Source organism: Gymnogyps californianus, chromosome 3 (assembly GCF_018139145.2).
Source record: "Gymnogyps californianus isolate 813 chromosome 3, ASM1813914v2, whole genome shotgun sequence".
Lineage (NCBI taxonomy): Eukaryota > Metazoa > Chordata > Aves > Accipitriformes > Cathartidae > Gymnogyps > Gymnogyps californianus.
This window is the reverse complement of record NC_059473.1, coordinates 15,039,552-15,111,640: the sequence shown is the minus strand read 5'-3', so window position 1 is coordinate 15,111,640 and position 72,089 is coordinate 15,039,552. Positions and strand designations below refer to the sequence as shown.

The following is a 72,089-nucleotide window of genomic DNA, read 5'->3' as shown; positions in this document are numbered from 1 at the left end:
GGATTACAGCCATTGGCAACACTGGAAAACACTAGATACTGCTTTGCTCCAGCTGTGCCTACTCAGTACTAACATCATTCATAGAGCCACAATGTCACAGCTATGAATGCAGCGCTCAGCAGAGATGCAGCAGTGCCAATCTCACCTCAGCCAACAGCATACAAATGTAAGCCCTTCTGGGAGAATTAATAATGCAAGGTAGGCAAAGTACAAGGCTTGGCACAGCCTTATGTGTGCATTAGCTGAGGCAACCAGGACGAACAAAGTTAAATATGGCTGGATGAGTCGACAGCCTGCGTGGATTCCTGGTACCCTTTTCCATCACCCTCAAGGGCTTCATGAATAAAGATAAGCTACACAAACACTCTCCATCTATTTTTTCCCCCCCAACATCATTGTACGTGCACACTTAATAAACTTCCTTATCTCTTTTGGTAGCAGTGACCTGAAAGATTCAACAAACTCAAGCCTGAATAATTTAAAAATAACCAAACAAATAGCTGAGAATAATGATAAGGGAATGCTTAGCTGACAATGGTGGATGAACAAAAACTTAAGTTTAGCTGACAATGTGGTCACTGTATGATGTCAACACAACAAAAATTGCATCAGGTAAACAAACAAAAGTTACCTTGACCTTTCTGATTGTCATTCAGTGATGTCAAGTTAAATGTCTGCAGCACCAAAAGACAAAGAAATGAAGGAGGAAAACATTGAAACTTGTTATGGCTTTGTACTATGAGGTTCAGGTTTTGAAAACCTATGGATTTGGTGTTAGATTAAATGCAAAGTCCTAAGCTTCTTCCATTGTGGTTTCAGGGCTTGTAAAGAATTTCTGCACGTCTCCCACACTGCAGCAAGAGAACATACCATTGTTCATCAGAAAAGGAAATTAAAAGATGTTATGCTTTTCTACAGAGTTACCACCCCAAGGCATTTGTCTTTGATAGTCTTATTTACAGAGTTGCTTAAGTTTCACATATCCTGCTAAAATTAATGCAGCCTAACAGTCTTTGGTGTCACTGAGTGCTAAGCAGTGAGCAGCTGAGGCTTGGTCCAAACTACAGAGTTCTGTCTCTGTGTCAAAACCAAGTTCTCACCTTGGTTGGCATTGTTATGCCAGAAAAACCTTCATATTGGGCAGGCAGATACATCAAGAAAGAGGAGATTCCATTTTTTGTTAAAAAGTGCTGTATTCGTAACTCTACCATCAGCAAAATATGCTCTGGATAAGGTTCAAGTCAGATTGGAGATAGATGTACTTGCAAAACTAATATTGAACACATACTTTTTTTGGCATGAAGAAATTCAAGTAAAAATCATAGGCAATCTGTCTGAAAAGGATCTTGGAGACTTTATTCTTCACTTGTTTTGCAACTCAGGATATCCTGATCTTTATTTGTTCTCTGAGCCACCCTTTATAAAAACCACTATGTACTTTTAACTCTCCAAAAGCTACTGGATGGTTGAAAAATCAGGCCAGTTCCTTAGAAGTGTCACTTCAGTAGCTTTCAAAAAAATGTGTCCTAGACTGGTTCCGACCTCCAAGGCTATTTACAGTACAGGTAGGCTGTTTCCTCAATTTAGTTGTTTTATTGGAAGTCCTGGGGGAAGCCACAAGGCAGGATAGGCATTGCCACTTTCTGTGAAGCACACAACTAACTTTCGTTGAAGCACAATGCATTTGAGGTTGGTTCTAATTATTATTATTTGCTGTCCACTTTGACAGACATAGCATCTTCTATCTTTTCACGTTGTTTAGGGCTGAGGTAGCAGGTTTCATCTGTATAAACAGCAGGTCTCTTTAAAACCCAAAATCTCTGGTTACCACCTCTCCTTCATCTTGCCACGTACACAAAGGTATTCCTGTGCTATAGTCTCAGCAGGATATGCCCATCCTCCCGTGCCACACATTGATGGAAACTATCTTTTTTTTCCTCCTAGATTATCAAGACCAGCTGTGGCACTGACTGCCATCCTTCTCGTCTCTTTTCTGTCACTAGTTCATTAATGTGACATTGCCATCAGATTTACCTGGGTTGGCACTAAGTGGAAAGCCCCGATGTCAGAGATACACTCCTTGTTCCCACTGGCAGACTGCACACAGCCATGGGATTTTGTAGATGTGAGGGGAAGGAGCATGCAAGGCTGATCAGTAGGGTTGGCAGAGGAGGGAATAGAAACACAGTCTGTAGTTAAATCTTCTCAGCCCTAATGAGTGTTCAAAATAAATTAGACAAAAATGCTGTGGATGTAACTATTGAGGTACTGGAGGAGTGAGGCAGAAAAAGTAAAAAGAACTAATGCATCAAGGAGATCATCTGCCCTGCCTGCGTGAGGAAGAATGAAGCTGTTGTGATGAAGCAAGAAAAGCAGGCTGGGGCAGGAGATCCAAGGTCACTGCAGAGCCAACCTGAGGTTAAAAGCACTGTCAATTAGCAGGAGCCACCATCACAAGGTATGCAAGATAGCAGGGTTCAGATAGTGAGGACCTTGGAAACCAAGTGACTAAGCAAGACAAGAAAGACATCACATTCAGCTGGGGAGACAAAGGATACGTGACTCAGAGTGAATCAGACTACTTTCACAGCCTAGTTTCACGGACATGTTTATTCTAAGTCATGGTGTTTCCTCTTACCAAAGGAGATGCTGACCACTTGCTGGAAGGATGTAAGCCCCGTAGGCTTGCTTGCCTTTCATGGACCTCACAGATGTAGTCAGGGAGATGCCAGGGCCCATGGACAAGAACCTCTGCATGAACATAAACAGCCCAAACTAGAAAAGTAGCTGGCCCCCAACACACCTCAGCACTCATTTTCTACTTTGTTGTTAAGCAACAGCATAGGAAGACACTTCTGTTATGATGCTTCTGAAAATAACTTTTAACCAATTCAGCTAGAGAGAGAAACTACTTAATATGGCATGATCACCCAGTTGAGTAAAGCATTACTCAGTGCTGCAGAGAGAATGGTGCTTTGTGCTCATCTTCAAAGTTTGAAAAAATACCAACTTTTAAAAAGCTTTCAGTAGTATCAGTCAGTAAAATCTGATGCCCAAGAGTTTAGAATAGAGACCAAGATCTCTTGCTAATACTCCCTGCTTTATAAAGCTTTGAATGAGCTTTGGGCCTACTTGAGTGTTCAAATATATGCTGCTAAGTCCAACTCCACTGTCCACTTGCCAGGTAAAAGGAGGCACATACCTTGTGCATTACAAAAAAGCAGCTGTTTTTTTAAGCAAAGTAGCAAGGTGCTATTCTCAGCTAAGAGAAAAAGTAGTACTGAATGACATTTTAGGCAGATATGATGAAATCCTTTATAATCATAGTAAACATTTTGGAAGAATTTGAGAAGCAACCTCATTTTTTATCATCAAAAAGAAATATAATTGATCTTTCAAGCACACACACACACAAAAGCCATAGGGAAAGGGCATCTTGTTCACCACGGAGACAGATATTTCAGCCAGCTAGGAATATGTAGGAGACTGTAAATCATATACATGTTCAGGACAGCTAGGGAGTTAAAAGATAAAAGGTCTTTGAAACAGTTTTGCTCTTTCAAATACAAAAAGAAGTAGAAATGATTTCTAGGTGTGACTTCACTGGACACCTCATGGAAGATTATCTACCTTTGACAGCAGTGACAACCAGCCCTCTCTGGTGTGCCTTGGAGAGGTTAGTCATCCAACTCCTGTGATGTTCCCTGGCTTTCACTGGTGGCTGCCATTGGAAAACATGCCAACAGCTGCACAGTAACAACTTATAAAGGTCTCTGGGGTTCATTTGTTTCTAGTGTGCCACAAACAGTCAGAGGAAGCACACTTAAACACCCAAGTGCTTACTGTATTTAGGACTTACCTAAGCAATTTGATTACAAATAGCTATGGAACTTTAAACTTTAAAACAAGTTGTCTCACTATGGACTTTTAAGTTTGCTTCTTTAAGTTAAAGAGGCTCTACTGTTTCAAAGACAACTGCATAAGAGATGAGCTCACAACAGCTAGGCTGCAGTAAGTGAATTCCCATAACCACCAGGCCAGAACTTACAGCAAATGCATTGCAGAGCATTAGAAGTCTGGTGTAGAGCAATATAATGTCAGCTGCAAGATTTCTACCAGCTTCCATGGGCCTTGCATCAAGCTCCTGGGGGGAAAAAAAAAAAAAAGTGAGGAGTCCATCCATAGTAATACTATCTAGCATGATACCAAGACTGCCTCATCTTGGTCTACAAGTAGAAAAAACAACTTTATAGCAATGTCCATATAGACATAACAAATGCCACAAACCAAGAATACACAGGGCACATAATGGAGGACATGTCTTCAAAACCAAGATGCATCAAAAGCTATTGATGCAACACAGCTCAAAAAGACTTTGTTCTCTGCATGTGGTGTGTCTACAGACCACTCACATTGCCTACCTACAGAAAAGACTGCACTCACCAAAGCTTTTCAATGCACATGTTGTATATACACAGAGAGCATACACTCTACATACAGACACAAAAGCCTCTCCTCACCTTGTATAGGCCCTTCCTGCCATATATAGAGTATACATAGGTACCTTATCATCAATATAAAGATAGCATATACTCTATATACAGAAAGGCCTTGCCTCGTTGCCTCGTTCACTCAGCGTTTTAGTGGTTTGGTGTGTCTGCCCCCCCCCCCCATCTCTATATAAAGCCTCTACAGAAGACACCAGAGAATTCCTAAAGGAGTTCACTTTCTAGAAACCTCAGGTGAAAGTCCTAAAGAAAGTGCTAGAAAATTCCCAGGAAGGTTCCAGATTTGGGAACTCATAAGGAACATGTGGAAAATTCCTAGGGATTTAGAAAAGAATTTCCATGAAAACCAATGAGATTTCTTAGAAACATGAAAAACTCACAAGAGAAAACTAAGGAATTCCTACAAAGCTGAGCAGAAAAGTCATACAAGAGAAATAGGAAAATCCTAGAAAGCACTGCACAGTTCCTAAAAGGCAAACTGGGAACACATTAAAAGCACATGGGAATCCCTAGAAAGCAAATGGGACATTCCTAGAAAGAGATCAGGGAATTTTTAGAGAGAAAATGGGGCACTCACAGAAACAGATCTGACATTCCTAGGAAGCTGACAAGAAATTCCTGGAAAGCAAACAGAGAATTACCAGAAAGCAGGGGAGAAAATCTAGAAAATAAACAGGGAATTCCGAGAAAGCAAATAGAGAACTCTTGGTAAACAAAGAGTAAATTTCTAGAAAGCACAACAAAAGATTTCGGAAAGCAGATGGGGAATTCCTAGAAAGGAAGAGGGGAATTATTAGAAAATAGATGAGTATTTCTAAGAAAAGCAAGCAATATATTCTCAACAGCAGCAGGGAATTCGTAGCAAGCAGAAGAAGAAAAAAAAACTTTAAGAAAAGAGATTGTTGTGGTTTAACCCCAGCCAGCAACTAAGCACCACGCAGCCGCTTCCCCCTTCCCCCTCCCAGCGGGGTGAGGAGGAAAGGGAAAAAAAAAAAGTAAAACTCATGGGTTGAGATAAGAACAGTTTAATAACTAAAGTAAAATATAATACCAACAATAGTGATAATGAAATATAATAATAATAATAATAGTAATGAAAAGGAATATAACAAAAGGGGGGGGTGGAGAAAAAAAAAAAAAAAAACACAAACAGTGATGCACAATGCAGTTGCTCACCACCCGCTGACCAATGCCAGAGCCGTGATCCATGCCTCCCAGCCAACTCCCCCCAGTTTATATACTGGAAATTTGGGGATTGAACCCGCAACCTTCTTGTGTTATTAGCACCACGCTCTAACCATCTGAGCTAACCACTGGGCATGACGTTCCATGGTATGGAATAGCCCTTTGGCTAGTTCAGGTCAGCTGCCCCGGCTATGCTCCCTCCCAGCTTCTTGCACACCTGCTTGCTGCAGAGCATGGAAAACTGAAAAGTCCTTATCTTAGGTTAAACGCTACTTAGCAACAACTAAAACATCAGCGTGTTATTAACAGTAGTCTCACACTAAAACCAAAACACAGCACTGTACCAGCTACTAAGAAGAGAGTTAACTCTGTCCCAGCCAAAACCAGGACAGAGATGCAGTTTATAAATTCTAGAAAGAACACAGAGACCTTCCAGAAAACACTGGGGAACTGCTAGAATGAAAAGAGAAAATTCCTTGAAAGCAAGCAGGGCTTTCCTTGAAAGCACAGTAGGGAATTCCCCCAACGCAGAGAGGAATTCCCAGAAGTGAGACTGAATTTATCTAAGAGAAGGGGCTTTCCTAGAAAGCAAGTGGGAGGTCCCTAGAAAACAAGTGATAGAAAGCAGCTGGGGGACTTCCTGTAAAGCCATGGGGCAATTTTGAGAAAGCAAACAGGGAATTGCCAGGAAGCAAATCAAGATTTCCTCACAACGAAAGTGACCATCCCTAGAAAGACAAGGACAAAATCACTAGAAAGCAAATAAGACGTTTCTACAAAGTGAATGAAGAACTCCTCCTAGAAAGCAGAGGACTTCCTTCTATTGTAGGCAGTCCTAGAAAGCAATGGGGAATTGCTGGAAAGCAGAGCAGAAATTCACAGGCAGCAGGTAGGGACATTCCTAGGAAGTAGATAGGGAATATGTAAAGGAGACATGGTGATTTCCTAGAGACCAAAGGGAAGGCATTCCCAGAAAGCCAAAGAATGGCATTCCTAGTAAGTAAAGGGGGGAGGATATTCCTCAAAAGCAGAGGGGGTGCCCCTAGAAAGCAAAGCAGGCTGTAAGGGAATGCAATACAAGAGCATCTGGTTCATTAAGCTATTTGGTTAAGGAGTATTCAGTATAAAAGAACTAGTAACACGGAATAATTTAAACACATGGACACACAAACAGTATTGAGCAGATGACAACGGAGACAGTAACAAAGACCAGAATTCTTTGGTCACCAATTGATGTGCCACTAAAGGAGCTACCCTGGCATAGCTTTAAAGATGGCTACAAAGGGGGCTTACAAATGAACTATAAAGTTCAACCTGAACTTTGTAATTATAAGGAGGGAGAAATACAATTATCAAGAGCACCATAACTCACTAGCAAGCTTTAAGCAGGACTAGGAAGAGTAGAAGATCTGCATCTGGAAAGACTCAAGGTCCAATCCAGTGGTTGAGTAAGGAGCCCAGGGTCCAGACATGAACATTAGGCAGACAGAGCCTATACTGATATTCAAAGGAACCATGATTGTAGGTGTTTGAGACAAGCGCATGACAGCATGCATCTGTCTCACTAGCAAACATCACACTGGATAAGCCAGTAAGTCGGAGGAGGCCCAGGATCCAGGCATGGATATCAGACTGACTTAGAGGCCACGCTGATATTCAAAAGATGAATGTGAACCTGCACAATGAGGACATGGAACTGCAATCCTGATCAGCTGTAGAGGAAGAACAGGACTCTGCTATCTTCAGTTGCATTGACTTGGTTGCTGCTAGGTTCACAGAAGTGCAGCAGCAGCCACATCCATCAGACTGGGATGGAAGGACCTCCTGGGCCTTCGAGTGCACCCACTGCAGCTGCAACTGCCCGGAAGTAGGAACCCCTGAGTCCCAAAGGCTGTAGGACTCAGCAGCTCCCCACAACACCCTTAGAAGCACTGCTGGAGAGAAAAGGAAAAGTTCCTTAAAAGCGAGCTGTAGTGACCCTAGAACTCAGAGGGGACTTCACAGAAAGCATACACAGTAGTCAGAAAGGGGCAGGGCATGTTTCTCAAAAGAAATGGGGAACCACATACAAAACTCCAAGAAAGCTGCAGGAAATTCCCAGAAAAACAGAGGGTGGGCAGACTCCCAGAAGACAAGGGATAGTCCCAGAAAACACATACAAGCATTGCTTGAAAGCAGATAGGAGATATCTAGAAAGCAAGAACACTCCTTGAATGCAAAAGGTGGGGGAATATTCCTAGAAAAACAAAGTGTGGGGAATATTCCTAAGAAGCAGGAAGGAACTATTCTTAGAAAGCAGATGAGGGAACAGCTTCTGAAGAGCAGAAGGAATTTTCTTTGAAAGCAGAGAACCATTATTCTGAGGCAGTTGAGACAGGTTATTGCTAGAAATCTAAAGGGTGGATGTTCCTAGAAAGCAGCTAGTAGATATTACTGGAAATAAAAAGGGGACATTCATAGAAAGCAGAGGTGAGATGTTCCTAGTAACCAAACAAGACAGTCACAGAAAGCAGACAGGGAACACAGGCACAAAACAAAATGACATTACTCCTGGGAAACAGTGATGGAGTGATAGCTGGAACGCAAATAGGAGGTTCTTCAAAGAAATCAGAGGGGGAATATTCCTTGAAAACAGAGGAAATTATTACAAAAAGCAAAGGCAGACTATTGCTACACCTCCCTAAGGTGGAGATATTACTAGAAAGCAGAGAGAGAATATACCTAGAAAGCAAATGGAGGATGGAGTACATTCCTGGAGAAGAGAGGAGGAGATTTGTTGAAAGCAGAAGAAAAATATTGCTAGGAAGTAAAGGGAAAATAAACTCAGAAAACAGAAAAGAATTATTTCAAGAGAGCAGAGGGACCTTTTTTCTAAAAAGTGGAGAACAATTATTTCTAGAGAGCAAAATGGGACATAGTCCTAGAGAGCAAAGTGGAGTTATCTGCCCAGAGTAAACACAGGATATTCCCAGAGGCAAAATGAGGGAAGGGGGATATTTCTAGAAAGCACATAGGGGGTTATATTCCTAGGAAGCATTCCCAGGAAGGAGATGAGGGAATATTCCTAAAAAACAATGCCTAGAAATTAGAGAGAGATTTCTAAAAAGCTGAACTGAAAAATATTCCTAGGAAACAAGATGGTTATTTCTGGAAAGCACATGGGTTTGTTCCTAGAAAGCAAAGGGGAAAATAGCCTTAGAAAGCAAAATAGGCAATACTCCTAGAAAGCAAGGGGTAATATGCCCAGAAGGCATACTCTTAGAAAGTAGAAGGGGTATATTCCTGGAAAAACAAGTGTTCCTGGAAGCCAAAACCAGCGAACATTCCAAAACAGCAAATGGGGCTTGATACTCCTGGAAAGCAAATTGGGCATGTTGCTAGCAAACAAAGCCACTTTACAGTGTTACTCCTAGAAAGCAGAGAGGGGACATTGCTAGTGAGCTGAGAAGGTATGTTCCTAAAAGCATAGCTGTTAAATGGCTAGAAAACAAAAGGGGGAGATGGGGGGGATATTCCCAGAAATCAGGTGGCAGGGGACTTCCCCAGAAAACAAACAGAGGATAGTTCTCAAAAGCCAAAAAGGAATGTTCCTAGGAAGCAAAAGGGGGCATATTCTTGGAAAGGAGAGGGGATAATACTCCTGGAAAGCAGAATGTGGCTATTCCTAGAAAGCAACTGGTGGGAGAGGAGTATTAGAAAGCAGCAGGATATTTATAAAAGGGCAGAGGAGAACACCTCTAAAAAGCAGAGGAGAATACTCTGACAACAAAAAGGCGACTATTTAAAAAATTAACAAAAAGAAACCCAAGAGGGGAATATTCCTGGAAATCAGAGGGAGAGATTGTCCTAGAAAGTAAATAGTGGCATTGCTAGAAAGCAGAGGACCATACTTGAAAAAGGGGGAGAGGGAGGGAGGAAATAGAGAAAGCAAATGCCAGAAATATTATTTTAGAATACTACTTGAGAACAAACATTGGGAGCATTCATGGGAAGCAATTTGGATGGATATTCCTGGAAAGCAGAGAGAGTATTCCTCAAAAGCCAAAAAGGGGATACTACTGTATAGCAGAAGGGCATATTCCTGCAGGCAAGTGGGGAGGATATTTCCACCCCACCCCCCCCAAAAAAAAAAATCAATTGAAGGCATGCTACAGGAAAATGGGGGGGAATACTCCTCCAAAGGGGAAGGGGGGAAGAAATATTCCTAAGAGCAGAAGGAAGGTATTTCTTGAACTTAAACAGAAGAGATATTCCTAAAAAAAACCAACCAAACAAACAAAAAAGAAAACCCCACACAAATGGGGAGCGTTTTCTAGAAAACAGTATGATTCCAAAAAAAGCCTAGAAAGCAGTAAGGGGAAATCCCAGCAAGAACCACAGGGAATTACTGGATGGTGGTAAGGGGGATTCCTGAGGAAAGGTGAAGGGAAGAACCCTGGAAAGTAATGTGTGCTCAGGGGTCCTGGGTAGCAGCAAGGGAGAGATCCTGAAGAGCACTGTGTGAAGACAACTTCAGGGCGGGGAAAGGTCATTCATAGGAAGCTATGAGTAATATTCCCCAAACAAATGAGGGAGGATAATGTCTTAAGAAAACAAGGGGGGGGATTCTAGAAAGCAGCAAGAGAGGGTGGTTGGTCACTGGAACAGGCTCCCCAGGGAAGTGGTCATGGCACCAAGCCTGTCAGAGTTCAAGGAGCAACTAGACAATGCTCTTGGTCATATGGTTTAGTTTTAGGTAGTCCTGCGAGGAGCAGGGAGTTAGACTCGATGATCCTTATGGGTCCCTTCCAACTTGAGATATTCTATGATTCTAACACTGGAAAGAAATGGGGCAGGGAGTAGGTGGGTATTGAGGGTGTCCTTGAGAAGCACAGCAGGGCAGGGAGGATTTCTCAGAAAGCAACGCAGGAACATTTGCTAATAAGCTTTAGGGGTTTGCTAGCAGCTATAGGGGAATCTCTACAAAGCAGTCAGGAGAATCCCAAGAAGAAAAAAGGGGGAATTCATGGGAAAGCAATATGCAACCCTTCCTAAAAAACAATGAAGACATTTTAATGGAAATCAAAAGGGGGTATTATTCCTGGAAAGCAGTTGCTGGAAATCCTAGAAAACAACAAGGGGAATACCCAGAAAGATATCAAGGGGATACCAAAGCAAAACAGGGTATTCATAGGAAATGTGGAAAATTCCTAAAAAGCAACACTGGGAAGATTCCTAGCCAAGGTGAAGAATTCTGGGATACCATTAAGGGAGAAGTGGGGGAAATTCCTAGGAAAGAGTAGAAGTTTTCTGGAAAGCGATTCATAATAAACAGGAAGATAGATTTCTAGAAAGTAATAGGGGGAATTCCAGGAAAGCTGCTAAAGTGAACCCTAGGAATCAGTGGCAGACGAACAGAAAAGCTGTTGGTATCAGTCTGAGTAAACTATAGGGGGGAAAACCAGGGGTGTGTGAGGTGGGGGGGGAGTGGAGAAAAAGGCACAAGAAACCCATGCAGTAACATTTCCTAATAAGAATTACAGGGAATGCCTAGAAAGCAAAAGGAGATAGAAAACATGCAAATTTCTAGGAAACATGAAAGGTACATGCTTAGAAAGCAAGCAGCAGGGATGGGGTGGGAGTAGAAGAGGTGGATACCTAGAAAGCATGGCAGATTGGTAGAAAGCATTAAAGAGAGATTCCTAGAAAATGTTTGGGGCTTTATTAATTAAGAAAAATTAATTAAGAAATAAGTTATTTACTACCTTAATTATATTTATATTATATAATAAAGATATAATATTTAGATCTTAATTTAAAAATTAAGCATGAAAAATTAAGAGGAGAGTCCTATAAAATGTGGAAATCTCCTGGAAAGACTTGCAGGGGGATGGATTTCCCACAAAAACTTGCAGAGGAAAGGCAGGTTCCAATAAAGCTTAAAAGGGATAATTCCTAGAAGGCTTGATTAGGAAATGGATTGCTAGAAAACATATTTTGGGGGTGAATTCCTAAAAAGCATGTTAGGGGATTTCTAGAAAACATGGAAAAAACCAGAAAGGTTTTCATAATAAGCAGGAGGAGGGGGTCCTAAAGAGTAGTTGGGGAGCAGTATGAGAAAGCATTACCACGGGATTTCTCAAAAACATTTGGGGGGAACTCTAGAAAGGAACAGGAGGATTTCTAGAAAGCTGTATTAGGACAACACCTAAGAAAACTGTCTCAGGATTTTTCCCAGAAAGCTGTTTGACTGAGTCCAAGAAAACACTAGGGGAAATACCCGGAAAACAAAGGGGATTCTTGGGAGAGAGAAAAAAAAAAAAAAAAAAAAGGCAGGGGGCAGGGGGAATTCATTAACAATAAGAAAATAAGAACAGGGATTCCTGCGAAGCCAAGAGGGAACTTCCTACAAGGCAGAGGGGGAACATTTGATCAAAAGCAGTGCAGCAACGATTCCTAGAAAAACATGCAAGGACATTTTCTAACATAAAATTAGGATGATTCCTAGAAAATAAAGGGGGTGGGGACTCAAAAGAAGTTGGGAGAACCTCTAGAAAGCATTAACTGGAAAGAGGGAGGGTGTGGGAAATTCCTAGAATGCAAAAGGGAAGGATTACTAGAGAGTGTGGAGTATTTCTGGAAAGGGATTCATAGTAAGCAAGAGGATTTACTACCTAGAAAGTAGTAAATGTGTCTCCAAGAGACCATTATAGGGCAATTCCTCAAAAGCTTTTAGGGGAGAACCCTAGAAAGCAATGGGGGAGAAGGGGTCCTACAAAGCAATGTTGCAAGGGCACAGAAAAAGGGAGCAAGATTGAGTGGTGTTCTCAAAACCTGATGGGGTAAGTCCAAGGGGAAAAAAAAAAAAAAAAAGATCCGTACAAACCACTATTGAAACATTTCCTACAACCCCCCACAGAGCATTTCCTAGAAATCCATAGAAGAACATTTCCTACAAAGAAATAGGGAGAATTCCTAGAAAACAGTTGGGAGACACCCCAGAAAGCAATGTCTAGGAGATTGCTGAAGTCACTGGGGGTAGACTCTGGAAAACAGAATGGGCTCCTAGAAAGTAATCTGAGGGAACACCAAAAAAGCTCTAGGGATAAGTTCAAGAGAACAACAGGGGGAACATGGAAAAAGAGTGGGAGGGAGATTACTAGAAAACATGGAAAATTCCTAGAAAGCAATATTGAGAGGATTCCTAGCAATCCTTTGGCAGGGATTCCTAGAAAGAACAAGTGAAAAAACTCCTAGAAAGTATATGGTGGGAGCAGGGTCTAGAAAGTGTGGAAATGTCTTATGAAGCAAAAGGAGAGATTCCTAAAAAAAAGGGAGTGATTCCTGGAACAACAAAAAAAACAGGGAGTGAGAGGAGTGGGGGTTGGGGGAGATTCCCAGAAACAATTAAAGAGGGATTTCTAGAGTGGAAATCAAGGATATCCTAAAAAAAAAAAAAAAAAAAAAAAATGTGGAGAATTTCTAGAAAGAGGTTTGTAACAAGCAGGAGAATGAGTCCCTAGAAAATAACTGGGAGGACTCCAAAAAAGCGGCAGGAGTTCATGGACATAGGACAGGACACCACATGTCTAAGAAACATTCAGGGGGGATTCAAGGAAAGTTTTTAGAAGCATTCAGCAGGATTTTCTTAAAAAACATTGAGGCAGGAGCATTTGGGAGGCATTCCTAGAAAATACAGGGAATTCCTAGGAAGTACATGAGCATGGGTTCCTAGAAGGCACTGGAGTTATTCCCAAAAAGTAAAACGGAAGAGGGATTGCTAGAAAGATTTAATGCAGGATTCCTTGACAGCAAAAGGGAGTTTATTCCTAGAAAACCTGGAAGATTCCTAGAAAGGATTTTCAAGGCAGGGCATCCTAAAAAATTTGAAGCTTACCTGGAGAATATGAGGACTGGGTTCTCATAAAACATGCACAGTTCCCAGGAAGTATTTGTCTGGGTGCAGTTCCTAGAAAGCATTTTGAGGAGGAATCCCTAGAAGGCACTCTGGAGGGGGGGATTTCTAGAAATTTTTGAAGTTTTCTTGAAAGCATTGGGGCTGGATTCTTCACAAGTCTCAAGAATTCCCAGCAAGCATTTGTGCAGGGAGCATTCCTAAAAAGCATTTCAAAGGAGGGAGGGGACAGGATTCCTAAAAAGCATTAGTGGTTGGGAAATGCTAGCAATTCTGGAAAATGCCTAGAAAGCATGGGGGTGGGGGGATTTCTAAGAAAATATTTTGAGAGCCAAATTTCCTAAAAAGTACTCAGGGGTGAAAGGGGGATTCCTAGAAAATGTAGATTATTTCTGAAAAGCACTTGAGAGGGCAGGAGTTCCTAGAAAATGTTGGATATCCCAAGAAAGCAAAGTGGAGGATTCCCAGAAAGTATTCACAGGGGATTCCCAGGGAAAAAACAAAACAAACCACAAAGAAAATCCTCTGGAAAGCAAAAAAAAAGGAAGGGAGGATTCCTAGAAAATGCAAACAATTCATAGAAAGCAGAAGGGAGGATTCCTAGAAAACACAGACAATTCCTAGAAAAATAAGAAGGGGTTCCTAAAAATCATGGACAATTTATACAATCCAAAAGAGGGTATTGCCAGAAAGTGTGGAATATTCATAGAAAGCATTAAGGAAAAACATTCCTGGAAAACATGGAAAATTCCTAGGGAGCATTCCAAGGGGATGCCTAAGTATTAGGGAGAAGTCCCTGTTGAGGTTTAGGCCACGCCAACAACAAAACACCATGCGGCCGCTTGCTCATTCCTCCCCTCCGGTGGGATGGGGAGGAGAAAAATACAATGAAAGGCTTGTGAGTTGAGACAGGGACAGGGAGGGATCACTCACCAGTTATGGTCACAGGCAAAAAACAGACTCGACTTGGGGGAGGTGGGGGGGGGGGAGAAATCAATTTAATTTGTTACCAATCAAATCAGAGTAGGATAATGAGAAATAGAACCATATCTTAAAAAACACACCTTCCCCCCACCCCTCCCTTCTTCCCGGGCTCAGCTTTGTTCCCGACTCCTCTACCTCCTCCCCCTGCCAGCAGCGCAGAGGGACGGGGAATGGGGGTTGCAGTCAGTTCATCACACGTTGTTTCAGCTGCTCCTTCCTCCTCGGGGGGGGGGGGGACGGACGACTCCTCACACACTTCCCCTGCTCCAGCGTGGGGTCCCTCTCACAGGGGTCAGCCCTCCACAAACTTCTCCAGCGCCAGGTCCTTTGCACAGGCTGCAGTCCTCTGCAAACTGCTCCAGCGTGGGCTTTCCCACAGAGTCACAGACTTTTCCAGGCCCAGCCACCTGCTCCGGCGTGGGGTCCTCCACAGGCTGCAGGGGAATCTCTGCTCCACCATTAACCTCCATGGGCTGCAGGGGGACAAGCCTGCCATCTCACCACGGGCTGCAGGGGAATCTCTGCTCCGGCACACCTCCTCCCTCTCCTTCATCGACCTCTGTGTCTGCATGGTTGTTTCTCTCACATCCCACTCCTCTCTTCACTGCCGGTTTTCAGCAGTCCTTTTTCCCCCTTCTTAACTATGCTATCACAGAGGTGCTACCACCATCACTGATGGGCTCGGCCTTGGCCAGAGGCGGGTCCGAGCTGGAGCCGGGGAAGCTTCTAGCAGCTTCTCACAGGAGCCACCTCTATAGCCCTTCCCCCGCCACACAAACCCAACACAGCCCCCTAGAAAAATGTAGGCATTTCCTAGAAAGCGTATGTGCACACATGCTTTGGGCTCGGGGGTTCCTAGAAAGTGGGGGGGGGGGGGGGGGGAAGGACGCTGCAAAATGTCAGGGATTCCTAGAAAGCAAAAAGGGAGGGAATCCTAGAAAGCATTAAGGGATTCCCAGAAAACATGGAAAAATTCAAGGAAGCATTAAGGGGAAATTCCTGGAAAGCTTTTGGAGAGGATTCCTAGGAAATGCGGGAATTCCTAGAAAGCACTAAGGGGGGCTTCCTAGAAAATATTGGGCACTTCTAGAAAGCATTAAAGGGTAGGATTAATAGAAAACCTTAAGGAAGAGATATCTTAGAAAGGTATATACCAGAAAAAGTGCTAATTCCTAGGAAGGGAACTGCAGGATTCTTAGGAAACATTTAGGGAACAGTCCTATCAAGTGCTGAAAAGTCCTAGGAAGCATTAAGGGGCAAATTCTAGAAAGCAAAAGAGGTGATTTCTAGAAAACAAAACAGGTGCATCCACAGAAATTGTGGAAAGTTCCTAGAAAGCAAGAGGGGTGGGATGTCTTAGAAATTAAACTGGCGGAGTCCTAGAAAGGTGTGGACAATTCCTACAGACAAGTCATGGGAGTCCTAGAAAACATGAAATATTCCTAGAAAGCATCAAGGAGCACTGCTAAAAAGCAAAAGGGGAGGATTCCTAGAAAGCAAAAAGAATAGGTTCCTACAAATTGTGAAAAATTCCTAGAAATCGAAAAGCAGGAGGAAAATCCTAGAAACAAAAAACAGATGGAGTCCTAGAAAGCATTAAAGGGCAAGTCCTAAAAAAAATCCATACAGTTCCTAGAAAGCAAATAGGGGAGAGTTAGTAGAATGGAAAATAGAGGGGGTTGTGGTCCTAAAAGAGAGCAAAATCAGGGGAAGCTTTCCCTAATGCTTCTAGAAATCATTATGAGGAAGTCAGTCTTGATCTTGAAGGAGAGGCAACATTCAAGTTGCAGGACAGGGCTTTTTCCACAGTATACGTGCCTCTCAGCTGCACTCTTATCCCGGAGAGACTTCTTCTGAAGAGTGCATTTAAAAAAAAGAAGCAACAGAAAACAGCTCAAGCTAAACCCCTAAATCTTTGAACTGCGAAAATCATTGAGCCTTGGAGAAGTTGAGGGTTGGACAGAAAGTTCAAGAGCTTGAATCCAGCTCTAAAGATAAAAAGAAAGTCACACGTAGCAGATTTTGAGAAGCTCACCATAGGACATTTTACATTCACCAACAACTTCCTCTTGAACAACTGTGTGGGCTTATCTCCAGAAAATGGCAGTGCACCTGCAAACTCTGGGGAAATTAAAAAAGAACAGATTTTTACAGGAAAGTCAGAATGTATACACAGAGGATTGCCCGTGTTATTTTACGAGTCTTATCTGTGTGCCTGTAAGGGATTACTCAGCAGCCCTCTGTGTTAACATGTGGGGTGATTTCTTCTTAGAGCCTTATACATCTGTTAATCTGTATATTTTATGTAAACTACAACTCCAAGCTGAACCAGAGCAAAGTAGCTACCGCCACTTTTATCGTTAAATGGAAAACAGAGAAGAGAAAAATATGTGATTCCTCACTGTCTAGGGAGAAGTTATTAATCAAGTTTTTGGTTCCCTGAGCCACAAGCTAAACCTTTGATGGAAGTAAGGCAACACCCCCAGTTATCAAAGCATCACAAGGCTTCAGTGCTGGTCTAGTAGACTGATTCACCTCCCATAGACATCAGTTAGAGTTTTGCCACAAAACCTCCAAGAATGCTGGATTAAGTGTCCATTTTCTGTTTCATTACCTACCTTTGCCTCTATTTGCATAGTGCCTGGCTCCTTTCCAAAGGAAATAAACTCTTCTGAGCCAGGATTTGACTCTCCCATCTTCCCCCTCCCACACTTCTGTTTTATTTCAGGAATTACTTCCGTGCTTTATATTCAAAGGAGGCTGCATATAAATGCCATATGTTTATTCATCACCATACCCTATCAATCTTTCAGGCATGATGACAGACTGACAAGGCAAAAGCGTGCATTTCTGAACCCACCCGAATGCTCCTGCCTCAGGTGGCACGTGGTGAATGGGTCACAGCCTTTGCTAGCAGGAGGACATCAGGAATGGAAATTTTTAAAATTGCCTAATTTTCACTCTCATCTTTGGTTTGCAGCACTGGAAAGCAAAGTGGCTTGTAAACAAGGATAGTTTTAGATGGGATTTAGCAAATAGATATGGTACCACAGCACAGGATCATTTTAACTATCTCAGTCTCAGAAATCCAGGTAGCACATCTTAAAGTGAGGTTAGTGCTGGTGAATATGAAATAACTGAGTCTACCTCAGGCAGGACAGACCTGCCAGGAATCCCAAACAAGCTACATTAGGTGCCGAGTACAGAGAGGGTATATTACTGCACAGCAGATCAGCATTTTAAAAAACAGCAATAGCTGCAAACAGGTAACTGAGCAGTTGCATTCTTTACAGCACCAAACCTCTAAAATCCCAAATTGAAGCAAAAATGAAAAAGCCCACTATATCTCATGCTAGACATATAACGCGAGCAGGCAAAAGGTGGATTAGTCTTGTGTGGTAACACTGGCTATTAAGGTTCACCTTGAAGACCTGCTCCCAGCCCTACCATCACTTCTCCCCAGGCTGCAGCTCAGCAAGCGATGTCTTCTTGTCCATCTTCCCCCTTGCCCAGGCAGGCTACCGGCATGCAGAGAGCCTAATCCCTGCCAGCACCTCCCTGCCTGGTAGCTGTTTATCTGGGAACATCTCAGTACCTCATCACACGCAATCCTTTGATCCTTATCTGGCTGGAGGGGCTGTGTGCTAGAGAGATGAAATAAAGCTGCTATTAAGCTAATCCCACAGTGCAGAGGGGAGGGCGTCCTTGCTCTGGGCAGTAGGATGGCATTTCCAAGGAATAAGGGTGCAGCACCCACATAATCCCAACCCCATTCAAGACTGTCAGACTACACTCAGTCCCAAGGCACACAGGGATCGCGCAACCCTAACTCAGAGGATGCACAGGAGTTCACGTAAAGGACATGAGAAGCTGCCATCAGTCCCTATCTCAAACTCTGGCTGGGCTCCTATTCCAACCCACATCCTCCATTCCTGCTTCCATCCTCTCTTGAAAATACATTTTAGAGGTTGAACTCAGATATGACTAAAAAAAAACATTTGCCCAAAAGCAACTATGCAGAAACAGAGAATCAAGTTCCACTTTGAGGCGTTGAGACATTTCCATGAACTAGTGTCTGTCAAGAAAACATACTTTTTGACTCAAATAATATTTAAGAAGAGCCAGAACTGCAGTGTTTAGTATTCTGAAGGGGTTTTTTTTATTGGGTTTTGGGGTTTTCTTTTTTGCGGCTGCTGCTGCTGCTACTGGTCGGTTCCCACTGTTGCTGCCTCCCTCTGAGCAGAAGCTCCTGTGATATTGGTGGAGGAACAAGTTAATGCTTTACCACACAACTCCTGATAGCTATGAGCCCATTTATTAAATTAGCACCTCACTCCTTAACTTCAGGGTATCTGTAGACCTGCACCCTGAGGAAATTCATGGACTGGAGCTCTTGAAGGTTCACTCCGCAGCTCTGTCAACAGCTTTAGTTCCTTCTAGAAAAGGGGAATAGGAAAGCAGGGAAGGGGGGTGGGTGGGGGGTGGGGTGGTAAAGGCAATCAATACTGCCTTGCAAGAATTGGTATTTTAATCACAGACACTCTTTCACCAGCTTTTTCCCCAGAATCAGGTAATGACATCCAATGAAAGTTTCTTCCTGAAAGAAATCTTTTAAACTTTCTTCTTTCCTCCCCTCCAAAACTGTAAAAACTAGAAAGAAATTTCTGTTTAAAACATGGAAACAAGTTACTTAAAAAAAATTGTAAAGAAAAGATTAAGCTTGAGAGTAATTTCAGATCTCTCCCCTCTTCACTTTTTTTATTTGATAGAGGCAAAAATACATGGTTTTGTTCTGCACAGCTCTCAATCATTCTGCTATTTGCACCTTATTGGGGGGGACAATCTAGTTGTGAAGGCATGACTGAGGTCATGAGAAGCGTACATAGGAACAACAAGAGCTCTGCAGAAACTGAGATTCCTAGAAAGCAGATCTCTGCTCATATGACACTATATTCAAATGAAAAAGTACACCAAAGAAGCCTCACAGTCAACATCCCCTGAAGTCTTCACATGTTGGCACTGTTTTCTAACAAAGTGAGCAAAGCTACCTGGGCACTAGTCAGCACCTGTAAGATATTGTGGGTGTCAGAAGGTGCTTGCAGGCTCAGCTTCATCTTAACTGACAAAATGAAAACAGAATTCTGTTTTCCCGTAGTTAAAGGTACAATGATACCACATAGCTTAAGTAAGAGCTATCTTTACGTTAGGTAATTAGTACTGCCATACCATAAGCAACATACTGAGTAGAGCATAACATTTACAACATAGTGCAGGAAGCAGGCATGTTTTCACATCGTTGACTAAAACTTCATGCTAGTGGTATAAGTGGTTGAGTACATCAATAAGATGACTTCAAGTCTTTTTAGGAGAGCTCAGAGCTGCAGGAACTTCCAACATTTATAGTGAGAACTGTCATCACTGAAATATATGGTCCTATCCATAAGTACAACAAATCTACACCTGCCTAAGTAGGTCTACAAAGTCAGTAAGGACAGAAGTGATATTTCAGTTATCTTGTATATAACAAATTCCTACACTAATTAGATGACAGTAAATACAGGATGAGAAATAGTGCTGTTTTGAGGCAACTCAAATGCCATGAGATAAAGGCTCCTACTTAGAATACACAGCCAAATATGTAAATCAAGAATCTTACTAAGTTGTTCATTCACCTGCTATGTCACTAGTTCACTTCAACACAAATGCCTAAACTGTGATGGTTAATCAGTTTGCCATTAGAGGTGTTTGACAGGGTTTTGGGTGAGGCAGTCAGGGCTCCTCTCCAGCTGCCTTGGCAGTGTTTTCTCCAGGTGCGGAGTGGTTCAGGGTGTTGGGGTAGGCAACAATATGTGTCAAACCCAGAGGACACTGGTGCGGAGTTTCAGGTTATGTAATAAAACTGTGTTTTACAGTTTGTTTGCACTTTACATGCTATGTGCACAGGAGCATCCTTTGGGAAATGATTTGTTCAAAAAAAAAAAAAAAGGGGGGGGGGGGCAGAAAAAAACCCCAAACAAGCAAAGGAGTGGAGAGAAGACCACCAAGCAAACAGGTCACCCACCAGAGCAGGAACTCCAGTTCCTGACTTGTAAAACACTGTCATAGCAAGGAGTTTGTCAAATGCATGGACACCAATACTATACCTAAACATTTTTTTTTTTAGCTGATTGGTGATCCTGTGATACTGACAACCCACAGATCTCTATCCCAGCATGTGCTTGGGAAGGGACCTGTTCTCAGCACTAATGAGGCAAAGAAGAAATGAGTCACCATTTAATTAAATCTGCACACACACAGAAAAATTCACATTATTCATCTTGAAGGAGAAGAAACTCACTTACCTGCTCACCTTCGAAGCTGAACTTTGTTAATCATTTAAGGTACTGCCTTACCTCTCTGCTACCTTTTTTTCATTTTTCAGCATTCATGCCTCTCCCAGAACCTCCAGGCAAAGGTGCAGTGTGAGAAGCAACCATATCTGTGCTAGGGATGTCTTCTGACACTAGCAGTATGAGGCAGCATCTTCTCAGGAGATCCCTGAGAAATGCTGCAAGGTAGTGTGCAGGAGGTGGCACGACACATAGCACAGCTCTTTCATACTTGACGCTGTACTACTTCCACTGGCTTCAAGCTCAGCAGGATAGCCTTGTGCAAGGCACTAAATAGCCCTGTGCCCAAGTCCTGTCTGGTGTGGGTCACATGGAGATCAACTAACTGCCAATTTTTATTTAACCCCTAAAAATTATTTTTTTGAACGCTTTTGTTATATGACTGTCATAAATAGTATCAGAGAAAACAATCAGTAATTTCCAACAAATATTTGACTCACTTTACAATTCACTGCTGTGACAACAAAACCAAATTTTTTTACTCAAAAACATTCAGTATAACACTGTGCAACTCCTTCTGCTGCAATAAAGCAGTCATTTAGGGAAAGATAAAATCAATGTTTTAAAAAATTAGAAAGGAAACTGGCAAGAAGTTTTGTTTTTGTTTTTTTTTTTTTTAAACATGAAGACATCCATGGATTATCCTAAAAGCTTCCCATTAACAGAACAGAAAAATAATCTCTTTGGTCAGCATTTGTCTTTCAGGTGTTGCACACTTTCCATGAAAGAGGGTTCCTGTGGCTTTCGTTGTTTACTTCTTCACTCACTAATAAACTACCATATGACAGCCTGAGCTTCACTGCCTACTCCCCTTATTTGTATAACTTCTCTACCTTGGAGACGTGGGTGATATATGCTCTTTCAGGATAGTCAGTACAAGATATCTTCAATTCTACTCTCTGTGCAAGAGATACTTATTATAATGTACTCCTAATTTCAAAGCAAATACTGCAAATTCTGAACGGTGTTTTAGACAAATAAACATGAGTGCTATACTGAAGTGTTTACACTAGATCATGCTTTATGGTTTTTCTCATGGATAAACTGGTAGTGCAGAATACACTGCTAAAGTGATAATAGGACTAATGGTTGCTCAAGCAAAGGAAAAAAGTATGTACATCATTGTGCTGCAAACTGCTGGATCAGTACAGTATTACCAAACTGGCTACAGATTAACCCATAACTGTCCTTTGTCACAGGGCTTAGTTTGAAAGAAAATGCAAAGGCTGCACTCTTTGGCAATTAACCAGCTGATCTGTAATAGCCCAGCAAGACTCACCTTCTACACATCTACCACTTTCCATAACTCACATAAGCGATGCATGTGCCAGGTAAACTCCTAAGCCATGATCAGCGCAAAGCGGGTACTCGGCATTTACAAGGACTCTTCAAGAGATTCTGTAAAGCCCACCTGGATATCTTTTACAAATGCTTAATGTTTTTATTCTTTATTGCAACAGGTGGAATGATTAAACATCAGTTTAACCTCAGAAAGCATCTTACTTCTCTGGGACTTAATCTCCCCCACCCCAACTGCTCCATTTTAAAATCAGAAATAGTTGTCTATAACAGGCAATATATTGCCTAATATCTCCTTTGCAGTAGCTAGCATAGAAGGTTTGAGTTCACATCACACAGGAGATGAGGCCTTGTTTATATGAGAGGGACCAAGTCCTATTACATTTAAATGAAATTTTGAAAATAAGCGTTATGAAACCAACATGAAATTATTGCATGTAGTAGATAAATTGTTTTTATCTGCAAAGACCAAATTCCTCCTTGATTTTTGCTAAACAAAACAGTCATTCAACTGCATTTCTACTTCAGCCAGAGCAGAAGTATAGGAATATTCTTATAAAAGTGACAATCTCTTCAACCCTGAACAAGAGAAGTACAACACAGGACCTCTCATGGATTTCTTTTTTTTAAAAGGATAATGAGTTATGATGTTGTTTTCTGCAGCTATAAAATTAATGCCTTAAAGAAAAAAAAAGAAGAAAAAAATCATTGGCCATGTTTCCTCAGAAAGCCACAAACTGTTCATACCACATTCATCATTAAGTATATTGCAGGCACAGATTTCAGAAAGGATAGACTACCAAATAACTATAAACTGTAAAAAGTTAATATCAAGTTGAATAGTTCAAACAAACTTAGCAGCTCAAGAAATGCAAGATTTATTTCAACAAAATAATTAGCTTGAGCACATCACCTTGAACAGGAGATCTCTAAAAAAAAGTAAATTACAGCAAAAGATGCTGCAAATTGAAAATTATCATATGCTAATTTATCATTGGTAACAGGTCATCCTTGAAAGACAAATAAATTCAGTTCCATTTGAATAAGAACCTTGTCAGCTTCAGACAAAGATCCACAGCTTTTTCAGCTGTATATGGTCATGGACAGTGGTGGCAGGGACACAAGCAGCAGGATGGTACACCAGCTCTTCAGATGAGTGTATAGTTTCAACTCTTAGAAGACTCTTATGTCACGAAAAGAAAAAAACAAGGGAAGACTTTTTGACTTGTGTTTCCTGAGACTACTGCACCTAAAAACCAAAGTTACAGACATTTAGGAAAACAACAAAAGCTAACGGAGAGCAATTCTACACCGCAATAAAATGTCACAAGTGCAGCGGAAATCCATCAAAAAATCAACATCCTAGCCATGCAGCACAGGGTTCAGTATGAGCTGCAAAGCCCATCCAAGATAAATATCCAACCAGCCCGCCTAGAGCTTCATGCTGCCATGTCCAGACTGCAACGGGCACTTCAAAAGCTAGCTTAAAACCATGCTAGATATACCTGAGCTGGCATGAAACTTTAGAGGTCTCTCTATGCTTTCTAGTTACCAAACAGTTGGTTCAGGGTGGGATAACTGGTTCCATAGAAATGGGGAGCTAAAACAACAAAAGAGGAAGATTCTTTTTTTGTGTTTTGCTTACAATTTCTATTAGGCTGGAACTTTCTTCTTGGGCTGACTAGCATGGATATTTCCAAGATGAAGTCATCAAGCACCCTCCACCAGCAGTGAAGCATCACTAAGAGGTTTGGGAAAGGCACTAGACAACAAAATAATGCAGTTGGCGCCTTACTGCGTATCACAATTTTACACTCATTTTTATTACCACATGGCTCAGACTGAGACAGATGCCTTTCAGACTTGCAGAAGAAATGACGTACACCATTCTCACCTACTAAACTACAGGTTCAAACCTTGGCTCTGAACAGGGACCTCAGTCACTTTTTCCCTGCAGTGAAACAGGGAACGGGGGAAAAAAGTGTCCATTCCTACAAATCTCTGGATGAGGAGCTTTGAATAAAGCCATATCATAGCAGAAGGCTAAAACCAAAGAACAGGCCCAAAGAACATAAAGTCTAAGTGTGCATGCTTATACCTTCTATGTACTATATAGTATTACATACTATATAATTATACTAATATTCTACTATGTAATTAATATTACATACTATATAGTTAGTATGTAGAAGCTATAAGCATGTATACAAAGAAGTTATGTTCTTAGAGGCTCATCAAAAATAGCGATATAGCTAGGTTTTGGAGGGTGAGGCAACAAAGTGGTGATGAGGGACAAATGAGGAAATAAAAAGGAGAACAATATAGAGGAGGGCAGGATCTCAGCAAATGGCTCTGGCAGTGACCGAAAGATGGGAAGCCAAGAAAATCTTAGCAGCAGTTAGAGAACCATCAAGCCCAGGATATACCTGAAAGATGACCTGGAAAGACTACAGAGAGTCAAAGGGTAGAGCTCCTCATGGGTATCTCTTCATTTTCCTCTCCCTGAGGACCGGCTGAGCCCACAAGCCCCATGCAGCTGTGGGAGACCCCAGAGGGATCAGTCTGCGTGTTCATGCTTCTCCCTGAGGTAGCTGGAATAACGTCTCCAGCTCCTAAACAGGTGCTAAGAGACATTCCTCTCAAATGTTTACTGCAAAAAATGCAGGGTATAGGAGGTATCAACTCTTGATGTAGACTGTTGAGGAGGCTGTTCCATGCAAAGAACAATTATAAGGAATCAGAGGGGAAAAAGAGCTCAAAGTGGTTTCCAGTTTTCTCTAATTTGCTTTCTAGCAATTTAGAGGAGGTATCTTGTTTTCTGCTATACAGCAGGTGCCTTTTTCCCCCCTCTGAGAGACTCTCCCCAGGGGTTTCATCCATGCTACAATCACAAGGAAGTGAGCCATTTATACCCTGGGAATAACAGGATGGGCAGTTTGTGAAAGCAAGAGACTCCATCGGTTTGGTGGAGTTTCTATAGCTAAATGAACAAGACGCACAAGAAGTCAGCCAGCTAGGACTGGAAAGCAACCCTTAAATAATTGCTTCAAGTAGTGTAATAATTAGTAGTTACCAAGGAAAAAATTTGCAAAGAAAAATACAATGCTGAGCAAATGACACTGTCTGCATTTCTAACAATTACAAGTTCTTTGAAAATATCAGATATATGCAATGAATGTGCCTGAAAGAGAGGAACAGTAGTTTTAAAGTCAAGAAATTACTCCAAAACTCATTGCCCAGTAAGATAAAATGATTGCTCAAAAAAATAAAACAAGTAAATGGAGTACTAATGACTGTCTAATAGCTACAGCCTTCTAGGTAAGCCTGTAAGTAGTTTACTCTTGGGTTTATGCTTAAAAGACAAAAAATACAAGTGTTTTAATGTGTAAGTAGACAAAGATAAGCAGAATTTTGTTCCCTTCTTTAACATACAGTTTTCCAGTAATGCATGACAAATTAGCCTGCTGAGTATAAAAGTCACCTGTTTTCGAGAACAAACCTCTGCCTCTGTCATACAGAGCAGTATGCTGTGGCTTTTTGAGAAGTGAGTAGAGCTGATGGGCAGTAGCAAGGAAAGTGCTGCAAGCCACAATCAAATCATCCTCACAAGCACTACTACTACCTTTATTACATACATCAGCTAACTGTAAGAAAGTAGACTGAGCACAGACATATGAAAACAGTAAATAGATCTATTGAGGATCTGTTTAGAAGGCATATCCCTTTAGGACAGATGCAAGAGCTGCACAGCCTGACAGTCTTGGCTCAGGTTGCTGCCCAAGACCAGCTCCCTGGTAAAAGCTGTTGTGCAGAAAATGCTGGGAGATACCCCAGCTAGGTTTCTCCCCCTTTTGCTTGGGAACTGCTCTAACACTGAAGCTCATGTCCTTGATCCCCACCACTGCAACCATCCCTGTGCCTGAGCAGATAGCCCATGGGCCCCAGCCTGCAGACCTGGCTTCCCAGCTCAACCTTGTTCTTGCCTCATCACCAGTGTCTTCCCTGGTGATCTAGGCTCTTGCTGAACCTGGTGGCCACTCCCAGGTCTGCCCTGCTTGCTTTGCAGCCTGCACTGGGCACAAGGCGCTGCCGAGAGACACCAAAGAATATGCTCCCCCTGCTTACTCTGGGGCTTTGGATGCTGTGACTGCACAGTAGCAGCAGTGATTGCTCCCCACAGCAACCAAAACCAAACCAGCTTCAATATCCTAACTGCAGCCCTGAAAACATCCTGGTCCACACATTGGCTACAGAAAAAAAAAAAAAAAAAAAAAAAAAAAGAAGCAAGCGGCTTGCTCCAATATAAGAGCATCCTCCTTGCATGTAGAGATACAGTGAGGAGATGACATTTCTCTTTTTCCCCTGCTCAGGCAGGATCGAGCCCTAAATCTGCTAAAAGGAAATAACTAGATGCAAGCTCCACAGATAAGCCTATTACACTCTTAGGCAGCAGCTGGGAGAGTTAACCTTAGTCTGAAATCACCTTTAGCTCTTTGATAGAGAGGTGACATAGGCAGCCAGGTCATCACATACATTGTACCTGCAGAAGTGCTGGATATGAAGGGACAGCATTTCTGAGTTAAACAGGTTTGCAGTAAGCGCAACTGCAAATGCACAGTGCCTGTGGCATCATTTAAAATTCCTTCCCCTACAGGTATTCCAGGATCAGTTCTTTTCTATTAGTATTTCTTTCCTCCTGTATTCATTTGCTAGTGCAGATGAAGGTCAGGGGAGAGCAATTCACCACAAGCTGACCACAAGTTCAGAGCTCACCTCGCTACACAGATATAATCAAGGCATCAAACCTGAAGAACAGCATCCACTTTCCTCTTGGAATCTGTGTCATACCCCAAAAATCAAACCAGATGGTGATCCACTTCTTTCCAAACACATTTTATTCATCATGAAGTCTGTTTCAAGCAACACTGTATGTCACCTGTCAGTGTAAATGCAGGTGAGTCTTCCCAGATTTCAAATTCAAATTGATTCACATTTCCTAAGCAGGGAGATGTAAACGTAGTTGTGCATTTGGGGCGTTTTCCAGCCAAAAAGCCATTGGTTTAATGTGACACACAACCACATCAGGGGACTAAAGGTAATCAGGCTGTCAGGCAGCTTCTAAGGTGTAGGTATCCATATAAATCTGTGCACTCTTAATCTAAACTTCATGGAGCAGCAGCCTACCAAGGATAACAGGCAAGTGAATCCTACATTTCCCTGTCCCTCATCTGCCTGCTGCCCACGTCTCCCCTGTTCCTAGCAGCTCTTTGGTCTGCCACTGGCTATAAGAGATTTCCACTCCTTATAACTGCTCGGTGAGAGGGGGAGTCACCTCTCTGGGCTCTCAGTGGTGAAAAAAGACACAAGGAGCAGCTCATTTGGGGAGCAGAGGCCCTCCAGCATAGGAGCTCACATAGCAGGCAGAGATGTGGCTGATCAGGCACCCTGCCATGATTTGCCCTTGCTTAGCACCTCACACACACACTGAACTCGACATGGGGCTTCCCATTGAGCTCAGCAAGTTCTGGGCAAACCCATGCCTCCCATCTCCCAGCCCAGGAAACCTTCTCCATAGAGAATAGATCAAGTGAGCGATAAGAAACAGCCCAAAGTAGCCTCACCAACAGAATATTATAGGGACACTATTAAAAAAAAACAACCACAAACCACCCCACAAAAAACCCAAAAACAACAAAACACACAACAAACCGAAAAAAAAACCAACCCCCACACACATCACTTTTGAAGACTGACCTAAACGAATTGAAGCACTATAGCCCAGCATCACAGACTTCTTTAAGGACTTCCCCCGTCCCCGTCCCCCCCCCCCCCCCCCGAAGGTCTAATATCTTGCAAATTATCAGTGAAAGCAGAAGCAGCCCTAGCAGGCATTTGTTTTTCTTTCCCTGTGAGGATTTTTTTTATTTATTTACAGACTGCAGCTAAGGTTCCCAGGTGAAAGAAAACCCTATCTCCACCTGCTCTGCAATGCCCTGAAGGTGTCACTCATTCACTTGAAATGTGCACCTCATAACCAGAGGCTTCCACCAGCCTAGGCACACATCCCACACCTCAGAGGTCTCCAAGGGAGGCATCGCACTCAAGCAGATGCTGTGTTTAGAAGTGACATCCTTGGCAGCTGGTACTGTGAATATTCCTTAGAAATTCATGCCATTTATCTACCTGTTCTTCTGTGACAGGCAGACCTAAAAGCAACTCAAATATTGATCCAGCTGGGACAGAGATGTGTCATTTTATTTAACGCCCTTACAAGCCTCTGCTAGAGGGGCTGGAGTTTAAAAACCTTTTGCAGGAGGATGCCCAGGAAGATGCTGCATGCCCGGGCAACCTGCAGCAGTCACAGAAGGAAGAACGATGCCACCAAAGTGGGGAGTTTGGCAGGGCATCAGGAAGGCTGTTTGTGTGCACGGGGCTGCAGTGCTGTTTGAAAGCAGTATCTCTGTACACAGTGCCCTTACAACAGCTAGTTGGGTCTGAGAAGGTCAGAGACCACCTGTGTTGGCACGCAGCACACAAGGACATCAGAGAGGCTATATCACAGGCTGTATCAACTAAGATAGTTTAAACACTGCAATGGGACCGGTGAGATTACAAAAGAAGGTTTCCAAAATAAGCAAAAACAACTACTTCTTATAATTTGTTCTCAGTATTTAGTTCACAGCTCCTGGATTTGAAAGGTTTCCCAGGAGCCTCAGACTATCCTGTAGGAGTGGAAAATGTGGTGGCCACACATAGCATTTCAGCACCTCTTAAGCTGATCTGGAACTCAGTTTGGCACTTCAGTACCTAGCTTAAACTAAAACCTGGGTATCATCCACACTTCTGCAACTTTTCCAAACTATCCCCCACGTCCACAGCCCCATTCCTTCACCATCTGTTTCACAGCTTTTACACCACTCCCCAAAAGCCACATAAACGTGGTTTGCTCTTTCTTCCCAAGCTCTTTCCACCCAACCCCTTGGCAGCTCAGGCTCCCAAATCCATCTCGTTGTTTGACCCAGAGCCCTCACTCCTCTCTCCAGCACGCTTCCTCCTCCTGCCTCTGATCCAGCTCCAGACTCTTTAGCCATCATCTCCCATCTTTTGCCCTCAGCTAGCACTGCTCAAACTTTTGACCAGAGCAAAGCTGCATCTCACCTGTGTAACAGCCATTATGAGCCAGACTTCCACCTTGACTCATCAATTTATCTAAAATTCTGTGTACCTGCCACTCAGATCATGTTCTTCCTTTTCCAAAGCCTCCCTCAGCCTCCCAGATAGAGTCCTGCAAAAACACAGGTGGCAGTAGATCAGGAAATAAGGTGTTAGGACACAGGAAGAAAAAAAAAAAAAAACAAAACAAACTTCTGGAGAATCACAGAAACATGATACACTATTCTGTGTATTCCACATCACCCGAAAAACTGCTATCATTTTCTGTCATGCTGTCATCAGGACACAGACTGGTATCTATAATACAGTTTGTGTATAAGTAGTGGATACACAAAAGTTTGTCCCTTTAGATCATTTTAAATCCTACATTTAGATATGAGGCAAATGCCAGCCTCCCACTGTCTTTCACATCAGCATGGCTTCCCTCCCCTCCCCCTGTCTGTCGTCCCCCCCCCCCCCCAATAAATCTTTTGAGAACTTGGACTATCTGATCTTGAAAATTACCTGAATTACGCTTTAGTTATTCTGCATTTAATGACATATTAAAACATCAAAACAGCTATAATATTTCTGAGCACATTGCTCCCACCAGTTTCCTCAAATACATTAGTTTTGAAAATCTGATTCACAATAGTTTCACTTAGCTTTCAAGAGGGACAATAAAGCAAAGGCTGAGGTATACCAAAGGCAATATACATACATTCTTAAAATAAAGAAATTCTATGCTAAAGAAACCTTTAGTTAATCTATTTCTCTACAAGCAAAGAAACTGGATTTATTGCCTGACTTCTTTCAAGAAGAAAAGATAACTGACAGTATTATACAAATGACAAGCTGAGTTACTAATCAGAGCTGGCGTAAGAATAGAAAAATCTGCAGTTAGAAGCCCAGGCTAGAGAAAAAACTTATAATTAAATAAATTACAAATTTCACACATGACAGGCATTTAGCTCCATTTGGGGTTTGATAGTTTCAGCTATAAATGTAGACAAACTATACTAAATTAATATAATTAAAATACAGAGCTATCATCGTCTATGCCATTAACAAGAACAGATTTATAAATGAAGTTTGAGTCAGAACGAGTCTGAAATTCAGGACATTTCCATCTCCATATTTGTTTCCACCTAATCTGATTTGCAAGATGTGTGGCCTAATACCCAGCATGATATGAAACAATAAGATTAAATAGCATGAAAAACAGGTTGGGGTCTCCCCCCATAACAGATATCATTAAAGGAGTAAATATACATATATATTGCTGTTAAGTTACAAAAAGGATACAAAAAGAATCAAGTTTTCCTATTTAAAAAGTACCAATTGAAAACACTAAATTTCCTGACACCATGCTTTAGGGACTCTAGAATAGGAAAAACACACTCTAACACAAAGTTTGGGGAAAATCAACTGCGTTCATAATCCAAGAGCTCCTTTACCTGCACAGAGGTATAAGCCCAGTGTAGCCCTGGCAGAAGAATAGTCAGCATCTCTGCACTTGCTCATCCATAGAGAGCAACTCTTGAGCCAGGAGTGTGCTCAGCTAAGGACGACACAGCCCAAGAGGCACTGGGGAGCGCTACCAGGTTGATATAGCAGCAATGCCCCAAACCACAGTGCAGCCCCTTCCCACACCACTGTGCCCTACTCCTCCAGCACCCCTTCCCCACGCTGGCCTCCTGCCCTGCCTCACCCCTCTCCTTGCCCAGCACATCAAAATCCTTTGCTCAGAGGAGATGGGAAGCAGGCTTGGGTTAGCCGAGCACAGCAGTACAGCCATTTCAGCCTGGTTAATATAGGGGAGCTAATTTGCTCTGCTAAAAGACTAGCTTTATCAGCCTTGCAAGCTGGTATCAAACCCTGGGTAACAGCCTCCCGTTGCCTCCTCTGCAACTACCCAATGGCACATGGAAACACCTCCAGCAGGACCTACCCACCTGAGAGATGGTTACGTATTGCCTTTACCCCTCTGTACACACCTAGAGATCAGAAGATATCCTTGATGGTCCCAATTAACATTTTCAAAAGTATAGGGAATGTGGCAGTTCTGCACCTTCAAAAGTTGCTAGGAGAGACCCAAGGGTTTGAGAGCACAGGGAACATGGAGCTTTGGTGGGTATTGTCAGGGAACGACAGGGAAAGACAGGGAAAGCTTAACTCACAGGGGGTGGAGAAGGGCACCCCTGGGTGCAGGCTGAATTAACTCTAAATCTAAGAGAGATTTAGATTATATTTAAGATTTTATTCAAGAAAAATTGACAGTAAGTAGCAGCTTGATCCTGGTATCTGGCTGTATATCCAATAAAGGGGGTCCTTCAGCCCAGTGTTTCTGCTGGAAAGACTGTGGATCAAAAGGCTAATGCCAGTATCTCTAGCAATATTATTTGGGCCACAGAGTTAAAATAAACAGGACCTTCCAGCCTGCCTGAAGTACTAGAAGTGGGATAGTGCCTTGTTTCACAATCTGAGGAGCTAGATTTTATAAAAAGCCACTCAGATCCAGAAGCACAGTATAAGCAACCAGACAGTCATATACATGCAGAGTATATGACCAAGTAATGTGATGTTTTAAAGCAAGAATTAAAGAAGCTATTTTAAAGAAGCTGGGGTTCTTTAAGCCATCACCCCAGTCTGCCTCAAAGCTGGGGTTCACAAGGAGCTGAAGCCATATCAACACCAACAGAAATACAGCTGTGGCACCTGACCAACAGCCCACAGCCGGAGCATCACTGCCTCCACATTCACTGTGTGCTCTTCCCCTCATTAGCCAGAGTGAGGCATCAGATGTATTCACCAACCTCATGGTTCAGTGCCTAATGGCACAGATCAGCGCAGCAAGTGCCTAATTGCTTCAGCACATGCCATGACATGTCATCCCCTCTGCTGAGGCTCAGAAGACTACAGAACTATTTCGGTAGCTATTTAGTACGTTACTTGACAGCTACACAGTTAAGCGACTGTTTTGCTTTCTCGTGAGCAAAAGAATTGTCAGGGTGAGATTTGTCCCATTGTTTAACTGACATTGGCTTAAGTTTAACTCTTTTCCTGTGTTTGGTGTCTCTTACTCATGTCTTCTTCATGGGGGCTGCAAATCCCACACAGCCATTATCAGCAGTGAGCATGAAGTCGTACTGATCATCAAAAAGGTGTTCCAAGAATTCAGCGCAGTGTGAGGCAGCTCAGGGTTTCCCAGTTTGTGAAAGCCTGCCATCAGATCTCATACAAGAACGACCTCTCACAGTGTTATGCTCTGAGAAAGCAGAGTGCCAGCTGCTGTGTCAACAACAACAAGGCTCGTTAAGAGGCAACTCTGACAGTTATTTTTAATATAATTGCATCCTGGAAGAGAGCGTACCTTTGGAGTCTCATCACTGGATGTTGACACAGCCTTAAGCAGGAACAGTAATATCTACTGCGATTTGTCTGATCATGTCAATACAGGGAATAAGCAAAGATATGACTGCTTAAAATGGTAGAAATTAGTACCTACTAATTATGGTAGATAAACATTTGCTGATTCCTTACGTGTCATCACCTGCTAATATTGGATGCTTTAGCCATAGGCTGACTATACCATTTCCTTTCGAAGTGAATTATTCTCTTTGCAAACAGAGCAATGAAACAGCCCACAGAGCATTTTGTTTTCATCTCTCAACAAGCACACAACACTTGAAAAGCAATAAATTATATAAAGTCTATGGCATTGCCTACCAGCCCTCACTCTAGTCCCATCACAATCAGTCCAAAATGAGTTTAACCAATGAAAAGAAGAATAGATGCAGAAAAACAAACAAATAGGACTAGCTAAGAGGGACAAGGACAAGCAAGCTCTGAAATTAGTAGCTGGGTGAAGGAGTCTCAAGGAACTTGGGCTAAATGAAAACAATTTAGTTCAACCAAAAATTGCTGAGCATTTTCCCAGCCAACTTCTTGCAAAACCAGGACAAAACTGAAACTTTCCAAAGTTATTTGGAAGAAAAAATAATGTTCTTTTCTATAGATAAAAGGGATGAATAGTGAGGGGTGGGACAGGGTGAAGGATGCCACATACCAGGACTATTCTGGTGTCCCTTACTCTCTCATTCACTGGCATACACACAAAAAACCCCAAAACCAAAATAGTAAGTGTGAATTTCTCCATGATTTCCCACCTCTTTCTGACCTGTAATTAATAATTACTAAGCTATATTCATGGATGGCTTGTCAAGATTGTCTTGCAAGACAGATAACTCTAGTAAGTTTTATACTGCCAAGAATATTTATTGGATATTAAACAGACTACTCCTGACTCTCAGGGGAATCCAAGGGCCACCACAGGAAATGTGCTTCCATGAAAATAGAGCAAAAGAGCAGCACCCATCGGGAATATTAGCACAAGCTTTTTAACGTGTATGTGAGGAGCAGTATCACAAGCACCTATCAAATAACATTTTAAAAGAAGGAAACCATTACCCCAGGCATATTTACTTCTCTCCCTCAGCAGAGAGGCCCTAAACCCAATGAATTCAACATCTAAGGAGCCTCTCCTGCATGACTATCCTGACCCTAGGAAGAAATAGGTCAGGCAATCTGTCACTCAAAATTACTCATGTTAGATGATTTCAATCCATTAGCACTGTCTGTCTTAAATCCGAGTCAGAGAGCAAACTAAAAATACACTATATCCAGTGGTCTAGATGTCTTGAAAGAATTAGAGGTACAGTCTAAGTACACAGTATACAGACTGATCAAATACATATAAAGCACGCACCAAAATAAAGCACATATTAACTTGGGTAAACAGTACTTTTGTCAAAACAATTCCTACAAATTTACACAAGTCTAAATGGTGTTTATCCAAGAGTCCAAAACAGCTCCCAAGTTACCACAGTATTCTACCCTTTCCAAGATTAATTTAAATTAAAGCGTGCACAACTGTTGATCGATGTTGGTGGTGCATTGCCATTTCCAAACAAAGCCCTTCATGACTACAGAGGTAGTGCTGGATTCTTGGGGAATATTTAACCTGCATGTGAAGCATGGATGTGACACTGAATGCATATTGACCCATGTGCATATTGTTATTCCCTGCATCCTGAAACCCTCAGCATAACTATGCTGGTAAGGGTTTCATGATGGCGTCAGCTAAGGCTAGTTTATTTTATACCATATGCTCATCTTTGGATCTTTGCTGCTTCTGCTGCATGTTTTCTCTGCTCCCTGCTTTTACAGCATAACTTTGTCCCTTCAACAGCAAAGCTTGGCGCTTATTTTCTGCTTCACAAATTGGCAATGCCCTTGTAAAATTTTAGAATGTCACTAAGGCTCAGCAGATATTTATTGGGGAGCTGAAAATAAGCAGTAACCTGTCTGGCTGTGACTATGCAAAAGGACAGCAAGAAGCAACACTTTACCAGTTGCTGAAAATGGCTGACAAACCAAAAAAGGAAGCTAGTAATAATCTGCAAGAACCATTCATTTGAGAATCGACCAAAATCGGTCATATCAAGTGTTTGTGGCAATATAATCCCAAAATTTCTTCCTTTTCATTGCCTTTGAATTTTCTTGTTACTCCTTCCCTCCAGAACCAGCTGCATAAACACTAGCCTTTTGAACTCAGCCTGCAGTCTGCTAACACAGCAATTAGTTTAAGCCCCAAGAGAAGTAGGTGGAAACCAGTAATTATTTGTAGAAGGGATTACATTGTACTAGCGATAACCAAAATGGCTTTGTTCCTTCCTTGCCTGTACTTTGTTCTTTGGAATATGGATGACCCAAATAATTACCTATTCCATCAGACTCCACAAAGGCGAGTCCATTGCTCTGGTTCGAATCATGCATGCAAAGTAACCTAGAATTGTTAACCGCAGCTTGTAATTGCAAACAATAAATCAAAGAGTAAGAAGCAGTACAAAATATATCCACTGTAATTACTAGCCAAATTAATACTTCTGCACTGAATACACCCTCCTTTTTCCACTCGACTTCAAACACTATTTCCTCTCCTACCCATATCCCTAGATTCAGAGATTCACTTTGCTCAAAATGCTATTTCTTTCACACAGATTCATACTGAATCTCTTTTTCTATCTAGTCCCAGCACTTACCTTGCTAATACTGTGCCAGCCAGGGAGTTCAGTGGCTGGAGTCAGCACCTGACCCACAGGAGGTGGGTGAGGTGGTACCTGGGAGTTGGCCAGTGAGACCTGCATGTCCCCCATGCAGGAAGAAAGAGTCTGTGTCTATTTAGCTCTTTTTAAAAGAATTATCTTTTCTTAAATGCAATCAGAAAATCAATCACAAATAATTGACCTAAGGAAAACACTTCCCTACACACATGCACATACACACACAGCGTAACTAAACAGTGTCAGAGCCCTGAGTGCACTAGCAGGCTCTCAATCACCCTGAGCATCCTCACCTGGGACCCCCAACCAAACCTTTGCCCACAGTGCAGAAGCTCTGGATAAGCTCAGGCTGCACCCCCACTCCTCACCTGAGCTGTGTTGTTGTCTGTCTTCATCCCTGTCTGCTGGATAGACCTTGGACTTACATTGTAGTCATCCACCTCCCCCTCCCCATCCCACTGCTCTTGTCCCTGCCTCCTGCTGCTGATGCCCTGGATGGACCCCTGTATGGTTCCTCCCCTTGCCTTGTCCAGGGCTGCTGGACCCCACTACCAGCTCCCTTCTCTGCCCACCCTGCTCAGATCCTGTGGGGCTGCACCCCGGCCAGTGCAGGTGCTGGGGTCTCCCTTGGCTCCCAGCTCATCCTGTGCCTTGCGGAGCAGCTCCCTCACAGGCAGAGCCACAGAGGAGCACCTCAAAATCAGCAATGAACCTTCCAGAAGGTTGCATTTCCTTTGCAGAAGAAAACATCCCCAGATTTCACAGGTCCTACAGAGATTGTAACCACCTGCTCTAGAAGTCTTAGTTCAACAATTTTAGATACTTAGGAAAATTCACTTGCACTTAAATCTAAGCCTAATTTCAGAAAGTAAATTGATCTGTCCCTAGGAAAAGATAGGAAGCACCTTTTGTCTCCAACAGGATGTGAACAGATGTTTGACCAGCATAAGGATGACACATCATCTGCATTTCACAGCAGAGCGGCAATATGCGTATAGTGCAACAAGCCTAGCAATATCAGTAGTGTGATAAAAATGGTCTTTCCCTTAGTTTAAATAAAAAGTGAATTTAGTTCAGTTAACCAATCACCTGCGCTTAACCATGATTTTTTGCACATATTAGGAAAAGTCAGAAGGAGGCTAGATGAGGCACAGCTGTTAGCAAGAGATCTCCTCACAAGCACAAAGGAAAAAACATGGTCACCCATTGAAAATTTAAGTGCTGAAAAATTAAGACATCAATGACCAAAACAAGACTCAGTCTCTCCATTTTCCATGAGGTATAAGTATCTACAAAGCTTATGATGATAACTGGTCTGTTGGAAGGCTGATATTTGCATAAGCACTAGTTCAGGCATATTTGGGTTACTACCTACTACAATTTTGACAGGAAAACTAATTATGATGGGCAGGGATAAAAGGCAAAAGTGGGTGGACATTGCATTGTAGGTGACACACTGCACCTGCTTCCCCATCAGGAGCTACGGGTGCAGCACTGCACTGAGCACGAGCCCTCACCACAAGCCTTCCAGTTCCATCCTTACTTCTCAGGCCAGTAACAACCCTTAGCCCCCGGTTTCAAAACAGTCCCTCTCAAGGATAATACTAGGTATTAAGGGTTTTTTCCATCTGGGAGAGATAAACACAACAAAAACTAACAGGCCAAATTAACTCAGATTATTCAGATTACAGATAAGGCATTTTTCACAGTAAGGGTAATTATCCACTGGAAAAAGCTTATCCCAAGGAAGGGTCCACATTAAGACCAGCACCAGAAAGCAGTGTGCTTTGAGTGACAACTTTTGGCTAAATTAAGTTACTGAGCTCCAGATGCAACAGGGAGAAATTGATGGAAGTGAGGAGTAAATGGGGTGAATCAACAGTTCTGTTTAAACAAAACCTATTCTACCATTGCAAAAATAAGATGTAGCAGCTGTAGCATTGAAAAGTTATTTCCTAGAGCATCACAGATAATTGTAACAAGTGAGCACCACAGAAGTTATGTAAAGAAAACTAGATGATTAAATTAGTGCAGACAAAAGGTTTACTGCTACATTACATTAATACAGCCCCTGGAAACATGAAATAAAAGAGAATGAAAATTCAGAGACTACAATTTGGGAATCAGATATTAGACCTCATTGCTAACCAAAAACAACTTCTGGCCCCATCCCACTTTTTGGGGGTCTTCTGGGGAAGACAAAGTAAACCTTGAGGGAAAGAAGGGCTGTGCCAAATCATTCAGGAGATCAGACGGAATTAGAGGAGCAGTTTTTAATCACTGTTTTCCACTCCATTACTCACCCAAATCAAAGATTTACTACAACATCTTCTCATCTCAGTCATTAAAGATGTCCCAGCATAGCCAGGCCAGAGACTGACCCAGAAACCATCCCACCTCCACTAGCTGCCACCAGACCTCCAGCAGCAGAACTTGCCGTAGGAGATATGTACTCATGCAGCCACCCCAGCCCTCCAGGGGAGCAATTCTTCCTTGCTTCTTCCCCTATTTCTCTCTTTTAAACTTCACAGAAGACCAGCTTAGCTGACCAAGACCGCCTCTCACTCTGGCTGGGAAAGCCTGTGGATCACCGGGGCAGCCCAGAGTCGTGCCTCTGACAGACCAGCACTGCTGCTGCGATGCCAACAGGCAGGCAGTGGCAAAGAGCCCACACCCCAGACAGAAGCTCCACTTTCTGCCTTTGGCTTATCCTTTCTCTCCCTCTTCTTTCACCGGTTTCTCTTGGTTTGGTCTCAGAAAAGCAAGATGAGGTTTTAGCAACAGGCACTTCAGCTCACTTTCTTCTCAGTGCCTCTGCAGACAAAGGTTAGGCATAACCATCTCTAATACCAGGACTTCAAAAAGCTGTCAAACAGATTTCCCCTCCTCCCCCCCCAAGTAAAAATTCCCTTCTGCTTTCAAGCACTTCAATATTTTTTTTTCCTTTTTTTTGTAGCTAATAAAAGGTTAAAAAGGATTTTCATGTGGGCAGAAACCATGGGGCCAGGCAAGCAAACGTGTCCTCTCTTTGAATCCCAAGCTGTGCTTTACTGTTTAGTGCCATACAGTGACCTGTCTGCACCCAGCCACAGAGACAAATGCTGCAGACTTCAAACTCTTCACAGGCACCGTGAGTTACACCCACTCACTTCTTGAAACAATTCATATATGTAATTGCTCCCTACCTGGACACTCATTTCCTCCTAGTGGCACTCACTCCCTATTTTAGGCTTAGATTAAAAAGAAAAAGTTTTAAACACAGTGAAAGACTTTCAAAGGTATTTGATAGAGCTAAGCAAAGTGACAAGTACAGGAATTCCTGTCCATGTTTAGAAGCACACCTTTTATTCTTTCATATCATCTCTCCCAAGGCTACACACATCAGCTTGCCATTGCATATTGGGGGTCAAAACACGCATTTTGCATTCATAGGTCACTTCTGTATCTAAAAATTAGACCATGAATGATGCTCTCAAACACATATGGCAAGTCCTTTCAAAATAAGAGGCAAAAGTGAACCAACAGCCATATGCTAGTACTAAAGTGAAAGCTGTCATTTTGGGCTTCTACAGCCTGTGCTATCAGTAAAGGGAGTCTTGACAACATTGCATTACTAATTTGCTGTCACTGACAATGAGTCAGCGCTGCTCCAAAACATACATTGCACCGTCACTTGTGACAGACTTGCAGCTGGAGGTTGCTGTGTTCAGGCTGCAAGCCCACCTATGATTTCAATAGTTTTTCTTCCTTCTATAGATGAACATAAGTTTTGTAAACTGTTTTCTTCCACAAGCAGATATTAGTATAACTGATTATTTTACTACCTGCAATGAACATTGCATCAGCCAAAGCCAGACCTGTGTTGTCTGGGGAGCAGGTTTCAGTGGAGGGGCAAAGCCCACTGGAACCACACTTTGCAAGTATCCCAAGCTATTTTAAATTTTCAATTTGAAGATGTGAAAAGCCTTTTAAGAGAAATCAGGTTACATCCAGTTGTCTAGAAAGTCAGCGTGATCTAAGGGGTGGAAGAGATCAGCAAGACAAAGCAGGTGGCAAGTCTAGAGGGATAACAGGACTCCAAGAGAAACTGGAAGGATCATCTTCAGAGGATCAGAGTGCGCTTTAATCTCCATCCTCATCTACCAACAGGGGCAACAGCCAGGAGCATCTTCACAGGGAGGGGAGGACAGGAGGAAACTCTGCCTAAGCCCAGGACACCAAGCAGGGTTTTTAAGAGAGGTGGCAAGCTGCATTAACCCTCCACCCCCCGCCCTCCAGGACCAGGGGCTGGCAGGGAGCTCTCAAGCCCTGCCGCTGCCTGCCGAGCACCTCGCCGCCCGGCTGAAAGCATCGCCTAGTGCCTGCAGCATCTCAGCGGGTTTCACAGTTCTGTTGGCAAAGGTGAGGCCCCTGGGGACAGAGCAACACGAACTCCCAGGGAAACAGGAAATATTCAAGTCCCAGTTCTCTGTTCCCCTGTGACCCACATAGTTACTTTCTCCGCTGCCAGACTGACCACCATGTACACTGGCCATGTTATTCTGCTATACCAAAAATCAAAGCCATGAAATTCACATCCCAGGGAGTGCACAATCAGACTGCATGCGTTTAATTAGTGGCAGATTCAAAGGTTGCCCCCAAGCTACAAAGCAGGAATTTCAGTACCATTATATACTATAATTTTAACAATCTAATTAAATCTGTTTGGAGCCTGGTAGAAATAAGTGAAAATGATTAAAGAATATCAAGTTCTTATTATCTCTTGCTATGTAAGCTTACATACTTCTATGCTTTATTTTCAGAGAACAGTTATAAATATCATACCTTCCTTGTAAGGATTGCACCTATTATATATTTATTAACCTATTGGGGGTAGGGGGGTCTACCCTTGTCAAAAAGCAGAAGTAGACATTTTTAGTAATAACTTTGAGTGCTTCTGATTTACCAACAACACCTAATATTCATGCCATGAACTATTCTTCAACCTGAATGTGGAATAAAAAAAGGTTTAGATAAGTGGGATGTTACATACTTGACCAGCAAGCATAATCTGGCTCAGCCACTTCATCTTTGTTAGTGTGAAATGTATATCCTTGTCTAACTTGATACCTGATGTCATTTAAGCGTCGAGATACATTGAAATATACTAGAGCTCTGCTTCTTTAAAACCCATGGGTTTTTTGACCCGTCATTGTTTTCCTGCAAAGTAATGTCCAAATGACATCTCTGACATTTCAAAGCGACAGCAAACAGGCTGAGTAAGTACATTCACTGGAGGAGGGGGAAAAAAAAAAAAAAAAAGAAATCAATAACAAAAAAAAGGCGGCATTTGCTTACAGTAGGGTAATGAATTCTCAGAGCTGGGCTAAGCAGACACACTGTCACGATGAGAATCAGAGTTCTCGCTTTGATTTTTGGCTTCCAAACAGTAATAGAGGGGGGTCCCATAAGCTCATTTTGTGGAAGGAAAGAAGGGGTGAGAAGAGAACTACAAAAATCCACCTGGGAAGCATATCTACCCCTTATTATGAATATTACTATCAAGTTTTCCAGTTAAGACTGGAATGCATTTGCCATAAAAGTCAGCTATCTATTTACAAATGAAAATAAGTGCATGAAGTAAAGCAGTCCCTATACCAAGAAACTTCCTAGATGCTGAAAACCTACACAACCCATCAGGCCAAACCCAAAATAATTTCTCGTGTTCTGATACCTCATTTCAATAGGACACAAATAGGACAGTGGAGAAATATGCTAAGCACAAGAATGGTATTTTCCTGCACAGCAAAAAGATCGGGAAGAGCAGCAGTCTCTGGTCTATTATTCAGATCTAGTGGACACGGTTGTGCAAGGTAGTTTTGCACTGAGTGATATAAGTGATTTCTGAACTAAAAAAAGGATATAATTCTGTGTAAGGTTGATTGCTACAGCAATCCATGTGCATTAAGTGAAACTGATATAATGGATTTCGTAGTGGGAACAGAGTACAGCATCACAGAATCACAGGTAACCCCACATAAGGCTGCTATGAAAAGTCACTGGTAAATAGAGCGCTTCAGCAGTCCTCATTGCAAAGGGAATGGATACACATAATTCTATGTCATTTTAGGAAAAGTACCCAGCCAATAAGAGGCTGTCCTTCGACTTGACATGGTAACAAGGAATGGAGCACTGGCAACCAGCGTTCACCTTACACATTTAGGCAAGGACCTAGTCTGCTCTTGCCCTAACACAAATGGGGACCACATCCACTGAAAACAGCCAGCACTGAGAAAACGGGAGGGAAGGCAGTTTTATTTCCTGTACACCTCCAGAGCACCGAGTGCCAGGCCCCCTGGAAATAAAAACAGGTGTTTTACCCCACTAGAGCTTCAGGGGGCACGTTCAGAAATTGCATTTCTTCTGATTTACTCTCTCATAATAAAATCATCATGCCTCCTGGAGCTCCACATATTGCTGTATCAGCAGGCAGAGATTTACAGAGAGATTGCAAGGCCTGACTCTAGAGGCACCTTGGATCTGTGCAAGTGCTGCACGCAGCGCCTGCTAATGGCACGTTTCCTTGCAATGCGTCTTAGACGCCACTTTCATTTTAGTGGTGCTAAGGCATGGAAGTTGCACTATGACCTAATTTTTCACAACTGCTGGGGGGGTTGGGGGGTGTAATCACACCAGTTCCCATTAAGACAGGCTGTGAGCACTCAAGAGGGAAAAACGACCTCTTCTTTGGATGCCTAGAACAAGTTGGTATGATTGTGGGATCTCTCTGCCATCTACTCCTCGACAGAGATCCAGCTTAATGACCATAGGAACATTTCACCCAGAGATCAACACTTGATGATACTAGTCAGTCTTGCACCATGAGAAAGGCACCATCACTCCCAGTTCCCCAAAACCTGTCCAGCATTGCAGGCACTTCAAGGAGTTATTAACATGCACCTCCATTTGGAAAATGTATGTCTTTGACAGCAAGAGCACCCAAAGCTGTCAGATCCCCTTGAGTTTACTTCAAGTAGAGAAGCATAAAGAACAAAACCCCCAAGAACTTGATTTGAGCAAAGCAGAGAGGAAAGTTCTTAAGTACAGAAGTAGGAAGTAATAAAACAAAGGGAAAAAACAAACAAACCAACAAACAAAACCAATAAAAAGTCTTAAAATATACCTGGTATCAGCATCCTTTCCCAGGAGTAGATCAGGAAGTTATGAAGCATGAAAGCCCATCTCCAGAATGTCTCTCCTTCCCCCTCCTTCAGTCAAAAAAATTCCCTTCTAATTTAGCAGTCTGGTATTTGCAAGATTACAAAGGGAGCACTGGCAAGCATATTTAGCAATGACATTTCACAGGTGAAGAGATTTGTTGAAATGCTGACTACTCACTCAAGTTTATCTTTTCCTCCTCAGTACAAATAGCAGCCACAGATCAGTACATTGACTGCATCTACTTGGACATGCCTTTAAGTAATTCAGCTTGAACTCTCAATCAAGCACTATGAATTTGTTTCTAAGCCTTACATTTTATATTGTGTAAGTCCAATTGAGTGGCAGATACTGGATGCTCTAGTGTTGATGATACACCCTCCTTACCTCTCATACCTCCACAATGAACTGCTGACAATGACATCTTTTAAAAAAAGGTAAGATACATAAGTATATACAAGTAATTTTAGTATTAAAGGGTCTCTACAGGAAAATAATAATAAAATAATAAAAAAATCAGATCCCAAAATTGTTCTACTGATTTACTTTCTGAAGCACAGATTCAGTCACACTCCTTCACTGGCTATGCTCACCTTGGGCTCCTGGCCAGCAGTGGAGAGCAGTGTTTGCCCATGGGGAACAGAGCAGCACCAGCACTCTGCCTCAGCGATCTCCACACAAACACCACACGGTTCAGGGAAGCTCCTACTCAGGACTTCCATCCTGGCTACGTTTTACACCCAACAGAGTGCTCTGTGGAGCACAGCTCTACACTCTCAAGTGCCAGCCTTGTGTTCACAGGCAGGCAGAGCAGAAGCAGTGGGGTGAAACTTGCAGAGACCAAGGGATTGCCCTGTGTGGCCACAAGGCATTTTAAGGCTCTTCAAGTTCAGGAAGAGTCTAAGCCATCATGCAGACAGCCATTGCCACCTTTTGTAAATAGCCAGTCATAAAAGGATGTCTATGCAGTTTCTTTCACAGGCTTTTCTCCTCAAGAAATCAAGCTTATACAGGGTGTTGCAACCAGGAACAATTCCCTATGTGGTCGGTCATTGTGGATCTGTGTCACATTACCAATTTCAACCCCTGTTTTGAAAAGGTTGGGTCCAAGCAATACACAGCAAGAGTCAAACAATGCCCATGCTAGTACAAGGGCTGGAATCCAGGTCTGCAATAGCTACAAGACCATGCTTTCTTAAAGTAATGCCCACTCTTGGATACACTAGAAGTTATTAGTCTGTGCCCTTAAATCCATGCTATTACAGTTCTAATTTTATTTTTGTTCTAAGAGACAATTCTACACCAATAACATATCAGTGAGAAACCATAATATAACATTGTCCTGGTTTCAGCTGGGACAGAGTTAACTCTCTTCTTCGTAGCTGGTACAGTGCTGTGTTTTGGATTTAGTGTGAGAATGATGTTGATAACACACTGATGTTTTAGCTGTTGCTAAGTAGCGCTTATCCTAAGTTAAGGATTTTTCAGTTTCCCATGCTCTGCCAGCAAGCAGGTGTGCAAGAAGCTGGGAGGGAGCATAGCCAGGGCAGCTGACCTGAACTAGCCAAAGGGGTATTCCATACCATGGAACATCATGCCCAGTATATAAACAGGGGGGAGTTGGTCGAGAGGCACGGATCACGGCTCTGGCATCGGTCAGTGGGTGGTGAGCAATTGCATTGTGCATCACTGGTTTTTTTTCTCCCCCTTCCTTTTTTTGTTATATTCCTTTTCATTACTATTATTATATTTCATTATCACTATTGTTAGTATTGTATTTTACTTTAGTTATTAAACTGTTCTCATCTCAACCCATGAGTTTTACTTTTTTTCCTTTCCTCCTCCTCACCCCACTGGGAGGGGGAAGGGGGAAGTGGCTGCGTGGTGCTTAGTTGCTGACTGGGGTTAAACCACGACAAAGATAAGGGTGAAACTGTTATTTGCAAAACATTGTAAGTTACAGGGAAGGAGCATTTCTGTATTATTAACTTTAAATAGCAAGGTGTTTACATTTTTTTTTCAGCTTGTTTACTTGTAAAATGCACATATTTACTCACAAATGCTCAACTTTATGCTGAAAGTGAGAAGTGACCAATGTAGATGCTTCCTTTGTTTCAGACAATTAGTAGAGGCTTGAAAGGGGTGTAGTAGTTAGATTTTATAGTTTATTCATTCTAAACAGAAACATATATAAACATACATGATTATAATTGTAAGTTAGCATTGGTTAAATTTGCATTATTTGGAGTTATGGAAGAACTATACTGAATTACATCTGTTGATTCCACTCTATCTATGCTCGCCAGGGTCTTACAAAAGGAACAAACTATATTACAGAAATAAACCTGGCAGGAAAATGCCACAAAATAATTATAACATGGTATTATATTTTATATCCCCCAAACATTTCCCAATGATTATTTTCTAAAGACATTTATGGTTAAGGAATGTGCCTGGTTTTAAAATAAGTGATGCTAAATCTGCAGCATGAGCTATAAATTGGCCAGGCACAAAAAAGTCATCCCTCTAGAATAAGCATGCAATAAATTCTAGAAAGTACTTGGGAATTCAAATCACTGCTAACAAATGAGGTATGGTAACTCACTCAGAGGCCCAAAATCCCTCTTCTTATAATGGCCAACGAGTCTGGCTTGAAGCTTAGGATCATAGACCACTCAAATTGCAGAGGAACCTTAGCAGCCAGCCACACAAAAGTTTGAGCAGAAGCCTGGAGCAGAATCTCTGTAGTAACAACGGAGAACTTTAACGCTTTCATTCCCTTCAGATGTTCGGGTACTGAGCCAACATCACAGTCAGCAAGATCAAGTGAGGGTATCCTGCTCCCAACCAGGGGAAGTTTCGCTACTGTCATCTCCTCATTCCTGTCCCATTCCTCTGCATCACCTTCCTTTTAATTACCTCCAAATCCTTCTTCACATAGACTTCACTTAAGTTCCTGCACTACAGCTACTAAAATGTCAACATAAAATGATAGGTAATTGAATAACTGTCAGCAGCAGACAACAGAGGAGACACAGAAGTCCCACTTCTTAGCATTAATATAAATTATTCCCTACTGCTAACAAGAATGAAGACACTAAGGTCAAGATAGGACAGGCCATGGTGTAACTAACGCCCAGCTGTTTAGGACAAACACATACTCTAACATTTACTCTACGGCTCAGAAGTCACTGAGCTTCCTTCGAAAAGGAAGCAGCAGAAATTGATGTAAATCAGTATGTATTAATGATTTCTTTAGCAGGAAAAGCATCTTTAAAAGGAAGATGGAGAAGTCACTGCCAAGTTCTGAAGAGGAACGAGCTCTGACTGAAAAGGAGAACTAACACCTTCAGTGATGGGGGGGTAAGTGTTGAGATCCTGTTCAGTTTTATGTTCCACAGATAAGTTGGGTGTGGAAAGAAGTTAGAAAAACCTTCAAGATTGTGGTTGAATGATGAAACCATCAAGATCCCTTATGCTGACTTGGGATCAGGTCTTTTGGGTTTTAAGAACAAGAAGAGGAACGTACATTGCCACCAATCTGTTTCACACTTGGATATCCATAACCAACATATCTATCAGTCACCCTTTAAGATTTCTTACCTCAAGCAAGCACAGGTTGAAGGCTGCATTAGAAAGGCACTTCAGCATCCGCACTACTGTGAAGATGTGAAAAATCTGTCCGATTCCAACAGTGGCAAAGCTGTATAGGTCAGAGGTTGTTCTGCCCTCCCAAGGTATCTACCTCCTCTCATGGGTAACTGCGAGACAAACTGCAGAAAAGCAAAATCAAGAACTAGAGCAAGGAAACGCAATCTATCAGAAGTTGCAAGTGTGAAAAACATTAATATACCAAGCATACTTTGAGCGAAATAGATATGTAGACTGCACCAGCAGAATGAATGTGTCCCCAGTTGCATGAGGAAAGTTATCCCATACAGTGTCACTCTAATGAAAATGCTTCCTATTTTAGATATTTTACTTCCAAGGCTTGACTGGCAAGCATTTGCAAAAACCCACAAGAGCCCCAAAACAAATATTATATTCAAGAGTACATAACTGGTTGCAGAGCCCCTGTCAGAGGTTACATTTCCAAATCCCAACCCTGCAAGCAGACATTCACACATTTTAGTATTTCTTTTCGTTTGTGCAGATAGTGTCATTCAATAGCGTCTTGTGTGTACAAGTACTTCTCTGAGGGGAAAAGCTGGCCAGAATAGTTATTACACAGCAGCCCCCAGGTTGACATCGTCTTCCTGTGCCGACCTTCTCTATACGGGACTTCTCTGCATCAGCCTACTGTTCAATAGGTCTGACAGTCAGTGTCCTGACACACATGAGGCTTGAGTATTTACTGGATCAGGAATCTCTGGGGCAGAAACCATAACATCTTAGGACTTGTTTGTAAATTGCCTTGTATAAAAGAACCCCAGATCAGATTATATTACAATGCTAGCAGCAGCAGCCACATGAAATTTTAATCCAGGGAAACAAAATGGAGACCAATTTTTTAAATATAACGAATCATGAAACAAGTTTTGATGACACAGTAAGTCAATAGCTCAAGTTGCTGGTTGAGTAAAGGCATCAACACATTTTGGAAGTTATTTTAAGTATAGCATAATTCAACTGTATCAGACATGAGACTCATCATAAATGTGTTCATCTGAATTTATTGCAGTATGCCCTAACAAAGCCAACAACACAACAGCAGCAGGAAAACAAAACTGAAATTCAAAATAAAGGACAAGTGAAGGCAGAACATGCGCCACTGACCTGAAAAAACCAAGCCAATTAAAATTCTGCTGATTTTCACAGAAGTCATCTGATGTGATGGAACCCACAGGACTAACAAAATGGAAATATTAATAGCAAGCATTTTACAGTATTGCTAAAATGAGCACCACAGTTGAAAGCAGGTAAAAATAGCACAGAGGTAAATAACACGACTCCAACTTCCATTTGAAGCAGGAAGGGAATCCATCATGTAGGAAACAGGTTTTCCACTACAAATTGAACTGGATTGTTTTCTGTGAAAGTGTTGATACAAACATAGTGTCCATAATACTACACTTTTCTGTATGTATTCTCTGCAAGATGATCCCTCAGACAGCAGTGACAGCTCAGTCCTACACTACTGTACATGCTTAAAAACAGCATGAATTACAAAATTCAAGATGATCTAGGCTCAAGACCTAATCCGCAAAGCACTACAAGGTCCAGAGGATCAGGCTTCCAGCCATGCACTTGTTTGATTTCTGATCTGTTCTGAGCAAGAGCTGGCTATACTAAAGCTGACCTGCCAGCCTCATATGCTCAATGCTACAGCTGGCAAGATGCCACACCCTAGACTGTGTGATCCAGACTAGGTTTGGATACAGCCTAGCCAAGTGCATACTGAGCTCTAAGCATGTGCGTTGTCTTATCGACTTCACAGGTACTGATCACAGGCCAAAAGCCAAGCACTTGCTTATGCAGGGTAAGGAGTTAGCGCGCAATACCTTGCAGAATCAGCCCCTAATGGGTACACTAGTCCACTGGGCCAGTTTACATCATCTTCTAGGTAGAGGAATAAAATTGATGGCACCCTAATGACATATTCTCGCAGATCCTTCAAAGTGTGAAACTTCAGCAATCATAAACCCACAAATGCTCCATCTCTTATGGAGAATCTTCTGAATCTATCAAGATTTGTATTTCGTCAAACCACATATTTGATCAGTGTGCCACCTGAATATAGGAGATAAACCAACTCACACCCAGAATCAAGAGATGAGAGTCGCAGTATTAAGATTTCTCTGTGTAACAGATCTTAGCTACCAGATCAAGGCAGCAAAGGTTTTAAACACCCTCAGCAAAGAGATTCACATACAGAAAAAAGCCAGTGATCCTTTTGCCCCATTTTGCCTTTTTAGTCTATCCCTGCAATGCAGAGAAGGAAAATGCTGCATGTTGTTAACTGGTTCTTAAAAAAAAAGGGACTTTCCATAGTTGTTGCTACAGCAAAGGTGAGTCACACTTTGCACCTCAGTTGGGCAGTGCCCTTGTAAGATAATAGTGAAATATTTCAATAACGCACAATATCAGAACATGACAGTGGCATCACTGCAATCTGTTTTACTTCTGGAAAAGAGTTAATCAAATAGATCCATTCATGATTAAGAGATGCATAGGCGAGAGCTGGCACATATTAGCCCCATACTTGAAAAGAATATTAATATAAATTTTTAAATTACCACCAAAAACCTACAAGAGAAATGCATGTTTCTCCAGCTTCATTCATAACAGCTGAGGTGCTAAAGAGCATTTCAGAGAAAAACGGCATGTAATAAACATACACATCCTCCCCGTGAAATCATCATTGCTGTTTTATCTCCCCCAGTCCCTAAAATGGTACAGCAGTTCCAGAACCAGACAGTAGCACAAGCATGCAAGTAACAAAAGACAAATGACCATAACACTAAATAACTCCACCTAGATGCTTTTAAAGCTTTTGATTCTCCCAGATCTATTGTTCAAGGAAGTTCTATAGTTCGCAAGAAAACCAGTATATGTTTCCCAAGGTTCCCTCTGAGTGATCCCAACTTGGAATTTAAATTTAAGTTTTTAATAGAATGAACTATGCATAACAGCATACTTCATAATATGAAAGAGAAAGCCCTGGATATACTGCCATATATATCAAAAGGGTGGGTTTTTTTTCTAAATCCAGAATAAATAAAACCAAGTAAACATAGCACAGCTTTAATGTCTTACTTCTTACATGCATAATCTTATTTGGGAATGGCTTAAATGAAGATACAGGAGGAAAGATGTAATAGCAAAAAATGCAAACACTGCAAGGGAGGAAAAAACCACATGTATTTAAATTCCAATTTTTCCCCCTTTGTTGTAAAACAGTTTTTACAATCAGCTGTGCTTATCACCTAATCAACTGTGCTTATCGCCTAATCTACAAAAGACACATTGTACACAGGCTTTTTTTATGTTCATTTGAAGACACAACTGGGGTGCTAATTTAAAAACAAAGGGCATTTTCTTCACCAGCCAAATGGAGCTCCCAGACAGCCATTACAGATGCCCCTATGGCTACAGCCTGGCACCTGGATTCTGTGGTCATAGCTTGAAGAACCAGAGAAGGAGGCAGGTATAAGCTTTACATAGAGACACAAGCACCAGCTGGCCCTGGACTGCAGTTGTCATCATCTCCAAGATGGTCCTGATGGCTGGACAGCCCTTGGTGCTGAGATGGGACATTTTGTAACTAATGACTTGGGGCAGCTGAACAACGTGGTTCCAGGACATTTGGAGCTAGCTCATGCCATCTGTGAGGCTGCTTCACGGTCACCCTACCTAAGTGCAACCAGCAAGCTCCCTCATCAAGCTACTCTTCCAGCCTTGCTTCAAGACAGCACCATCCCACCTGCAGTCCCCATACATTTTATTTCCGCTGTTGCTTCCTCCCTGTCCTTAAGTGTAAAGCTGCTATTGGAAAAATAACTGACTTTTTAAACACCTGGATGATATCTAAGTATTGTGATCTGTGACTTCTCTAGTAATCAGAGCTAGTTCTTGAGAATCAAGATGCTCTCCCAGGTCCTTGAGGGATTTGGCTGTTGTAGCCTGAAAACACCAAGGTTTTTTCAAGTGTGCTCCACTGCTTAGCAGTCTCAGTAGTCGTCTACACCCAAGTACGGCGAGGCAAGCGTTAAAGGCACTGACAGGTAGGAGTGACTAGGGAAGGGCTAGGCAATGGAAAAATCCAGGCTATCGCTCTGCAGCTTCTGCTTTCCTGTTTCTAAATCAGAGCACAGTGCAGCACTGGGATTATTCTATCCACCCGTCAAATCACTGTTTCGAGCTTTCAAACAAGTACAGGAAAAGTCTTCCTATAGCTGCATTTTGGTGACTCAAACATGAGACTGTTTTTCTAGTGTGCCAAAGCACAGGAAAACCCATTTTTCTTGATATGAAAGCTCCTTAATATGACAGTGACATTATCTGGCTCCCATTAACCTTTAGAAAAATGATGTCCTCATTTCTATATTCTTTATATTCCAACATAAGCTCTTCTTTTTCTCCCCTTTCTCATATTTAAGCCTGCACTGATAGATTTAGCTGGCGGGCTTATTTATTCAGTGGGCAACCTATACAACTGAGACTTTGCCCACAAAACACAATTACAGTACCTCCAATCTCTTCCCCTCTGCTGTAACTGTGAACCACTTGGAGATGCATCACAGGCTGCAAATTCATTAATGAAGTAGATTTTTACATTAGTGAAAACTAAGGGGAAGAGAGGACGGGGCAACAATTTAGAAGGTTGGTGCTTTCCACCTTCCAAACTGTGGGATAGTAGTAACATACCCAAAACTGCAAAATATGCTACTGCTGGAGCAGAGAGAAAAAAAAACCTGCAGTATGGTGTAATTAGAAAAGAAAAATGCTCCTCAGAAGAAATGCCCAACTGGCACCAGGGGAACCGTGGGTGTAAAACTCATAAGTGTTTGAACACCATCTGCAAAGATATTAAAAATCCAATTCCAGGCACAAAAAGCAGCATAACAAATTCAAGAACCTGCCAAGCACAAGGGTTCTGAAATCCTAGCTCCGAGGGGTCAGGAAGAAAAGAGTTGACAAGACGAGAAACGTGTTTCTTGCTATATATGGCTGGTCACCACTGTAAATGTATACAGTTCTAAAAAAATAAGCTAGTAAGAACAAGAAAGCATATTCTTACTTTTGAGAATCAGTAGAATAGCTGGTTTTGAAGTACTTGTACTTACTGGCAGAAGTTATTTATTGCATACTCTTTTTCAGTACAGAATAGAGTCATTATACAGTAAATATCCTAGTCCAGAAACACATCCAAGCATTTATTCATGACTGCTCCTGGCCTCCCTCCCATAAAGTTATTTTCCTCAGAGGCAACTCCGCTCTGCACTTCAGACAAACGGTCAGTGTAGTGCACCACCAGCATTGCTGATTTATATGTATTTAAAATTCAGTCCAAGACAGCAAGCACTGGGCTCTGGGAAGCAAACATGGCCTTGATGCAGCTTTCTCTTCCTATTATTTGGGATTTAGAGAGATGCTGATTATCTTGTGAGTGCTAAAGTCAGACGATAAAATGTAAACTATACGGCCAGTTTCAGAAACAGTTACATCTGAAAGACAGATAAACAACAGGCTGTCTGTTCTGTGCTGAGGCTGCTCTGAGCTGAAGGTTAGCTACAAAGCTGTTTCCAAAGCAAGCATGGCTAAGCAAACAAAAATAAAAGATAATAAAACCCCAAAGAATAGATAGTTCCAAAACAGCAGCAAAATGCCCCTGGGTCGTGGTACTGGGGGGGGGGCGCGGAACAAGCATGGTCTGAGCCCTGCCAGTCCCCTGCCTGCTCCATGGGGATACATGTCCTCATGGACAGACAGCCTGCAACTGAGAAGGAGGTAATGGCCCCAAAATACATCCTCCCTGGTCACACCTAGACTAGGACACATCGCACCCTCCACAGCCCCAGCCAGGCCAGTCGCAATATGAGATGGACTCCCTCAGACTAAGCGAGAAGCACCCAGGTTGCTCCATTTGCAAGGACTGAACACTGGAGACATCCCAGAGTGGCCACACAAAACACAGCTTCTGCGTTTTTGTCAAACCCTGGCAGTGTCATTGCATACAGCGAGTTACAACTGCAGCTAAATCACATGCAGAATAATACAAAACTGAACATACTGGGAGATCTAGTGCAAAAAACATACCTCAGAATAATTCATTATGTTGGAACAATTTTCAGGTTGGTAATTACGTGTTATCTGCATCTCTATTAAGACACTTGGCTTAAGCATTATTTGGACCTCTAGAAGTATTGCATACCTCCTAACAAGCTAAAACATTGTATCTGCTATAGCTGTGAAAATGTTAAGGTCACATCTCAAAACTAGGAGACTTGTAACAAAAAGGAAGAATTTCAGATGGTCTATTAAGTATGCCACATTTAGAAATGGTCCATAAAGACTGTACTAACTGAATTTAATGGATAATTTTTTTTTTTCCTCCTCTCCCAATACACAAGCAAGCACCAATACTGGCAAAAGCAAGCATGAACCTGTACGATGTATAGGACACAGCTGCATTTGCTAATAGGCCAGAGCAATTTTGTTCCATGCCTTTCACATGAAGATGTCTGCAGAACAGAGGTTATTTTTCACTGTGTTTCCATCCCAAATCTCTGGGGTGGGGGGGTGGGGGGGAGAAGCAAGCTTTCTTTAACAGAAATGCTAAGAAAATAAACCTCATTCCTTATACTGGTATTTGAGCAAGTATTTCAGCCAAGAAAGGACTGTGGTTTTTAGTGAACTCTTGGACTCTCAATAAGGCCTTTAATTAATCAATCACTAATTCATGAAACCTGAATAATTGATTCAGCACATGGCAGCAGCACCCTCAGAGAGAAGAGAGAAAGCATTGAGATCAGCTCATCTGCTCATACTCCCCATGCCTGCTGAACCTACTCTCCATCACACCATGGGTGGTATCCTGAGTAATAACTCCGTGCTCCTTGAAAAAGAAGTGGGTACCAGGCTTCATACTGAGATAGGCTCAGCATTAAATTAGAGCACAGGGATTTGGTGCTAAACTGTCTCATCATATGGCTGGCTTAGCTGACCTCAGAGCCTCAGCTTTCTGGGCTCAGAGATAAATGGCTTTAGATGTTTCATCCAAATTCCTACTGCCTTCTCTTCCAGGCATACCAGGGCACCTTTCACTGGGGTCACCTGTCTTTTCAGCTAGGTCAGCAAGATAGTCCAGTTGGCCAGGTACTGTCTGCAGCAAGTGACCAACATTATCATGTCAGAGCATCTTCTCTCTACTGCTTTCATCAGCAAATGAGTGGTTTTTTACTCCAAAATTGTGGAGAAGTAGGTATGTAGCAAGACTAACTTCCTTTCTGCCAAAAGGTCACCCCATGGTCTCCTGTGGTACTAGCAGGCTGTAAGAGCGGGTGGATGGATGCAAGACCAGGGCCCTGTGCACAGCACATGCTGCATCTCTTGCACTCACATTCACCACCACCTTCTTGTCTTAAGGCAGAGAGCTGGTAAGACGCACTGCAAAGAGATGAGGTTTTGACTTGCTCTGTGCTAGTCAAGAACATCGTTGTTTTATGGTCCAGTCCACAACACTTGCAAGCACCAAGTTATTCTTTAAAAGAAAATTAAATCCCAGAAGAACTGTAGGATTTCACTGTATATTTGGAGCTCTGTATTTATAGGGCTTAGAAGTGCTTTCTCCCTCCAGAGGCTCAGTTGCCAGCAGGGAATTGCAACCCCTAACTTTTAGGTACCACAAAAATCTACTGGAATCCAGAAATCCCACTTTATATGCCAAATCCCGTTTCCAATGGACATGGAAAGTTGGTTGTGTGTTTGTAGGATCCACAAAACTTGGCAATGAGTTACCTTTGCTGTTCATCAAGACAGACACAGAAAAGGCATGAGGATCACAAGGAATTAACTCTGGACCAGAGGGAAGCAACCATCTCCGTGTGGGATCCACAACCATGAATCCTTTACTCAAGTCAGACCATCACCCCCATTTATTTGATATGCAAGAACCACATGTTCCTTCTTTGTCTGAGGGGTCATGAGTCACATCTCTGGTAGGGTACAGGACGTTACAGCCTTGCAGCTTTCTTTTTCATTGCCCCAGGATTTGCTTCACTTTCGTAGCACGCTGAAACAGTTGTAGGAACGCTCCTCTGAACCTCCCCTCTCCTGAGGGACTGCCTGTGCTCATGTGTGCTCACAGCAGCAGACATTAAGAGAAGGACCCATCCCCCCAGAAAAACCCTCTAAACTAAATAATGTCTGTAATCAAAGTGTCCATACAAACACTGTTCTTGATTTAATGAAATATTGATGCCCACATATTTGCCTGTGCACAACACATCTGCAGATGCAAACTGTATCTATTCTCAATTGATTGCACACTGCTTGCTAGTTGGCTTATTCCATCTGAAACTCAGAATAAAGATCATTATTTCAAATGAGGGCACATCACCCTGTTGCAGGGCGGAAAGAATCAGAGTGCTGTTGCATCTACCTGCCTAGATTGCCTTCCTACAATTCCTTTTTTTATCCAAATCGGATTTTTTTTTCCCTGTTTTCTCACTTTTTTTATCCACAGACTAAAACATCAGCGATAAAGATCGAACTATCCAACTTCTCCCTCACTTCAGCTAGCACTGCCCTCTGTCCAAGAGCCAGTCCTTGCTGTGTTCACTGAGGATGGGAGACACCGAGCATCAGTTCCTCCCTCACTGGGAGGAGGAAACCTGGATTGCAGTCCTTACTGGGGAGGATGGGAGACCTGTGGCCTATTCCCACACACTCACCCATTCAGAGGGCATACTGATGGACTTGACCCAAGGCTTTCCTTTCTCTAGGGAGCACCTAAATGATTCAGCTATATAGTAATTCTCTTGCTTTTTGGAGCGATTGGTACTTAAGTATACTGTAGAAAGAGCTCTTCTCAGCAAGAGAGGGAGTACGAGAAGCCTGTCTCAGGACTCCTTTTGGCCAGGTTCACTTAGAAGTGGAAAACATGCATTCAGAGTCCTCCAGCAGAAAGAAAATTAAATCCTAGGACTGCCTTCACTGGCTGAATGCTCTACCTGCTGCGTATTGCAATGAAGAAATGAGGGCAGACAGAAGGAGAGCTTCTGAATCATACACATATAATCACCCAAATGCAATATCTACTTTGTTATCAGTCACTTATAAAATAAAACTTTTCTTGTACAGAGAAAATAGCCAGAACAATCTCTGGACCAAAGGGAAAAATGTCAATGTAGTTATAATGAAGTATTACCAGCCTAGGCAGTGAAACTACCCAGGCGAAATTAGTATCAAATTCCTAGAGGCTGCAGTAGACAACGCTTATGCACAAGTCCTATTGCCAGATAAATGAGGTGAAAGGGCCATCACTGGAAGTAAAGTAGCTTTTAATGCTAAAAAGTAAAAATCTGGTAAGCATGTTCGCTATAGACATCAGCAGAGGCCTGATCCTGTCAATTTTGTACTAATTCAGCTGCTTCAAGGATCAGACCTTGCAGCTGTAGTCTCTACCCTGTAAATATGCAAACCGAAAGACTTCCAGACTTGCTAACATATGCAAAAGTAATTGCTTCAGAGACTCTAGATAATGCAAACAAATAACATGCCAATTTAATGTCTGTTTCTCTTGTTTGTGAGCACAGAAAATTGTCTCAAGGTTTTACATCTGACTGTCCTAGATACCGAGGAGAAGATTTTTAATGAAGTTTTTTGCCAGGTAAGAACTATGCTTCCTCTATTTACAGATCCACAACACAAGCTCCCTAAACCAGCACACTGACAAAAAACACACATGAAAAATATATACCATGAGCACAGAGACAACACAACTGTCACACAAGCAGGTTTTAGTGTCTCCACCTTTGCCCATTGGGCCTTCTAATTTCTCAGAGTCAGGTTTTTGGGTGGTTTGTTGGGTTTGGTTTTTTTAAACACTCTTGAATTTTTGTACAGAATATTGATTTAACATATCAAGAAATGAATCTTGTTATTTCGTAAATATTCTTAAGTGAACTACATTGTAAATTCTTTACAACTTGAGAACAAAAAGGTATTTTTACCCCCACAGTATCTACCAAATAGGTCCTGCTCTGTGATCACAGGCTTCTGCATATGAAGACTGTAAGAAAAATGCTTATTGTATACAGAATTCAAATGGCTTTCAAGTCTGGAATAAAGTTTTGATGCATGCACATGCTTAGTCATCTCTTCTCAAATCATAAGCAGAACATGGTTTTGGCACTGGCTTATTTATCTACTTCCAAAAACACTATTAACAGGGGGAAATTTGTGTTGCTTTAATAAATGACCCAAAAAGTTAACCTGCTTCCCTGCTCTTCTAGTGTGGCTATGTCCGTATCACATGCAAAACATACCTGCTTCTTACAGCCTTAACTGCAGCACATAGATCAGCTCTGCAAAGTCATTATTTGCCAACCTTTAACACGTAGCAGACTCTAGGATATCACCTTCTTCCTATACAAGGTGTGTATAGTGTTTCTGTTATTTAATGTGAACTCATTAGAGGCAATGACTACACTTCACCACTAAATTGTAATTTAGAGGTTTTACACATACATTTTACATGCAGCAGGGCACCTCCTGCAAGAGCTTACAAACAATTCCCTCTTTAAGCACACCTCTTATGCTACACACAGAGCAGCAATCATGAGAAGCCAACATAAGAGGGCATCTGCAACCCATGCAACTGGTCTAGAGTTATGCTAAAACTTGCAGCTGGGCCCAGCTTCAAAGAGGTGCACAGCCTTCATCTGTAGCATCACCCAAATCCATCTCTCCCATCTCCCCAGCCACTACTCAGCAGTATTGAACCACCATCTTTTATCCTCACTAGGTCATACTTAACTGATACCCTCTTGCTTGTTCTCCTTTTCCCCAGCTTTGCGCAGCAGCAAGAGCCTATTTTAGTGTCCAGCTTTGCCGCAGCAACACTCCACCTTCTTGTGTCCAATGAAAGCCAAACCTTCCACTTGCAAGTTCTCTTCCTCAACTAAGCAGCTGCTAATGTGGCTTTTCTGTCTTCCCTTTCAAAGACAGAGAGTCCAGCTGCTTAAAGACTATAAAAAGTCATTCTCCGCTGAAGTGCTGTCCTGGTAGAAGAGAGAAAGAGGATCACCAGAAGAAAACAATGAGATGCCATGGACTGACAGCTCCATGCTATTAGCACCACGCCTGTCTCCAGGTCTGCCTGCTCTGCTGTCCCAGGCCATTCAGCAACCACCATACCTCAAAGACATTAGTCTGTATTGAATCTGGCCTCAGATCCTTCAGTAGTAAACTGTATCTTCAATTCAACTGATTCTCCCTCACAAGTATTGTAACTCTGTTCGAGTCCACGCAGATGCCACCATGTTTTTCTGGGCATGCTACAGAAGGTTTTTTGTTCCTCTTGTCCTGCCCAACTCAGGGACTTGGTAGGCATCAGGCATCCACCCCACATACTTTCTTTCAGTCATGGGTGACTTGAATTCTCTTATCAATAAACGCAAGCCTTGCTGTATGTTATTGCTCACATATTTAATTACCATGGCCAAAATCAATCAATTAGTGAAAACACAAAGGTTCAAACATAAAACAGGCAATGCAGGGAAGCTCTGGAAATGCTAAGTTCACATCAGACAGGCTCACATCAAGGAGCAATTATACATTTTTATGCTTTGTCCATGTGCTTACTGTGTTATCAGAATCTCTTTATGCTTCCATCACACTCCCTGTGAACCATGCTTTCTTTCCTCCTTGGATTACATACTGAGAAATTGAATATATTTTCATATATAAACATCTTATTTCACGTATAATGAACCTAAACTCACACATTTCTTTAAAAAAACCCAAGAGATACTAAAGTTACCTTTGAGAACCACTGAAAGGAGCTAAAATTCAGGCTACGGGCAGTGCAAGCACAAAGGCTGAGCAGGAAGACATGTCTGCCCCCAATGGCTCACACACTTCCTATGGCCAGAACCAAGCATTGCTGGACTAGGAAGCCAGACACAAGGGCTGGAAAAATGAATCTAGATCCTTTTTATAACCTTCCACAATATTATTGCCCAGAAACTGTCCTAATAGTTCAGTGCTGTGAACAGACATTTGTAGGGTAAAAAAAGAGCACAGTCTGATACGTTAATGTGATGAAGATCTTCAATCCAGAAGGACAGAGATAAGGACTGAGAATTCAGGTGCTGCCATGCAGAAATAGTGCAAGTTCTTTCCACAGGATTTGGAAGAAAACTATTGCAAGCACCCAAGTCAAATAAAGGAGTGAAGGAAAGTTTCCAAGGGAGTGTGAGGGAAGAGAGAACAAGAAGCTCTTCCAGAGCATGGTTTGGCACATCTAAGCTGGACTTTTGCTCTGAATTGCCCTCCACAGCACCCTCTCTCTGCCCTCCTCAGTTCCTCCCTCCCTATCAGCTGCAGAGGATAGCATCTGCCTCCTACAAGAGCTGCCTGAGTTTTCAGGCTCAAAACCAGCTTTGCCCTCCCCCCCCCCCCCATTCCAGCAAATTGCAAGACTCCCTTCCATTGACCAACAGATATGACATACACTGAAAGCAGACCACAGTCCCCTTCCCTAAGTGAATCTAAAGCACATCTAAAAATCTTAAAATCAGTTTGGATGTGAAGAGTTTTAATCCCATTCCTTAACAGGCAAAATAAGTTCAGGCTTCGATGGGTCTCTAGTTTAAAATATAGTCATAAATTTCACTTGAGCATTTAAAGAGAGCTAAAAAAACCTTAAAAGCAGACGTGGATTTTTACAAACATCTCATATACAATGTAGAAGAGCAAAGATTTTCTTTTACAGTACCTTGGTCTGCAGGCAATGGGCAATTCATTTATTGGGTGCCACAGGCATGCAGCACATCTGGTGTTAGAAATAGACATAGAAACAAAGGCAGTTTGTTACAAACCAGCCCCTAAAGGCAGATAAGGGCAGTGTTTCCCTAGTGATAAAAAAAAAAGAGAAAAAAACTATCAAACCCAAGAGATACGAGTCCAGTATGCTGGACACTGCAAATGATGCTACTGTAGTCTGGAGGCAGTGCTGTGCTTATGAGGTCCTGGGATTTCTCTGAGGAGTGAGAGCAATCCTATCTTGGCTTTGTGGCAGTGCACGCGAGGAGGGAGTACAAAATCCCGTGTGCTACACTAAGGAACTTGGTCCCTTCCCTTATTCAGCTGCCGTGACATTAGGAGTTACTTCATGTCTGCGAGGACAGTTTGGTGCGACCAGTGGACCGGCCTTCCAGTTAAATTCGGGTATAAACAGAATACACACACTGGTCACAGCCTCCACATCCTTTTCAGCTCCCTCTAAGGCTAAACTGCAAAGGGGTTCATCCAAGATACTCAGTCCAAGACCCAACCTTGGGCTACTCTTTCAAGAAAAGAAGCATTCATGTGGCTGCATGATCCTCACAGTACCTCTGGCTCAAAACGCCTGGCAGCTTTCTCCTCACTTTTCACTAATCCTACAGCACTTGGTGTAGTCTCTCCCCTAACTTCAGCGGTCTCGGTCGCTCTCCTGGGCTGTTCCATCATTCAGATTTGGCCATGGTTGCCCTTTCCCTCCTTTCATGTGAGAACAGACAGTTCTCTCTGTCTACCTCACGCTCCAGGACCAGTCCCCCTCAAACACACATGATCCTTTTTCATTTGCAAGTGGTATTTTATATGTATTATTGGGGGGGGAGTGCAGCAGAAGTATTTGCAAACACCTTATATGCTAAAGCTCGTGGTCACGTACCCCAGCATTGAGTGGGGTATGTAGACAAAGGGTTGGTAGCTGCAGCTGGGGACAGCGGGAAGGTGGGCACTCCAGGCTGGCAAGAGGGAAGATGTGAATGAACAGTGCAAGCCAAAGGAGAGAGCAGCTGCTCCCAGGGAGATGCAGGAGCACTGCTGGATACAAGCTCCTGGGGAAGACCACAAGGACACTCTTGCCATGGAGACAGAAGCTGACTGAGCAAACAAGCTGAGGGCAACTTCAGATGGAGATCCTTGCCAGGTGACATGGAAACGCACACCACCCCACCTCCTGGAGGACTGTGGGAGACAGGATGCAGAGGAGGGACAGCTTACGATGTTATGAAGGTCTAACAACTTGGACACACTCCTTTCCAAAGTCTGCAGCTGAATTTAGGACCACCAAGTCTCCACTTTCTTTTGCTAGGAATAAATTGATAAGAAACCTACTGGCAGAAAGGGAGTATATTTTATCTTCCTCTAGCTGGAGTCAAATACAGTGATTCAATATCCTGTTACCATTATTTGTTGTTCAAACAGCTCTTCAATTACAACATGACCATAGGGGCAAGAACCTCCTGACCCAACAGTTTTTCCATTATTTTGGTTTGGGGATTTTCTCCTTTTTTTTTTTTTTTTAAATTTCAGAAGTTCTCTCCAGATCAAAAGCCTTGACTTAAATGACCATCTGAGCTTAAGACCAGCATTAAAAGATGACAAAGCCCCTTAGTGCATATGCATGACACCATAGCTCTTATTACATCAATATCTCTTTTTCAGCAGAGCTCCTGCATAACTAAGGAGTTGCTCTGTTATCTCTTGCTAACCAAACTCAGAAACTGGATAATGAATGGGGGAGTAGATTCATCTGACCCCTGCCTGGGTGCCCACGTGGCAGAGGAACAGTCAGACACTCACACTTGCTAGATGCTACACTTTCAGCGTAATTTCTAACTTACAACACTCTAGATATCTAAAGCTCACACCCTAACATAGCAAATAATGATGGCCCATAAGTCTCCTGGATGCAAAACAGGACCGTGTTGTTTCACAGGGTTTCACTGAAGACGCATAAAATAATGTTTGTGCAACTCTCACTCCAGCATCTTAGGACACCATGAAAACTTATTTTTGCCAGGGCACAGACATGCAACACAGAAAGGCCTTGAATCACAACTGAATGAGGAAAACAAAAAGGAATATTAAATAATTACTCACCCATTGAACAGGACAAACATTTGCATTAGACTGTGACTAGTAAGAGAACATTTCATGACACACAGGAGGACTGTGAAGCAGTCTTCCCTTTAGCATTCTTGGCTTTGCAGTCTTAATATCCTTCACTTTCCTCCTTCCATTCCCTTTCCTGCCAAACAACTACTCCATCCCATAACAGCAGCCAAAGGGGTATTTGTGATGCACCTTTCTAAGAAACAGGATTGAAATGGAAAAATCCAGCTGGGAAGCTTATTAACTTAATTTAGCCTTGAAAGGTGTTTTCATCTTAGACCCTTATAATCTAATTCCGTAGTGGAGATGTGTTTGTTCTCTAAGCAAAGAAATTTATTCCCTGCCAGTCAGAAAAATTTGGTACAAAAGAGAAATTTAACACTGCTCTCCAGAAAGAAACTGAAAAGATGTTCTCTGACTGCGTGCTCATTTATAGTACATGTCTACTGATAGGAAAGCTAAGCTACTGCAGGGAAGCTTTCAGTTCTTTCTACTGTCATAACCCTATCATATGCCCATATGAACAGATTACATGATATTTTCATTTGAGGTAATTTCTCCCGTTTGTGCAAGATATTAAGATGTTATTCAGCATACACATAATGGGAAAAAGTTTTGATCTCTAGCTTTCCCTATGGTTTCACTTATGCTGTAGAAAGCAGATGCAAGGTAGTAAATGATTTCTTGCTATAGTATGGGATACTTGACAGGCTAACACCTTATATGCCTTATTCATTACAGCCATTGAGACGTGCCAGGAGAAAGATTCAGTTAGTCATGGAAAAGCAGTGACAGTAAGGCACCAGGCCGTTAAAACACAGAATTTCCACTTGAGCAGGAGAAGAGTCATTAATAACAATAAACATGCTCTTAGAGGGATCACACCAAACCCTAGAGAAGTGACAGGGAAGGTCCAGGCACAAACAGTCAGATGTAGAAAATGAAAGCAATCTGAATGATACACTAGCATTGCTCAAATGGATAATGCAATGCAACAACTTTCACACCCATGACTGACACCCACCTGCATTAGCAACAGCGGGCAATTCACTGAATTATCCTGCATTGCCTCTCTGTAGAAAGGTTTCAGTTCTAACACTGGCCTATTATAAAATGCCAATATCTGAAAGTACATTTACGAGAGCAGTTTAATGCCTGTTTCTCCTTTCATAACATCAGTTTGTTGTGGGTTTTTTGCTTGGTTGATTTTTTTTTTTATTTTGTTTGGTTTTTTTAAACCAGCCCGCACTGCCATTTTCCTGTCTACTTAAATTAGATTGTGAAGGACAGACATTTCCAGCGCAGCTTGTTAGAGCACAGAGAGGCTCCAGAACACCCACAACACCCTGACGAGCAGCTGATCTGCAGGACCCTGCAATCTCACAGCCCTCCACCATGTACTGCGACTGCCACTGCAGCCGCTCACTCACAGCATGAGCAGATACTCTGGAAGCACTCCCATGGGATGAGAGGCTGTGCACAAAGCCCCCCTGTCACAATGCCATCAGCGACCAAACGAGATTTGGACTGGCTGCTGTTAGCCCTCCCATAAAGGAAAAGATAGCATCACGAAACAAGGAATTTGTCACATTTCAGTGTCACACGGTGCAATGTAAAGCAGGAGAGACAGCGCATGGGCTGTGGTTCCTGTGGTCATCATGACAAATCATCCAAATAAGTATTACAGGAATGGGAGCTGTGTTCAGCCTGATTTGCCAACACTCAGCCTTTCTCAGGGTCAGCCTCAAGCCTCAGGCCCATGATTTCAGAGAAAGAGTATGCTGCACTTCAGTAGTGGCATCCTGGGTATTTTGAACTAAAAAAAAAAAACCCAAAACCCAAACAAAAAACCCCAAAAAACAAAACAAAAAAAACCAGCCACATTTATAGAAATCTACCATATGCAAAACATAAAATTCCAGGGACTGTTTTCAGTAGATATGGTGGTATTGTGTCAGAAGGAAGCAACTGCAATGCTAATGTGGATGGTACGTCTCACGGGGGAACGTTCTGCCATGTGTCTAATGGATGCAGCATTTTGTATTTGCCTGACATGAAACACCCATCCAGCGAGTGGAAAAACAAAGCCCAAGACAAATGCATTTAATACTTCTCTTTTCTCCAGATATCAGCATTACACTGAACATTTATACAACTCTGCTTGGTCAGGGTGAAAACAGTAAGCTTTACTCCAAATAGCAATACATGCTCAAGAATCTGGTCTCATTATAAAAAGGCTCGTCAGACTCATAGGAAACAGGATGTTTTAGGTGACCCAAAAGTAGTTCAAGAGACATAAGAAATGAAAAAGCCTATTTGAATAATTAAGTCGCCAAACTACAAAGCAGGCATTTGCCCTTTCTCAACCCCTTGTTAGCCAAACATACACCCAGGAAATTATCCAGTCAGAAAGGGAGTTTGAGACACCAGTTTTCAATAAGAAGTTGTCGTAAAGATGGACTGAATCAGTACAGGTGCATTTCACAAAAACTAAGACCAACCCTGGATGACGGTGCTCCTCACTGTGGAGCTCAGCTGACTTGGGCAAATATATCAAGTGCAAATACAGCTCTGAGCACTGTGAGAAGCACTCTGTGGATGGCTGGATGCTGCCAGCTTCAGTTAGCAAGAGACTGCAGGCAGAAATAAAGACTATCCCAAAAATATGTTTATGTGTGAAACAGAAGATGGTGGTGGACACACCCAACATATCAAAGAAGGCAGCCAAAAAATAAATTATTTATATAAAACCATATTGGTGACTGGATGGTTAAAAGCATTCTCAGTTGCAGCCTCTCTTTGCTCCTGGCCTGTTTGATGACAGAGGAAGAAAGGGTGTCATGTTGGCACTCATAACATCTGCATGCAGAACAGGGAACCCTCTAAAGCTAGTGCGTGGGAAAGCCTGAACATCACCCCCTCCAGGGATTAATGGCTGTACATTCCTGCACGCAAATAAGGCCAGATTAATTTCAGGCTAAGGTCTCCATCCACAGTTGGAGATCCTAGACTGGGCTGCACTGGTGTTTCTCATGGCACAGCGGCTGGACAACTGCAAATTAGCATGGCATGTTAAAGAAAACTGGGTTTTTCATAACACACATGGCAACAGCTGTCTGAGCTATGCGCTGAGACTTACTATTGCAAAGCCCATTTTCCCCTCTGTTAAGATACTAAGCATGCTGCTATTTCAAGCAAGTATCCCAGAGATAATACACACTGGAACAAAAAGAATCATTTCTTTCATGTTTATTATGCATTACTAATAGAAGGAGGATCTATTTGTTGTTTAGCTGAGCAAAGTCACTGATTTCTTTTTCACTGGGGATTTATTTCATTTTTAAATATTTTAAAAAATCCGTGAGGGAAAGGGGTTCCTGAAGTATGTGATTTCTAAGAGCAGCGAGGAGAAGAACAAAAGGAAGCCAAGATGCTGGGAGAAACACAGCGCAGCAGAGAACCCGAGTGAAGACGCTCCGGGGGAGAGGGGGATCAGTCGTTAATTCTGGCTACAGACTACATCAGAGCACACGGGTACTGCTGTAATACCTGGTAATGATCGGCTACACCCCACCCCTCTCTCCTCCGCCTGCCACGACTCATGCCAAGCGGGCAACTGGCCCCGCTGGTTTTTGTTTTTCCGACGTGCCAAGAGCTCCCCCAAGCTGCCGCGGGCTCCGGCCGAGCGGCACCCCCCCTCCCCCCCCCCCCCCCCCGGGATGCGGCCGGGCCCCCCCGCCCCGGGGATGCGGAGGCGAAACCCTCCGCAGCCTTTCCAAACCATCTGGCTGGTACTCCTGGCAGCACACGGGGAAAAAAGAAATCGCTGTCAGCCTTTGTAATTCTTGTTTGCTACATGTATACAACTGGCTGATCGGTTTAATTCCTCTTTATCTACATCAGGTTTCTTTAAACCTGCCAGGCATCTGCTACTCCGCCCAACCTTATCATTTTCTCTTTCCTTCTCCTTCTGCCTTCTTGGGTGTTTGCCATTTCTCAGTTTTTCAGTTCCAATTTCCTGCCACTCTCCCTTCCCCCCCCCAGCCCCATCCCTCTCTCCTCACTGTATGTCTTGTTTTTCAAGAGAAAATAATGAGTTATTCAGACACAAAAATCTATACATCTATTGGATTAAATAAATACTAGGATGTGTTTGACTCTGTGTAAGGAGTATGTATACATATCCTGAACCTTTCTGCCCCTTTAATATGGTATCCTAGGCAACCTGAATTTTCGTGTTGGAGATACAACCATCCAAGCTTTTCTTTTTTTAATATAAACATTAACCTCTGCACATCATCTGAGAATTTCAGAAAGCACATAACCTGATTATGCCTAAACTCTATGAATTATTCATTTGTCTGCAAGTAAAAGAGATCAGATTTAATTATGTTTGAGGGGCATCTTCAATAGCATTAAATGTTGACATTCTCATTTGCCTACGTAGCAGTTTTAAACACAACCTACACTGGGCTTTAAATGTACATACATATGCATGGCGTTAGTTCAGAGGATATATGAAAGGAAATTAAGAATATACCAATATCTCCATACATTTAAACAATAGACCTGTCTACTCAAGTTGCTTGTATATTAAATCCAACACAACTTTATCTCCATTATTACAAAATGAAAACAACAAGAAGTTAATAATACTAAGTTATCTAGAATGTGGCCATGGGTCATATAAAACGTTTATGCACTCTGTTTATAAGATCAATTTCTTGAACAGCTATAGGCCAATGTTAGCCATCAAAAAATGTGTATCAATCACAAAGTAACAGCCTCTTGTCATGTTTGGCATGTCTTAAATCAACTTCAAATGAGAGACTTTGATTGTAATCAATTAGTTATCTGTGTAAGCACTTTACAGAAGACTTTTACTCTGAAACACTGATGAAAAGCACCTTACAAGAGCTATAATAATAAAATAATACAAATGCTTCCATCATTCCAAAGGAACTCATCGCCAAAACCTAAGATACACTCTCTTTTTCCCCCCCCATCATTATTATTTATTTTAAGGGCTGACTCACCACTGCATTAATCTGATTTCATACACATGTAACCTAGAAGATTTCAGTGTAGCCGTTCCCCAGTAAAACTAGAAGCTTATCACAGGCAAGCGATCCCATCATTTCTCTGTATTGATGGGTTAGCTTTAATTTTTTTATTTTTATTTGGAACTGCTAATATAAATCAAGATAATTTACTGACAGCAAACGCTCTTGTTTGTAGGGCCTGACGTACAGGCTGGTTCCCTTCTAATGGCCAAGTGACCTATAGTCACAGTTACCATGTCTCTCACCCCCGCAGCCAGCAATACGTGCAACCGGCAGGTGAAGAAGATGCACTGCCTCAGTTTCTCTACCTAAAAGAGAGTTGATGACATTAAAGTTTTTTCATATAGTATTTCAGGCCCTACTGAGAAAAGGCCTATTTAAGAGGCTGCTATTCTTCTTAACTGCTTACAGAGTGGATTTCCAAAGCCAAAAAGAGAGATCGCTTTCTACTCATTTTGTGGTGGTTTGGTGGGGTTTTTTGTTTTGGTTGGTTTTGTTTTTTGTTGTTTTTTTTTTTAATGAAGATAAGCATAACTTGTGTATATGAAACTCTCCCTAGATGTTTGGCTTTTCAAAGGGATACAGAAGGGATTTGGAGAGCGAGCTAAGCACCTGATTCCTGCGAACATCGCAGCTTTAAAGACCGCGGCTGTCTTATTCCAAACGTACAACTGCTCTTACAAAAATTCATTTGACTGAGAAACAAACATAACGTTTAGCAACAAATAAAGGATAACTCTTCCCAGACCTCCGCATAAAACAGGCAATTCAGTGTATCTGAATGAAATGAAAACTGTAGGTCTCAGCTGATGATTTCTCCGTGCCCTTCAGGTGCGGACAGCTGTGGGGGACAGCTGTTTGTGTGTGGCACTCACACACGTGTCACTAGGTATACAATGCAGGCAGTAGCCCTTGATGGTTTTCAACTGAATCAATGTTTAAAAAAAAAAAACCACAGAAATTTAAAAACCCTAGGCTGCCCAAAACATAATGAAATGTTTAATATTTCATTACTCTCCCCCCATCACTACTGGGGAAAAATGACAGGAATTGGTATTAGATATGGGTCAATACTGCAAAAAACAGATCTGGACTTTGAATCCCCTGAAGACTGCAGGGATGGGATCCCATATTTAACAACAATTTATATGCCTAGGACAAAAGAAAACATTATTTTCAAACCCAGTAGCCTAAATCTAACCCCCTAGTTTTTAAATCAGAGGTCTAATTTCAGGACAAAGTGAGTGCCACAGATACCAATTAATTTTATCAGCTTTTGCTTAGTTTTTCTTGACAAATCTCAGTTGTGAATCACCAGTAAAGCAAAAATAAGCAAGAAGCCCTTTATTTTTCTCAGTCACTTTCTCTGCCATTTGGAGAGGAGGCCGCCGCAGCAGCTTAAGGTATTTCATTCCAAAGATGGCACATTTTCGCCACAGTAGCCTGAAGAGGTGCCTACGCTTGGGATGAAGCTTGGTTTATACTACAGCTGGTGTCTTATAAAGGACAGAGACAAACTGTTCAGCCTTCCCTGCCCAAGGCTTCACACAGGGAGCAGTCATTCACAGGAGTAACCCCATTGGCTTCAGTTACTACTCAGCAGTTGGAATATCAGCATCCCGCTAAAGCTTCTTCATTTTCAGCTGCTGAGCAGCCACGCGTGCTCATGGAGCCAACAGCTCTGAAAACGAGTGTGTAATTCTGCCTTCAGGAGGCCGGCAACAGGCCTCTGAACATGACTGTCATAGCTGATGTGAATAGACACAAGTTGTTGGTTTATCCCAGGGTACAATATATAGTTTAAATATGTATGGTTGTAAAGCTAGAAGAGACCCTGAAAATTGCTTCCCTTCTCCTATCTAGCACCTTTTTATATCACCAAAGCCTCACATGTAATGTAAATCGCAAGTCTACTCTGATGTTTTTTCCTACAAGATGCCTTCTTGTGGTTTGTTTTCCATTGCAAAGCAACTAAATGGCTAACATTATATTTTAATACTTTAATATACAACATATATTTTTGTGAAATATTGAGTCCTCGATGCATCCTTACGTAACTGCTGTAGGTGTCTAGACTGCTTGCTTACTTCAAAACTGCTATGCTGCATAAATTTAGGTTTTCTGTTACTTTTCTACATGCATCATTTTCTGAAATTAACTCCCTGCCTAACATAAATAAAAAGACTTTATGGATAATTATCTTCACATGTCAGCACTCTTACTGCCTGAGCACAGGGGTCTTTGAGCCCAGTCTTGCAAAGATTCATAAAAGAATTCAAGGATGCACAAAGATTAACCTGACTCCTGCAGTACCCAGATAAATATGTCCCCTCCTTTCATAACTCAGGATATTGCATTATATAAACATGCTCTTTCAGAAGCCACAATTCAAACACACTCATGTAGCCAGGCACTCCAGCATCAATTTTAGCAGAAGCTAAAATCCCAGCAGTACTTACACTTGTGCCAATATGAAGCCTCAATGGGAGTTTAAGCACATGCTTCAAGCTAAATCCATAGTGAGCCTGGCTGAATTGAGACAGATTCAAACACAGGGGCCGATGTGCTCTCCTGAGCTGTGGGGAGCCACAGGCTTTTCCCTGCTGCCTTCAGTGGGAGGGCACCTGCAAAGGACTTGTCTGATTAGGTCCAGCCCATGCAGCAGGGCAGGAGGTTCACTCCAGTTTCTTTCTAGTTTGGGGTTTGTTTTTTCTTAGTAAAAGGAGATAAATTTTTCCAACATGGAAAGATTTGAATTTCCAAAATTCTCAAGAGCCTTATCTGTCTGTTCAAAAAAACTCTTAGTTTGCTTGGTACCTCCTTTCTTATTCCCATCGCTAAGGCACATTGTTCTTTTCTTATTGCAAGTAACCCACATGATACTAATTTCATACAAGTTTAGTGAGATTTCGATGGTAAAGAGCTTAAAGTCCGTTAACCACTCCAGACAAGTTGCCAATACCTGTACAATGACTGGCACCTCACCAAGTCCTAAAAGATTAACAGCAAGAAACTAAAACCAAGGACCCGCTACCATTCTCTGGTAACAACTGCCTACAGCCCTCCAGCAGCAGAGCTTGTATTGTATGCTTTACCATCAGCTCTCCAAATATTTTGCAGTCCTTCCTCCCCTCCAAGCTTGTAATCAAAAATGCCATTGAAGCCATTGTTTTCATTGTTTTACACAGCTTTGCAGGCAAACTCTGGAGCCCTTTCTCCAGCTTGATGGAGCACAGGCTAGAAACACTACTGTATCACCCTCAGCCATAGCATACCTGCATCCTCACTGCCAAGACACACCTCATATATGGGGCTGGGGGTTACACATGGACTGCATAGTAACCATTTACATAGAGATGGATTTTCACCAGGAGAACAAAAATTGAAAGTGTTAGTTTTACTTCTTCTCTTTGGTGGTCTCAGTTTTTAGCTCCATATGTCCGCCTGAAACAAGGTATGTCACGTTTGTCACCTGCGCAGGTTTGCTTATAGCTGTCTCTTTATCCAACACAGAACAGAAGATGTTGTACCAGGTCTCTAGAAAGATTTCATATGAGTCTGTAGCATCAGTCAGAGAGTTACATCCTTATCCCCTGAGTAGAACTGTTATAAATTAATAAGATAACCTATAAAATCTACTACATTTTCTAACCAACTATAATACACATGCTGCAATTTTTCCTGACACAACACTGAGCTGTCAAAACCATACTCATATTCTGGAGCAATTACACACACAGAGCCATAACAACAGACACTGTACAGTCACATTTAAAGTACAATGATTTTCAAGGGGCTTTCCCTCCAAGACTCAGTAATCTCGCATAAATGTTAGATAGCTAATGCTAACCTTGAACCCAGCAACATTTCCAAGCCCACAGACGTGTTTACAGACCCAGTGTCTGCTGCAAGTTCAGACAGCTCATGCTTCAGGAACCCCCTTATCAATGCAACTCCCATCTACCCCCAATTACTCAAACACAACACAGAGGAGAAGGTCAGTATGGTTTCAGTGCCCAGCAAAGCAGATGAGGCCACTCTGCCAGCACCACCTAAGTTGAGCTTTAGCATTGACTTCAAATGCAAAAGTTTTCCTCCAGCTCCTCCCTCCAAGCAGCCTGCAGCACACAGTGTGCTTTGCAGCAGCTGCTCACTAAGGAACAAACTCACCTTTTGCTCCAGAGCTCATGGGGGTACCTCCTGAGCTGACAGCACCCTTCATCCCCTGAAAAGCCAAGACATGGAGGTCCCCTAGTCATGGGGCAGCTTGTACAGACTAGGGGAACTTGTCTTACCTTCTAGTAAGAGCAACCACCAGAACTGCTGCTTGCAGGTGCATGGAAATAAAAGTTGCTACAGCTGTGTGTGTGCTTATATATTTAATGCTCCTTTCACTGATGAGGGATATAAGAAAGCTGGGAGAGTCCTAGTTCTGCTTAACAGATGAGAGATGTAAAATGGCATGACTGTTTTCACAGGGGAGAGGAGAGCTGTAGCAACCTCCCTGTGACCCAAAAGGGCTAAAAGCTAGCTACAAGTCTTCAGAAGCTAGGGACTCTCCCTGGTGCTGCTGCTCTGGGGTAGAGGGCTGCTTACTTATTCTGGAGGAGGAACACCTGTGAGATCTCTCAGCTGGCTTCTTCCAACAAGGTTGACCCACTAAGAGAAGCTAAAATAGAGACTTTTCTTGCAGTCTTGCAGGCACAGTTTTCTTCTGTCAGCAGATGCCACACTCCTTCAAACCCTCTTCCACATCTACATTGCTCGAAGAAGGAGTGTAGATGCCCTCACCTCAACTGCTGAGCTTGTCCCTCCTCTCCTTGGCCAATCCGAGAAGCAGCAAATTTCTGGCCATTGTCATGGGGTAAAGCCTGCATGCAGCACAGGCATATCGCCCTGGTTTCCCCCAGTGCAAAGCACTGCACAGCACAATGGAGGCGTGCCAGCATTTCCTGCAGCACGTCCTTGGCAGTGCGTGCAGGGTCCCAGATTTCCCCCCAGAGCATCAAATTGCTGCCAAGCACACTGCAGTGTAGTACCTCAACCCCTAACAACACACAGGTCCCCCCATCTGAAATGCATACCATCCCTGTCTGCCAAGTGGAGAGTCTCAACGCAGTCCCTTTGCAAAGGATGCTCTTTTTTTGCATGTCTTTACTTATCAATATAACCTCAGGATGTGTACAGCATGGAGCACATAGGACAGTCCTTCAAACTCAGTGTCTGCTTAGCAAAGATATACTCTCCTGGTTTTGAAGTATGGGAGTCTTACCCTGTGGGTGTTTGACACTTTGGAAAGTCAAACAATTCATTGATGTCACCTGAAAATGGACCAAAAAATACAAAATAGGAGGTTCTGACCTGCGTGATTTGTTCAAGATCATGCAGCTAGAGATGAGGCCAGAACTAGTAAAGACTATCTCCTCTTCGAAAGCACTCTTGATTTAATGAAATTCAAGTATTTGAAAGCAGTGACCAGAGTTGAGAGTAGCAAATTAGGTCTACAAAGGTGCCTTTATGAGCCCATCCAGCTCCTGTAGAAATCAATAGGGTCCTGGCCATGTTTAGCTCAGACTCCAGAAGACAGATTACCCTCCTAGCTACGTAGGAGTGATCCTTCACACCAAAGCTGTCTGAGCGGAGAAGAGAAGGGAGAAATTATTTCCCCATCAGACATGTTC

The 72,089-nt window shown here is 42.4% G+C and overlaps 1 long non-coding RNA gene across 1 annotated transcript; it reads right to left on the bottom strand.

The window, feature by feature from the left end:
- Nucleotides 1-23,194: 23,194 nt before the first annotated feature.
- Nucleotides 23,195-70,623, bottom strand: LOC127014799 (uncharacterized). Its single transcript, XR_007766222.1, has 4 exons — nucleotides 70,579-70,623; nucleotides 46,337-46,506; nucleotides 29,485-29,544; nucleotides 23,195-23,508 (listed from the first exon to the last, which is right to left on the bottom strand). It is a non-coding gene; the product is annotated as an uncharacterized LOC127014799 (long non-coding RNA).
- Between the last annotated feature and the right edge of the window lie 1,466 nt (nucleotides 70,624-72,089).